General features: G+C 39.7%; 1 protein-coding gene across 1 annotated transcript; it reads right to left on the bottom strand.

Annotated features, from left to right (window-relative positions):
* Window positions 1-24,026: 24,026 nt before the first annotated feature.
* IPT2 (tRNAisopentenyltransferase 2) lies at window positions 24,027-50,761 on the bottom strand. Its single transcript, XM_089144475.1, has 12 exons — window positions 49,811-50,761; window positions 49,496-49,720; window positions 49,343-49,397; window positions 49,158-49,237; window positions 45,707-45,775; window positions 28,523-28,595; window positions 28,318-28,436; window positions 26,796-26,870; window positions 25,607-26,041; window positions 25,426-25,501; window positions 25,159-25,325; window positions 24,027-25,037 (listed from the first exon to the last, which is right to left on the bottom strand). Exons 2-12 carry the CDS (start codon window positions 49,703-49,705, stop codon window positions 24,906-24,908), a joined length of 1,491 nt encoding a protein of 496 aa, XP_089000601.1. The 5' UTR covers window positions 49,706-49,720; window positions 49,811-50,761; the 3' UTR covers window positions 24,027-24,905.
* Window positions 50,762-72,089: the final 21,328 nt, after the last annotated feature.

The raw sequence follows: 72,089 nt of genomic DNA, 5'->3' as shown, positions 1-72,089 counted from the left end.
AACAAAGAGCTGCTCGGTATACAAACAGAACAGGACGACTTTACAAAAAGTCTTTGACCCGACCACTTCTTAGATGCTTAGGATCCTTGGAGGTTGTTAAAGTCTTAAGAGAAATACATGAAGGAGTCTATGGAGCACATATAGGAGCTCGAGCCCTAGCTGACAAAGCATTACGACAAGGCTTCTATTGGCCAACCATGCATGAAGACGCAAAGAACTCAGTCCAAAAATGCGATAAATGCCAAGTACATGCGAAGATCCCTCACGCACCTGCAGTTCCTCTAACATCAATTTTGTCTCCTATACCTTTTGCAAGGTGGGGAATAGATTTAGTAGGGAAATTACCAAAAGCATTAAGAGGAAGAGAATATTTGGTGGTAGCGGTTGACTATTTCACAAAATGGGTAGAGACGTAACCCTTAGCAACAATCAATACTGGTCAAATGAAGTGTTTTATCACACACAACATTATATACAAGTATGGGGTTCCAAAGATTTTAATTACCGACCATGGGAAGCAATTCGACAACGTTGCATTTGAGAAATTCTTCAAAGACTAGGGGATAGAACATTGATTCTCCTTGATGGCTTACCTTCAAAGAAACAGTCAGGTAGAAGTTACCAATAGAACCACGCTTGATGGATTGAAGAAAAGACTCGATCAACTCAAAGGAAGGTGGGTCAAGGAGTTACCCAACATACTATGGTCCTACCGAACAACTCCAAGAATGACCACCAAAGAATCACCATTCAGATTGGCCAATGGAGCAGTAGCAAGAATACCTGTAGAGAATTAGATCGATCACTCAGGGAAGAAGGATTCAAGGAAGAGGCCAACATCGAGGGGATGAAAGCCAATCTAGACCTCATTGACGAGGTAAAAAATAAAGCACAATTTTGACTTGAATAATATCAACGAAGATTCACAACATATTACAATGCGAAGATTCAAGACAAACAATATTTTCTCGGTGAACTTGTGCTTCGCCGAACAACTGCTTCAGATCCAACCAATAAAGGAAAGCTAGCTCCAAATTGGGAGGGACCATACATAATTGTCACATCCACCCAGCCGGTACCCTATCTGGCATACCCAAGTGTGTGATCCACAGTCCACAAGATCCAGTATCTAGTAAATCAACCTCCCACATTCACAACAACATAATCAAGAACAAGACTAAATCAAGGTTAGCAATATTATTCAAATGAATCAAAGTAAAGTAACGAGATAATCATCAGAGTGCGGAAATGATACCAATAGATATATAAAATCAAATGTAGAGTGAGGCGGAATCTCACTCCACGAGTACAGCGGAATGTAGATCGAAAGTCAAAGGAAATTACAACTAGTTCTAAAGACAAGAAAGAAAGATATAATCTAACTAAGCTAGAGTCTATTCTACTTTATAAAGAACGTCTTCATAAACATAGACTTCATCAATCACGCTTAGACGTTCCCACTCCACAGTAGGGTTAATCTTGGTAATAAGTAAGACCACTCGAGGAATCCTCAACGTAATCTTCATAGTTGCCAACACCTTGCGTATGGTACGCTTCTTCATCTTGCGCTTCATAGTCATCAATGCCTGCAGAATAGTCTAACAAAAGATGTTTACAAAAGGAGTGAGTTTCAAAAGAAACCCAGTAAGGCAAGTAATTCCATAATAGCATAAATAACATGATAACATAAGCAAAGCATAATGTGATATGATATGAGATAGACAATGCATGTATGAATCTAACTCTATGTATGCTGGTCTCTATAAGTAGACATGCTTTAAGTCATAGCACCATACTTCTTTGGGTAGGTCTCAATTCACTCATCCTCGGTTGGCAAAGGGTCCTTCATCCCTCTGGGACAATCCATGGCTGGGGGTTAAGTCACCTCTCTCTCACATCACCATTTGGTCTAAGTGCTGGTGCATGTCAGGGTAAAGCCTAGCCAAATGCAAGTCATCTACTTAGTTACATCAACTCAAATCCAGATACGTCCATTCCTCCCCTCTCGGGATCCTTTCCGGTATCCTTCACACTAGAGTCAGCATATCCGAGTCTCTCAAATACGGACTCATCAACCCTATAGGTCATCCACATATAGTAAACGGGAAGCTCTCATGTCCTCTCATGAGTTGGTTATCGGTCTTGAATGCCCATGAGCCCAAGTCTATCCATATGCAACTCTACCCATAAATGGCCCCCACAATGTGATTCATGTCCCCTCACGGGTTGGTTACCGGTCTTGAGAGCCCATAAATCCCCATTGCTACCATGAGTCATTCAGTCTCAATACCCTTCCAAATCGGGTTTGATATAACAGGGAATATCCTAGCCAAACACTGCTAGACAAGTCCTAGGTATGAAAACCAATAATCCGGGAAAGTGTCAAAGGGCAACATTGGAAATATCTCATACTACTCCCAATGATGTCCAAGGACAGAAATGTCAAAAGGACATTCCCCAATCCCAAATCATACCTAAACAATCACAATCATAATTCAATCATATCATCCACGACAGATATCTCATCATATGAAAGAGTATAATAAGACAAGATTAGATAAATAAGCAACATACATGAATAAGTATTCATACATGATCCAAGTACATAAAGTAAATAAGAAAATAAGATCCTACTATACTTACAGCATTCATATCATAATAGAAACTAACATAACAGTAGCAAATCTAAGTAGTTCCCAAATTAGAAACTAAATATATGTAATCTATGTTAATATGGTAACAACTTTCCTTACCTTAAATAGATTCGAATATATTCCGGACGGACAAGAGGATGGATCCAAAGTTAGCAAATAAACCCTAGAATAACATCATACAATCATTAGGAAGTAGTCCTAAAAGAATAAGCATCAATCGAATCGAAACGGATGAAGAAATCCAATTCTGTCATTGCGGGTTGATTGGCTAGGTTGACTGAGTCAGTCGACCTAGGCAGTCTGCCCAAGAGCAAATCCGAATTCAAAAATAGAATCTTGATCCGAAACCTATGCTATACAATCTAGAATGCTACGAAACTTGGAGAGAATGTCTAACACAATAGTCTAAGACTAAAAAGTATAATTTAGACATCAAACAACGATTAAAACCATTACTTACTAATTTGAAATCATAGTTTCTATTTTGGTAAAAATCATGGTTTTCATTGGAAACATGCTATGAACGAAAGAGATGAACTAAAGATGATAAGGTCTCATTCTAGTACAAGAACACAGTAGATCAGAGGTGTGAATAATCATGGAGAAGCATCTACAATGCTAGAATAAATCAAAATAAGAATATGATCATAGTTTAAGAAGAAATCATAAAAATCATATTAAGAATGAATAAGATGATCATGGCATAAGAGAATGAAAAGAGATTGTAAAGATATGACTACAAGGTTGCAGCATCTTCATCATAATCTCAGTTCAGAGATGAGAGTGATCATGGAAAGAATGAATCAATAACATAATAGATTGAATACTAACCTTTGATTGAAGAACAAGAGAGAGAATTTGCAAGTTTGCAAGATTAGGTCTTCTTCTACACTTTTGGAGGCTTGGAGATGAGTTCCCTTCGTTCTCTAAGCGTTTTGGAGGCTAGGGATACTAAAATCACGAAGTCATGGGGGTATATATAGCCATATAACCTAAACAGAAGATTATGCTCGAGTTCAACATCTCTGGGTCGATTGGCTGGTTAGCCTGGCCTAGTCGACCCTAGCAGTTGACCCAGGCAAACAGCAAATCCAAAGTCAGTGATTTGAGGGCCTTCCACTACTCGAAATCAAACGAAACTGTAAACACATATTCTCTAACTTACCTAGCATGGAAAAATGGCTTTAAATCATATCCCACCAAACTCTATGGTCATCAACCAATCTTTTCTTCATCAAGGCATAGTCTCTTCTCTATATCCAACACTGTCTTCAAATATGGGGCATCATCTTCAATCTCCATAGGTTCGGAGTTGAACACTATATCTTCTATTGATATGGCCCATAGTTGACTTTCACTTCCACTTCGGGTCTTCGGACCTACAGACAAAAGAGTATTCGGGTTAAGGTTAGGGCCGGGTTTCACAATAATAATCCAACAAGTTGCTCCATGAGCATATCACTTACGCGATCCAGAAACAGATCAAGAGATTCCTCAATCATGGAATTTGAACAACCTCCAAAAATATTATCAATAAGCTTTGCTTCAAAGTCATCCTAGGGTTTTTACCCAAATTTTGTTAAAAAAGCATGATTTGTTAAAAGCATGTGCTATAAGCACACTTCTATTGAAAATATACTTCAGCATTTTCGCAAAGCAATAGCATACTTCATGACATTTATAAGTTACCATGGTCGGGGGGAAGACACTAGAGTAGTCTCAGACATCGAAGATATTCTCATGGACATATTCTCATGGCAACTTAGAAAATTAACTTCAAACGGATTGTTTGTTTGGGGGAGACACAATAGCAGTCTTGAACATCGAGCATATTGGCATGACAACTTGGAGAAGTAACTTCGCTCTGTCACAATGATCGGAAGGAAGACACTATAGTCTTGAATACCAAACACATTGACTTAGCAACTTGTAACTTTCTCAAAAACTTACAAGTTCACTTCAAAAAGATTAATTCAAGGTTACATAGCTACTCGGGAAAAATAAACTAAGGTGGTCTTAAATATCCGAACAAATAGACTTAAGTACAAAAGTTTAAAGTCATATAGACTTAAGCAACAAAGGCAAGCACATTGTTCCAACAAAAAGCCAAACCAATTAGAAAACAAAGGCAGGATCAAAGAGAAGGTTACTGATCATCTGGTGACTGGACAAAAAAATTGTGGTCAACGCTTACATTCTCTAAAGATTTATGCTTGGCTCAAGAGTGCTTGATGAAGTACCGACTTGAGATCCCTCCTTAGGGGCCAATTCCCAATCGGAGTCTAGGAAATCTCGGACATCTACCTCTTTGGTAAAGAAAATACATCATTACCGACAACCCGATGGACAGGGGATCTTGAGGGCATCATAGATACCCAGTGTGAAACCCAACCCTAACCTTGACCCGGAAACCCTGTTGTTTGTAGGTCCGACAACCCGAAGTAAGCCAAGAAGTTAGCTTTGGGCCATTTCAGTAGAAGACTTGGTGGCTGGATTGGAATCCATGAGTTTTGAGGTCAGTGTTCCATTTATGGAAACTGCATCCTGATGAAGATCGGATTAGTTGATGGACTTGGAGTGCTCTCTATATTGGTTCGATGGCATTTCTACCTACTAGGTAAGTCACTTTAGGTGTGTGCAAAACCCCTTTATGTTTGGACTTGATCTGAGCCTTCAAATCCACATTTTGAACTTGCTGTCCTGATTGGTCGACTGGACCAGTCGACCAATCCAATTGACCAATGGGTTCTGTTTTGCTAATTAGGTCATGGCCACTCTATTTAAATCCAAATCTCGGGATTACTTCGCCTCCTCTGCCTCCTAAGCCTCTGGAATGAGTTAGAGCTTCATTCCAATCAATTTCCTTGCATCCTTGGTTGATTTATGGTAAGAACTCAAGGAATCTCCTTCCTCTTGCATCAAAGGTATGTCTACACTCTCTTCTTCTTCTTCTTCTTCTTCATCCTTGATTTTTTCTTTCCTTTTTGGGCTGAGACAGTAGAGAAGATGTTGCATTCTCTATTGCAAGCATCCCTCTACACATCTCTCATGATTTCCTAAGGATTAATGGCTAATGCAATGATCTTCATCATGATCATTGCAAGCTTTTGAAGGAACCATGATGTAAATCATGATCTTGTCTTCGTTTACCTTTTGATTCAAATTCTGATCTTCTTAGATCTATTTTATTGATCATATTAGTAGTCAATCGCTGTGTTTTCTTTACAAGATTTTTAACCTATCATTCTCTAGTTCTTTATCCTTGATCATACCATGCTTTCTTCAAGAACCATGATTTACCTAATTAGGGTAACTTTTTGGTTCCTAGTTTGTAACTTGAAAACTTGATTCGATTAGTGTTTTGAAGTCCTCTATATACTAGTATGCTGCCATTGTAGTTTACCACTTGTTTAGTACCCTTTTGAACCACCAAATTCTGTTTTATTTTCTCAAAATTCTAATTCTTGAAGGCCACTGTCTCGGTTGGTCGACTCATTGGTCGACTGAGGCAGTAGACCAATCCAATCGACCAATGAGTACAGCAACCTCATATTTGGTCTGTTTTGGATGTTTTGATATCTTTCCTTCTAGGTATCTTTCCTAATGTTGTATAAACTTGTTTAGGACTTTCTTCTCAAGTTTAGTCAAGGTTTTACTTGATTCCCTAAGATTCCTTTGCGAGTTATATAAGGTAAGGATGGTTATTTCCTTAACTACATAGATTGCATATCTTAGTTTCTATATTTGAATGTTGTTAGTTTATTTCCTTAATTAGATTCTTACAATGTTATCTACTATTGTACTATCTTGATTTCAGTAGCATTACTTGTTTATATTAAATTGATTCGTGTATGATTTACTTACCAAATATATGCAAGTTATGTATTATTATTGATTTCTTTCCTTATATGAAGTTTCCATATATGTGATGTTATGGATTGATGCTTGTGTATGCTTAAGTATGGTTTGGAAAGGAGAGGTGTCCTTTTGACACTTCTATCCTTGGACAACTACGGGAATAGTATGGGATGTTTCCGGAGATGCCCTTTGGACACCTTCCTAAACTATTGGATGACATATTTAGGACTGTCTAGTAGTGTTTGGCTAGGATGTCCCGTTATGTCAGACACTAATCGGAGGGGTATTGAGACCGAACGACCCGTGGTAGCAATGGGGATTCATGGGCGCTCAAGACTGGTAATCAACCCGTGAGAGGACAGGAATCACATTGTGGGGACCATTTATCGATAGGGTTGCATATGGTTAGACTTGGGCTCACGGGCGCTCAAGACCGGTAACCAACCCGTGAGAGGACGTGAGAGCTTCCCGTTTACCATATGTGGATGACCTATAGGATTGATGAGTCCGTAGTCAGGGACTATGAGGACTCTAGTGTGAAGGACACCGAAAGGATCGCTAGGGGTGAGGAATGGACGTATCTGGATCTGACTTGATGTAACTGAGTAGGAGACTTGCATTTGGCTAGGCTTTGACCCTAACATGCACCGGTACTTAGACCAATGGTGATGTGAGAGAGTGGTGACCTAAGCCCCAACCATGAATTGTCTCGAGGGATGCAGGACCCACTACCAAAAGGCGTTGTGTGATGAGACCTTCCTAAAGAAGTACGGTGCTATGACTTAAAGCATGTCTGCCAATAGAGACCAGCATACATAGAGTTAGAATCATATTGCATCATGTGTTTCATATCATATAGCATTTTACTTTGCTTTGAAATCCTGCAATTTATGTTGTTATGGATTAACTGCCTTACTGAGTTTCTTCGAAACTCATTCCTTTTGTACAATGTTTTGTTAGATTATTCTACAGGTACTGACTACTATGAAGGACAGTATAATGAAGCGCAAGCCGATGAAGTGTACTACACGCAAGGTGTTGGCGACAATCAAGATTACTCTGATGATCCCTCAGGCGATCAAGTTGCGTACTACGATTAAAGGCAACGTGATATTGGAGCATCTCTGTTGGATTGATGAAGTCCACTATTTTGAAGATGTCATCTATAGGATAGAAAACTCTTGAGTTTAATTGTCTTTCTTTTTCTCTTTTGTTTCAGTTGTTATTCCTTTTAGACTTACATATTGCGTTCCGCTGTATCTGTGGAGTGAGTTTCCGCCTCACTCTACTTCTTTTGATATCTACGGATATCTAGTATCATTTTCCGCACTCTGATTATATTATTTATTCATTTCTTGATTTAAATCTTTTGTTTATAATATTTAAACCTTGATTATTTCCTGTTTATGATTATGTTATTGCAAATGTGGGAGGATGATTTCCTCGATACTTGATCTTCGGGTCTGTGGATCACACACTCGGGTATGCCAGGTAGGGTACCGGCTGGGTGGATGTGACACCCAGATCAATTAACTTCTCAAATTTTTTAAGATCAAGCCCCCAAAACTCTCCTATGATACTAGAAAATGTATAACAACGACCATACTTAAATGTTGGGGCAACAACTTTAGCCATGAACTCACGGCACCCTTTGGTATGAACCCATCGAAGGATAACTTTGTGCCTCAACTTGTCCAAAAGATCTTTAAAAGATGCCATAGAGACCTGAGCAAGTTGATCGGTCAAATCCTGATCACTTGAGCTGATGCTAGCTTTTCTTCTTTAGCAACGGCAAGCTCTTTATCTTTGCTCGCCAACATCTTCTTCTGTTCTTCCAACTCTGATCTCAAGGAGACCACCTACTCCTCAACATATTTGGTTTATCTCTCTAATATCACCACCTTCCCTTGCAATTCGGACTCCCGATCACCCAATCTATTGTTAATTTCTCAAAGATTGGATATTTGAATATCCATGTCCTTGACTTTCTCTCCAAGTTGGTGGGCAGAAACATGGTCCTTCCGAGCCGCTTCCAAACTGCCCCCTAATGCCTGAGTTAAGCCATAGAGTGGTCTGAAAAAGGAAAAGGAGATTACTCGGGAGAACTAATAAACTATACTTCAACAAAAGAGGAAAGAAAGTGCATGAAAGAACTGAGAAAGTATGGAAGAGCAATCAACTTACTTAGCCGTTACACCGTTAGAAGAGAGGGCCAATCCCACTCAAAAATTGCTGGTCGGCTGGAAGCAGAACTCCTGACATCCAGTCCCTAGCAACCATGGTCCCATCCATTTGGTTATTCATCATGAAAGAATGAGGAGTGAGCAACCAACAAGGACGAAGAACAGGTGCCCCAGAGGATTGTGTGCTTGGTTAAGCACTCGAAGAGGGTCTAGCTGGGCTAGAAGGGAGAGGAGATCCATGTTCTCATCAGAAGAAACAATGAAGGAGACAGAACTCCTTTTCTTCTCTAGATAGGGTGGCAAGTCGGACGGACTTTGCAATGTGCTAGGTCTCTTCAGAGCTGGCGAAGCGAGAACTGTTTTGCTCCTAGAAGACCGGGAAGGTTCAAGCTTTGTCGGACCCTTTGTCTCCGCCTCTTCCATTTCCTCGGGATTAAGCAACACTAAGAGAATTACCGAACTAAGTTTAGTATATTGGGGTATTTCGGGCAATGGTCGTTAATGGCAAACAGGTTCTTGTCATCAGTAGGGAGCCAGAGAATTCACTCCTTGGCATGCTCCTCGGCTTCAAATAGATCTAGGAAATCATTTGATCCTTTGGCTGGTCCACGGACCCAATAGATAGGGAAAGAAGGATTTGAGGGTGGTCGAACGACAAAGAATTTTAGACCCCACCTGTTAGTGTTGGAAGGGAGTGTGAAATCCAACCCAACCCTAACCCTAAACCGGAAACCCTGTTGTTTGTAGGACCTAAGACCTGAAGTGAAAGTAGAAGACAACTATGGACCATCTCAGTAGAAGACATGGTGTTTGATCCAGAACCCATGGATATTGATGATGGTGCTCTCTACTTAGAAACCCTGTCTGAGTTGGAGAAGAAGCTGCACATTGATGAAGGAGAGCTTGGTTGTTGGACCTAAAGCCTATCTGGACATGGTTTGAAGACATCCCTCAATGCTAGGTATGTTTTTTGAGGTGTTGTATGAAGCCCATGCAAAAATAATGAAGTCTAGACCATCTATTCCCTAAAATGGAGTTGGTATCTTGGTTGGTTGGTCGACCAACCAATCGACCAACAGGGTTATTGTCACATCCTCCCAGCTGGTACCCTAACTGGCATACCCGAGAGTGTGATCCACAGCCCCTAAAGATCAAGTATCGAGGAAATCATCTTCCCACATATACAATAGCATAATCATAAACAGGAAATAATCAAGGTTTAATATTATAAACGAAGGTTCAAAACAATAATGAATAATCAGTATAATCAGAGTGCGGAAAAGATACCAGATATCCAATGATATCAAAAAGAGTAAAGTGAGGCGGAAACTCACTCCACCAATATAGCGGAACGCAGTATGAAAGTCAAAAGGAATTACAACTGAAACAAATGTACTAAGAAATAAACTAAGATCAAGCGTCTTCTAGTTTATAGATAACGTCTTCATAAGTATGGACTTCGTCAATCCAATGAATCCGTTCTAACTCTATGCAGTTTTCAAAAGTAGTACGCAACTTGATCCGCCAGGGGATCATCAGAGTAATCTTGATCGTCGCCAGCACCTTACGTGTAATACGCTTCATCGGCTTGCGCTTCACTGTACTACTCGTCATAATAATCTGTACCTGTAGGATAATCTAAACAAAGAATATACAAAAAGGAATGAGTTTCTAAGAAACTCAGTAAGGTAGTTAATCCATAACATCATAGATAACATGTGGCAAAACATAGCATGATGCAATGCAGTATGAAACAAATAAAGTATGAATGCATCTAACTCTATGTATGCTGGTCTCTATGGTAGACATGCTTTAAGTCATAGCACCGTACTTCTTTGGGTAGGTCACGCATACGGCTCCTGTTGGTAGTGGGTCCAGGCATCCCTCTCGGACAAACCATGGTAGGGGGTTAAGTCAACACACTCTCTCACAACCATTTGGCATAAGTACCGGCGCATGTCAAGGAAAAGCCTAGCCCGATGCAAGTCATCTAGTCAGTTACATCAAATCAGTTCCAGATACTTCCATTCCTCCCCTCTCGGGATCCTTTCCGGTATCCTTCACACGAGAGTCACGGATATTACTCACCAGACTCATCAACCCTATTGGTTATCCACATATGGTAAACGGGAAGCTCTCATGTCCTCTCACGGATATAACTCACCGGTCTCGAGCGCCCATGAGCCCAAGTCTAGCCATAAGCAACCCTCTAATAAATGGCCCCCACAATGTGATTCCCGTCCTCTCACGAATATAACTCACCGGTCTTGAGCGCCCGTGAATCCCCATTGCTACCACGGGTCGTTCGGTCTCAATACCCTTCCGAATCGGGTCTGATATAACGGGGTATATCCTAGCCAAAAACTGCTAGACATCCCTAGGTATGACAACCATTGATTCGGGAAAGCGTCGATGGGCATCTTTGGAGAACATCCCATACTATTCCCTCCAATGTCCAAGGACAGAAGCATCAAAAGGATACTCCCCAATCCCAAACCAAACTTAAGCAAACACATTCTCAGAACAGTCATGACATACACAACCAGCAGTTCATCATATACAAGAGAATGTAAAAGCCAAAATCAGATTACGCAATAATCAGTAACTCATATATCATGAATAATAAAAAGACAATATAAACAAGTGCTGCTGTTCCCACAGTAGGAGATCAGAATTAAAATACAATAACAGTAGGTAATCTCATAGTTTCATAAAGTAGAAACCAGAGAACAAGCAATCTATGTAGTTAAGGAATTAACTGTCCTTACCTTCTAACTTGGATAGGATCTTAAAGAATCAAGTATGACCTTGACTAAACCTGAGAAGACAGTCCTAAACAAGTGCACACAACATGTTAGGAAAGATGCATAAAGGAAAAGATCATAAATCAATCGAAATAGACCAAGAATGAGGTTGCTGTACTTATTGGTCGATTGATTGGTCTGCTGGACCAGTCGACCAATGAGTCGACCAATGCAGATAGTGGCCTGCAAGAATCCGAATTTTGAGAATCAAGAACCGAATTCGATGGTTCAAAAGGGTACAAATCAGAGGGGAATTATCATGATAGTATTCTAGGGTATAGAGGATATCAAATCATAAATCAAATCAAGTTCCCAAATTATAACCTAGGAACACAAAGGTTAACCTACTAGGTTAAACATAGATTATGAGGGGAAAATATTATAATCAAAGATTAAAGAACTAGGATATAAAGATTACAGATATAGTAAAGAAAACACATTGATTGGGTTACCATGATCAAACTAGGGGTTCTTGATCTTACCCAAGAAATTAGGGTTTTACCCTTTTTGGTTCCCTCGGAAATTAATTGAGAGCTCTGGATGAAGGGAGATAAATTGTTAGCCAAAAATAACAAGAAGGGTCATTCAATGATGAAGTTTAGGTTAACACAATATTACCCAAGAGGATTTTCCTTCACAAGGGAGGTTACCAAAAGCTCTCAAGACGATCTCACAGGTTAGGGTTTCAAAGGATTAGGGTTAGGGTTTCGAAGATTCCACTGGCTGAGGTTAAGATCATGATGATGATCATGGATCTTAAAGAACATGATGAGATCATGGAATAGATGGTTGCAAGAGTGCATCATCTTCTTTCTGATCTCAACGAAGAACAAAAATAAAGAAAGAAAATCAAAGATAGAAGAAAGAGTGAGTGAAATCATACATTTTCTGTAGGAGGATGAAGAATTCTTCAAGTCTTTGCGAGAGATCACCAAAGAATGCAAGGGAATGGGTTAGATTAGGGTTCTAACTCATTCCAAAGGCTTAGGAGGCAGAGGAGGCGGAGTATTCCCGAGATTAGACTTAAATAGAAGAGACAGGATTCAAATTTCAAAAACAAAATCAATTGGTCGATTGATTGGTCGATTGGTCCAATCGACCAATGAGTCGACCAATCAAGACAGCAACTTCAAAACAGGGAATTGAAGGCTCAAATCAAGTCCAAACATCAAGGGGTTTTGCACACACCTAGAGTGACATACCTAGGAGTTAGAAATGCCTTTGAATCAATACAGAGACCACTCCAAGACAATCAACTAATCCAATCTTCATCCGGATGCAGTTTCCACCATTGGGACACTGGCATCAACACTCATGGATTCCAATCCAGCCATCAAATCTTCAACAGAAATGGCCCAAAGATGACTTCTTGCCTTACTTCGGGTCACTCGACCTATAAATAACAAAGTTTCCGGATTAGGGTTAGGGCTGGGTTTCACAGTTATATTGGTCAATAATTGAAATCCTAGTGATTTTAGGACTTTTTGTGCTATTTAAAGGGGGAAACTTAGTGTTTTTCACTCATAATCAGTTCCAAGCCTTTGGAGAACGTGGGAAGAACCCTAGAACGTCTCCTCCAAAGCCAAGAAAGATCCTCAAGCATTTGTTCGAGTTCCTTCGTCGATTCTTCTTCTAAAAGGTTAGTAACCAATCTGTTTCTTCTTTGATTTGTTCTATGCTTTTGATCTTCTGATTATGAGAAGGGTATTACACTACTGTAATGGTCTCTTCTTTGTTTCTCCTAGGCATAGAGTGAATCCCCCATTCACTCTATATTCTTGAACCATATGGTGATGTTCTTGTTTCTTTGATCTTACCTAAATTCTTGATTACTCCCTTGTATTGTTTTTTCTACAAAGTTTATGACTGTGGGGAAGGTCTCATACCATTACCATGACCTTCCCTTGTGTCCCCATGATTATTGGGTGAATCCCTTTTCGTTCCTAAATGAGAAACCATAATAGTTGAATTTGGAAGGAAACCCTTGGGTAACCCTCATAAGAGAATATCCAGATTGGGTAACCCTCATGAGAGAGTATCCAAATTGGGAACCCTATTATTTCTGATCCTCCCCAATGCCATTCTTGATTTTGAATTACTAAACCTATGTTTCCCTTACCCTCTGTGAACCTACCTTGGGTTATTTTGAGAACCAATCTAGGGGAACCTTCATGAGATGATATTCAATTGAGAAATCTAATCCTTTATTAATTATTGGGTCATCCCCAAAGTTGTTTTCCTTGAGGTTTTTTCATACTCTTTATTTTCCCTAGGGTGAATCTTTATTCTCCCTGGCCTTTCCATAAGAGCCATGGTTAGTATATGCTAAGACCCTAAATCTTTATGGCTCAATCAAGAACCTATCTTTTGACCATGAATTGATGCTTTGACCAATCGGACTTCAAATGAAGAAGTTATTATCAAATTAGGGTTTGCAGCCCTATACCGTTCCATTAGTCGACTGGTTGGTCGACTAGGCCAGTAGACCAACCAATCGACCAACACAGACAGTAGCCTCAAATCTGTTTTATTTCTTCCTTTTGACTTCTAATCTTCTAGGTCTTATTCCTAATCATTATTATATGCTTGTTTAGGTTTTAATTGCTAGTCTTAGACCTCTTCCGCATTATTCTATGGAATTCTGTAAAGATTACTTAAGGTAATGATGGTTGATCTCTAATAACCTAATATGCATGTTTACTTGTACTCGATTTAGATTACATGATCATATTAATGTTGTATTTAGTTCTTATAATTATACTGCTACTGTAGTTTTTCAACTACAGTAGTACTTGTTCTTATAATGCAATTGTTATTTCAATTATGAATGATCACTTACTTATGTTTTATATTATCAGTTGTGCTTGTGAATGACTGATTGGGAATGTGATTGCCTAGGTTGTGATTGGGGATTTGGGGAATGCCCTTTTGGCATTTCTGTCTTTGGACACCAGTGGAGGTGGTATGGGACGTTTTCCTATGGTGCCCCTTAACGCTTTCTCTGATTACTAGTTGACATACCTAGGGCATGTCTAGAAGAGTTTGGTTAGGATGTCCCTATTATATCAAACCCGATAAGAAGGGAATTGAGACCGAGCAACCTGTGGTAGCAATGGGGATTTGTGGGTGCTTTGGATACCGGAAAGTTACATCCGTAAAGGACATGAATCACATTGTGGATACTCGTGAGAGGCCATTCATTGGTACAGTTGCAGAAGTGGAACAAGGGCCCCTGAAATCAAGACCGGTAACCAACCCGTGAGAGGAAACGGGAACTTCTTGTTAACTTGATGTAGCTGACCAATAGGGTTGATGAGTCCGTACTCCGAGTTGGTTTTAGCCATAGGATACGCTGACTCTAGGGTGAAGGATACCAGAAAGGATCGCCCGGGGCAAGGAATGGAAGTATCTGGATCTAAGTTGATGTAACTAAGTAGGAGACTTGCATTTGGCTAGGCTTAACTCTGATATGCGCCAATACTTAGACCAATGGTGATGTGAGAGAGCGGTGACCTAAACCCCAGCCATGGAATGTCCGAGAGGGATGCCTTGACCCAACTACCACCGGCAGACCCAAGATACCGAGATGATTGAGGGGGAGTGATTGAGACCTACCCAAAGAAGTATGGTGCTATGACTTAAAGCATGTCTGCCAATAGAGACCAACACTACATAAAGTTAGAAGCATATCTGCATTGTCTGTCACATCCCCCCAGCCGGTACCCTAACTAGCATTCCGGGAGTGTGATCCACAGCCCCAAAGATCAAGTATCGAGGAAATCATCCTCCCACATATACAATAACATAATTATAAACAGGAAATAATCAAGGTTTTTAATATTATAAACAAAAGATTTAAAATCAAGAAATGAATAATCAATATAATCATAGTGCGGAAAATGATACCAGATATCCGAAGATATCAAAAGAAGTAGAGAGAGGCGGAAACTCACTCCACAGATACAGCGGAACGTAGTATGTAAGTCTAAAAGGAATTACAACTAAAACAAAAGAAAATAAGAAAGACAAACTAACTTAAGAGTTCTCTATCCTATAGATGACATCTTCAAAATAGTGGACTTCGTCAGTCCAACAGAGATGCTCCAACTCCACGTTACGACTAATCGTAGTACGCAACTTGGTCGCTCGAGGGATCATCAATGTAATCTTGAATGTCGCCAACACCTTGCGTGTAGTACGCTTCATCGGCTTGCACTTCATCGTACTATCCGTCATAGTAGTCAGTACCTGTAGAATAGTCTAACAAAAGATTGTACAAAAAGGAATGGTATCAAAAGAAACTCAGTAAGGCAAGTTAACTCATAACAACATAAATAACATGCAACAAATCATAACAAGATGCAAAGCAGTATGAAACAAATAATGTATGTATGCATATAAACTCTATGTATGCTGGTCTCTATTGGCGGACATGCTTTAAATCATAGCACCGTACTTCTTTGGTCGCCAGTCACTCCCCCTCAGCCATCCTGGCATCTTGGGTCTGCCGGGGTAATTGGGTAATGTCCTCATCAAACCATGGTTGGGGTTCAGGTCACCACTCTCTCACATCACCATTGGTTTAAGTACTGGCGCATGTCAGGGTTAAGCCTAGCCCAATGCAAGTCATCTACTCAGTCATATCAACTCAATTCCAGATACGTCCATTCCTCGTCCCTGACGATCCTTTCCGGTATCCTTCGCACTAGAGTCCTAATAGTCCCAGACTACGGACTCATCAACCCTATTGGTTATCCACATATGGTAAACGGGAAGCTCTCATGTCCTCTCACGGGTTGGTTACCGGTCTTGAGCGCCCATGAGCCCAAGTCTAGCTATATGCAACCCTCCAATAAATGGCCCCCACAATATGATTCCCGTCCTCTCACGGGTTGGTTACCAGTCTTGAGCGCCCGTGAATCACATTGCTACCATGGGTCGTTCGGTCTCAATACCCTTCCAATTCGGGTTTGATATAACGGGTACATCCTATCCAAACATTGCTAGACAGTCCTAGGTATGACAACCAATGATTCGGGAAAGCGTCGATGGGCATCTTTGGAGAACATCCCATACTATTCCCTCCGATGTCCAAGGACAAAAGCGTCAAAAGGACACTTCCCAATCCCAAACCATACTTATTCAAACACATTCTCAAATCAGTCATGACATACACAACCAACAATTCATCATATAAAAGAGAATGTAAAAGCATAATCTGATCAAGCAATAATAAACATTTCATATACTTGAATAATGAAAAAGAATACATAAACAAGTGCTACTGTACTTATAGTAGTACATCAGAAGTATAAGATACAAGAATAGTACATAAACTCAGAGTTTCATAAAGTAGAAACCAGAGAGTATGCGATCTATGTTATTATGAAATAACTGTCCTTACCTTGATTATCGCCAAAGATAATCCAAAGATCAAAGAGAGCAACTCCAAACTTAGCAAATAAACTCCTAACAATCATAGACGCAACATTAGGAAAGATACCTAAAAGATCAAAGAGCAAACGAATCGAATCGGGCGAAAAATGAAGCTACTGACATCATTGGTCGAGTGCTTGGTCTATTGACCCAGTCGACCAAGCAAGTCAGTACGGGAATGTAAAGACATATCTGGTCATAACTTCTTCGTTTGAAGTCGGATTGATCCGAAATTTGAAGGGGAACTTCCTAGGATGTATTAGAATCATTTAGGAAGATAAAAACATCCAGTCATGGTCAAAAGATGGGTTCTTGATTTGACCCAAGAAACTAGAGTTTCAACCTTTATGGCTCTCATAAAAAGGGTTATGATCACGGAATGAGAGGGAATGATTGCTATCAAGAAAATAACAAGAAATCATAGAAAATATAGTTTAGATTAATAGAAATATTGCCCATGAGGTTTCCTTCGCATGGGAGGTTACCAAAGGTTTCCAGAAAGATCAAACAAGGTCAGGGTTTCAAGAAAATAATCAGGCTAGGGTTAAGATCATGATGATGATCATAGATCTCAAAGAGTAGAAGGAGATCATGGAATAGATGGTTGCAAGATTGCAACATCTTCTTCCTGATCTCAATCAAGAACAAGATCGAAGAAAGAATAATTAAAAATTCAGAAGAGATATTAACCTTGAATTGTCAGATCAGAGATGAGAGGCTTCAGATCTGCAGAGGAGTCTTCGAAATCACCAGAGAGAGTTTCGGAGAGGTCTTCTCACGTTCAAAAAGTGTTTAGGAGGCAGCCGTAACAAAGAAACACGAAGTAGGGTTTAAATATAAGTGAAAAACCCTAAAATTACATTTTCTCGGATTTGACAATCTTTTGGTCGAGTGCTTGGTTGGCTGGCCCAGTCGACCAATCAGTCGACCAAGGCAGACAGTAAGGTTCAAACAAGGAATTGAAAGATCAAATGGGCTCTAAACCTTATGGACTTTTGCACACATATCAAGTGACATATCTAGTGTGTAGAAATACCTTCAAACCAAGTCAGATAATACTCCAAGTCCTTCAACTAATCTCATCTTCAGACAGGTGCATCTTCCTTTCCAAATCTACACAGACTTCCAAGTATGGAACTCCATCATCAACATCCATGGGTTCAGAGTCAAACACCATGTCTTCTACTAAGATGACCCATAGTTGGCTTCTTCCTTTACTCCGGCTCCGGGTCTTCGGACCTACAAACAACCGGGTTACCGGGTCAAGGTCAAGGTTAGGTTAGGGTTGGGTTTCACATTGTTTGTTTCATATCATTTTGTATATTGTATGATTTGTTATCATGTGTTATTATGTTATTATGGATTGAACTGTCTGGCTGAGTTCTTTTGAACTCACTCCTTTTTGCAACATCTTTTGTTAAACTTCTCTGTAGATAATAATACTACTGTTGACTATGAGGGTCAGTACTATGAAGACCAAGTTGATGACTCATAAAGTACTAGTTATGGTGACTACGTCGATGAAGACTATCAGTACAAAACTGATGTTTATCAGGAGTAGTTCGGCTTTTGCACTCGTGTGCCAGTGATGGGACATCATTCCATCATCTTTTTAACTTTTATTAGCTTCGTTGAGACCTTAGTTGTTTGTTCCCCTTTATATTTTGGGAACCGATTGTAATCTACCTTTTTGATCTACTTTTCCACTGCTACTGTGGAGTGAGTTTTTGCCTCATCCTACATTTTGATTTATTCTATTAGTATCATTTTCCGCACTCTGTTTGTATTCTTGAACCTTATCTTAATCTTTTAATTAATAAAGTTAATAGTTGATTTAATCTTGTTCTTGATTATATTATTGTGAATGTGGAAGGATGATTTCCTCAATACTGGATCTTCGGAACTGTGGATCACACACTTGGGTATTCTAGATAGAGTACCGGTTGGGTGGATGTGACAGGGAGTGTGTCATTCCCTACAAAGTTCCCATCCCAACCACATTGGAAGGAAGTATCCTTGGAAAGATAGAACAATCATCCTGTTCCTACTTCTTTGCCATAAAGAAATGAAGGAACAAGGCAAGAGATGGTCAGACTCTAACTTGTTTACCCTAGCAAAACCCCCATAAGTAAATGACATTCCGCCAGCTATTGGGTGCAAACATCCCCAGGCACATTTGGAAATGGATCATGATATCCCTGAACAAGGTTTGTATGGGAAGCCAAAAGCCACTCTTAAGTGTGTCCTCGTATATGGAAAACTCACCAGGACAGGGAATGTTCACCCTCTCATCAATGGTCGGGATACGAAGGATAAAATCAGAAGGAAAGTCATACTTTTGGTGGAGGTACTTTAGTCATTCCTCGGTCATATGAGAACGTTGAAACTCGGGACCAGAGGAGGACAGATCATAATCTATATGGTCGGGGGTGAGATCTTTATTCTGCTCAATCTTATATTCCTCGAGAGAGAGGCTGTCTTTCCAACTCTTTCACTCAGCCTTAAACAGAGCACGAGCACTCAAAGGATTCCTACCATGGTCTTGCAAAGTTAAAGGAGGTCGGGACTCGGTATTAACCTCCTCACCATCATTACTAGACGGTTCTCAACCAGAAAGGTTTATGGAGGGCTCCCCGGATCAACCACTAGAACATTGCTTGGAATCTATTGGGTACTCGGTATCAGAATCACTCATGGTCACTGAACTCGAAGGTTTCTCTTCTATTAAGTTTCTCTTGGGTTTAGAGAATGTCTTCACTTGAACCATGATCTTTTTCCAAATAACGAAGAACATGTTGGAGAATGAAAGAAGGCACAAACAAAAGAAGAAAAACAAAAGAGAAAAAGCATAAGAATACGAAAAATCTTCAAGTCACAACATGCTAGTTATCTCCTGTGAATCTTCATGAAAGTAAATGGATTGAAGAGTGGGGATAAGAACACTGGTTCAAGCTTTCCAGAGAAAACGCAAAAGTTAGAAGATCAAATGTAAGACGATAGTTGCTTCAAAAACCTCTGCTTCACTTTCGTATGCTCAAGTTTGAAATGGGAAAAGAAGAAGAGGGAAGAAGTACTTACACATTGTCAAAGATTCCAATTCAAAAGATCAAATGAACCTATCCTCAATGGTCAAGATGCAATGCCCTTTAAGATTCCTTAAGATGCCCATCTGATGGTTGTTGTGTGAAACAATTGGACGGCTGAGGATGTAGTCTTATCAAAATCCTGACACATAATTATGAGACGTGACACTTTTCAACACATGGCACACCCAACGCAATCTCATAAATCGTGCATCAGTTAACGTGTGTGAAGAACAGCGGCCAATAAATGTGACGTTTCAGCTTTCAAAATAAAGAACATGTACATGAGCAACAATCCAAAAGACAATCGGTCAAGCTTACAAAGGGTGGGAACATTATAATCCCTCAAGTCGATCACATAGCCAACGACGCCAAGGGACTAGGGGGCTTGTGTTGATGACCGGAACAACCACGGTGATTAAGCTCGACCAAGAAAACCTATACAACCTAGCTAACCGAACTAACCATGAAGCCAGTTCGGCCAATCGAATCAAAGGTTAAAAGCTAATAGGCAAATACTAGGATGATGGGGACCGACTTTGTGGTAGGGTAAAATACTCTATCTTGAGCAAATTCCTCATTCCGTTCATAGTTTGACTCCCGATCAAACTCTATCAACGCAACTATATAAAACCCCACAACTTTCTGGTAGGGTAAAATACTCTATCTTGAGCAAAGGAATGTAAACTTTCTAGTAAGATCAATTACTTTAGATTAACAAAGGTAGTTGAGTTTTACATCTTCTTGGCAACTAACTTGCTCGTCGGAGGCGTATCTCGACCAACCAGGTTGAACACGTTCTTGTAGGAACCGAGCTGAGAAGGCTGAGCAGGATTTCATATCATCAATGTCAAACATGAAGCATCCCCGGGTAAATCATATCTTACCTGTAGGTCTTTGAAACTAATAATATGAGAGTATAGTTAAGGATCATGGTGAAAGTACCGTTTCCCTTAGATTGTTGTGGGTAATTTTGCTTTTCTGTGTATGTACTTTTTAGTAAAGTAAATACATTTTCGTTACAATGGAGATGGTGACTTCTTCCCCTGACGACTGATGTGCTTGTTTTGGAGACTTTCTCTTCTTTTTTGGAAGGCATGGTAATGGAGACGTACATAATTGCGAGAAATCTTTGGCGTGTCTTCTTAAGTATGAGTTTCTTCTTAAGAATAATAATAAAGGTTTTGTCTCTTTGTTAACCATAAGGATTTTTGTTTTTTTTTTTCTTGAGATGCGCTCCCGTTCAAATTACGAAAGAAGATTAGAGGCACGAGATAAATACGCTATAATCATTTTAATTATATATTTTTAAATAAAATTTCTAAGGGCAAAATTATGATTTCAATTATACCCATTATTTATAATCTAAGGGTATAAAAGTCAGTTTGCAATGACATTTACCTAAAACTTTTACACTTAAAATTTTGAAGAACTTTGAATAATTTCTGAGGGAATGCCTCGTGTTTGTCATGTTTCACGAGGGTGGCATGTCAAAAACTCCATAATTTCTACCAAAAAAAAAACTCCATAATTTATTATTGATGTTCCGTTTTGGCATAAAATACTCAATAAAACAAATTTAAGGTAAAAACAAGGTAAAACATTCCAGTGAAATGGCGAACTTTTTCATTGATTAAAACCGAAACCGACTAATTATTAGCAATATATTGTGATATCTCGAATTAGACCGATATATCGCAGATATCTCAATTTCATGTGATATTTTGACCATTTTAGGCGAACTCTCTCACGATTGGAGGTGAATCTACATGGAACAATTGATGAAAATAATTCAAATTAAAAGGATACTAGCAAAATTTTCAAGATCAATAAGCAATCTTATCAATTATATCTCAATGATTTAGACCTCAAAAGGCAATATGCCAAATGTGGTTGGGAGGTGAATCTACATGGAACAATTTATGGAAATAATTCAAATTAAAAAGATATTTTGTAGCAAAATTTTCAAGATCAATGGATAATCTTATCAATTATATTCTAATGGTTTAGGCTTCAAAAGGCAATGTCCCAAATGTGGTTAAGAAGGAGAATACACATGGAAAAATTTATGAAAATAATTTAAATTACGAAAAGATTTTGTAGTAAAATTTTCAAGGTCGACAGGCAATCTTTTCAATTATGTCCCAATGATTTATGCCTAATAAGATGACAGGTCAAATGTAATTAGGGAGGAGAATATGCATGAAAGAATTTATAAGAAATAATTCAAATTTAGCAAGTCTATTATCTTTATTCCATCAAATTAGGTTAGACACCAAATTTCGACAGAAATTCGCCGGTCCCCTAGGTTTGCTAGGGGAGTAAACTAGCGAATTCCGCCAAAACTTTGCACTCTTGGGTAAAAATCACATTTCGTGTTGCTCTTCTAGGAATTTTTTATTTTTTGTCCCCTTAGTAACTGGGAAAATTTCATTGATGTAAAATTTACCTCTCACCGAAAAATAGTGTGAAATTATACCCTATAATCAAACTGAGAATGTCCTTGGCAAATGTATCAAGCTTCTAGAAATAATCCAAGTGCCTCGGATGGGAATGAGAATATTAATGTCGTCAAATAGGTGTGAACCCAAGACCTCCCTTCCCGTGGAAGGTTGGACCTTTAACTGCTTTACTAACCCACCATTGGCACATCGTGACCACATTCGAGTTTGAATATTCTTATGGGTTGTTCTAGAAACACTTTTTCCCTCTAGCCATCTAAGAGCAGTGGTGCAACATGCCAACATCACTATATTCGAGTTTACACCTTCTTATCGATTGTTTTGGCAACTCTTCTTTTGTCTAGCCATCTGAGAGTTCATCCGTGAAGTAATATATGCCATCTCCTCGTTGTCATTTTGGCACCTCCTTCCTCTCCACCTGGGCAAGCCGTGACCCAGCCTTCCACCCTCACAGTTGGCCAGTTAGGATGGCATAAACCCGTGTACCACAGACCAGTCATGTATGAAGGTGGAGGATGGGAGGACAGACTGCCTGGGTGGAGAGGATCTGGACTCAAAGAGTTGAGCCTCAAAATCTTCCATCTCCTTCTTTCATGATGACTAAGAAGGTATCTCCCTTTCTCCATTTGTTCCCCCATCCCTTGACGCTTCTTCTCATTTAAATTCCAACCCCCACCCCCAAAAAACAAAATTCTACTACGTACGAACCTTCTTAACAACTCCACAATGATTCAAGAGTAGAATCAAATGCCAAAAAGAAGTAATATCAAGCACGCCCATAACATGCAATGTAGAACATATTTTAAATTTCAGAATTTTCACAAAAGAGAAAGTTATTAATTGTTTGCAAAGCTAGACAATTACATTGTGAATGAAGAAAACACAAATGCAGAAGATTTTACATGGTTCACCCAAATTCAATGTTCATGATTTCTCTTTCAGATGTATGAGGCACCTACTTATAACATTTTTTTTTTTTGGTAAATATACTACTTATAACATAACCTATAGAAAACCATAATCGAAAAATTAATGAGATGCCCCTACCAAAAATTCCTTTGAAACAAACAACTCTTAACAATTGAGGGCTCAGAAGGAATTACTTTGAAGATCTTGAAATGCTCTCTCTAGTTAAATATCTAGAGTCTCAACTTTTTTTTCTCTTTTATTTTCTTTGGTCCATCTTGAGTCTCAACGTACATCTACTAGAGAAATACTATTTTAATGGTAAAAATTATGTGTTCATGACAACCCCTATGCATGGATAAAAAACCACCCAACAGGAATTTTATGCACATTCCATGTTATTAGATTAGGGGATTGGCCGACGTACCCTGATACCCACAATGTTCAGAATTCAAATAATCAACTGAGAAAGGACGGCATACCAAGTGTCAGCTAGGTAATTTCACACTTTTGGATGTTCTAAGTTTTTAAATTTGAATTTAAACCCTGATTCGATTCCTTACCCTTGCGACTCAAAAGACTTAAATCTCCGACACTCAAGGATGACTCGAATATAGAAGAAGAAAAAAATTGCTTATGATTGCTCACACATACAAGTGTTTAGTCACAGTGACAAAAGTTGCCATTCGTTATAGCAAACCAATAGACACCACTCTTGTGCAAAACGAAGATGTAGAATCACAGTGGCAGAGCCCCGTCCATTGATGGTGCAAAGTGAACGTGTTTCATCTCTAAGGGTTTCCAGAGACAGAAAGCAGTTCAACATGGAAATGGTGATGCTACAATGCCTATAAGGACCATATTCATATAAATGAAGGCATTAACAATGCTTAGGCCTTATGTCTAGTATGGCTTTGAATAGAACTGATTGAAAGACAAGAATCCATATAACTGACCCCATTTACCTAGAACAAAACTTATTGTTATTGTTGTTGACAGACTTCATGCACTAAATTTTGTGGTACGCATGGCAGAAAAACCATGATGTTTCTTCCTACTAAGGATCTCCTTGACTTTAGGCTCAAGAAAGTAGTGGAATCGTTCCTCTTCCAACATTATCGTATTTAGTGGTCTCCTTGGTCCTTCCCCAACTTGCAAAATCGAATATGTTTTAGAAGGAAAAAGCTGATGCAATAACCTTAGCCTAGCTGAGGTAACATGACTCATTTTGGATGCCCAAGGACTGGTTTATGAACATTTAGGTATTCAGAAAATATGTAATAGATTATCCATGAACGTCCCATTTTTGGTTCGTAATAATCACCATATAGTGTGAAAAGGGATCAAACTCTACATATAGAGACATCGATCCTGCTGCTGGTAACACTATCAAGTCATAATTCCTATAACTTCAAATGAAGGTTGCTTTCCTAGGATTTAATTAGAAAGGAATGCAAATATATCACAGCCAAAACAACCAATTTAGAGAGACTCATATTATCTGGCACATACTGTTCGGTTATTCAGGCAGCTGATCTTCTAGCAAACCACTCCGGAACTTCTTTAATCGAACAATTCGTTTTCTGTGTCCACGCCCTTTTATGTGTTGTTCCCACTCATGTCTTCCACGCAGTACTCTATTCCCACAAGCCTGTCAAGAGGGATTCACACAATTAATATCCAAAGTTGCTATTCTCTCACTGATTATAGCTCTTCAGATGCAAATGACGGAAATACTTAATAGGCAATACAAGTTATCAAGCATGGCTAACCTCACAAATATATTGGGTCCACAAGTCCCTTGGCACAAATTTCTGCCTTTGTGTACCATTGAGTGTTTCTGACCTGAGACATGAGCTTCTATCATTGGACCAAAAAGATTTAATTATGTTGACAGCTGGTAGGACTACTTGTTTATGCCATGATTCATCAGAGCTGCCTGCAAAGAAATTCAATTCATTACAGGCTGCAACAGCTGCAAAAATTTGTCTTGCAAAACAAGGAACATAATATATTTAGTAGGATAGAAAAAGACATACTGTCTAAAGCTTCAGTTGCATCAACATAATGCAAGTCCCATCCAAAAACTTCCTGTAGCCGACTGAGCCTTCTTTTCTGGGAAGAAGAAAAAAGCCGTGTGATGAACATGCCTAGTATTCAAACCTCACCATGCTTTTCTGCATGTGGAAGCAACAAAATAAGCATGTCAACTGAACTTACTTGGCGACGAACAAGCCTACGAGTGTTCATTTTCAACCTGTCAATGGCTTCCCTCAGCAGATTTTTTTGAGGGTTATAATCAGAAGAATTCAGGACCGCAACAAAGTTTTCCAGTAGCATGTTACAGTCTCTGTTTATTGGCATTGTGATGCTTGTCGCAGCAGTAGAGACGTAACCTTTATCTGTGGCTTCAGAATATGAGGTTTCCATCTTGTGAACTCTTAAAAAATCCTCAAACTCCCGAACACCGATGGCCTGTCTTAGGCCTCGAGTATAATCTGCATTTGGGCTGTAGATGTCGTAGACTTCCTTTAGTAGGCCTGTATCAATCATGTGATCTACTCTTTGCTCTACATGTTGATCCAGCACAGGCAAAGAAGCGTCAACGCATATGAAACAGCAATCATATCTGCAATCATCCACTCGACCCCATCTCTGCCCTGCCAAGTGGAAGATTAGAGCATTATTCAGTCAGGAGGATCAGTCCAGATTCATCTTTGATGCCACTCTTTTTTTCAATGAATAAACCTCTGACAACATACTTCCTCAACAAAAATTCAAAAGAAATATTAACAAACATTGAACCAAAAGACAAGGCCACCTAGTAAAGTCCCACATAAAAAAACAAGGGCAAGGCAATATTTGCAAGAACTGAGAAGTGCTTCATAACTAGTATTTGTTACAGTTTCATGTTTTACATAATAAGTATCCATCACACTTTTGAGACATTCTTTTAGGTGTTCATTCACAAATAGGACAAACATAGGACAAACATCCGACAAACCATCCCTCAAAATTAGCATAAGCATTCATGCATACATAAAATAGATGTAAAACAGAAGCATAGGGCACTGTTGTAAAAACGGCATGAGATGACAATGTGATGCAGTACATGGAACCGACCAAATTTTGACCCAGAAATAAAGCACAAATGATTCTGTTTGGGAACCCAGATCACAGCCCGGCTCCAAATATGGATAGTCTTGTAGGAAAATGTGATTTATAAAATAAATAAGGAACACGTATACAAAACTTTAAAAGAAAAAATAAAAGAGAAATCAATAAATTTTATGCTTTAAACAAGGTGGCAGCAAATTTAAATTTTCCAGTCAAGAAGAGCAAAATCCATTACCAGCAGTTCAACACTGACATATACAAAAAATGCTCCTAATCAATATCAAGCACAAACCTCTGCAAATTTTCCTCGAAAAAGTTTGCTAGGCAGAACACCATGGTGAGCATACAAACTGAGGTAATGATTTACCTGCAAGCAAATGAGCAAGAGATACAGATTTTAATTAACCCAACTAAACTCAATACTTCATTAACGTAGTGAAAACAATCCCTTTTACCCAAGGTGCCATTTTTTGCTGAAACATGGGGGTTCAGTGGTTACTGAAACCACCAAAATCCAGAGATTTCGGCAAAATCTCGGCGAAATTTGACCGGGATCTCGGTCAAATTTCACCCCTTATGTAAAATAAAATATGGTTTCTTATTAAGGTGCCATTTATTTTGGAAACTAAAAAATACGTTTGGAGGGGTTTGGTCAATCAACCTTACCTAGTTACCTTGTGCATTTCAATCAATCTAGTTTCCAATTATAAATTTATAATTTTAATCAACTTTACGTTATAAATTAAATTACATCTTATGTTTCAAATTATAATTTCAATCAATCTTTACCTTATGATTTGATTTCCAATTATGCATTTCAATCAACTTACCTTTAGATTTGATTTCTAATTATAAATTTATAATTTCAATCAAGTGAATCAACCATATCTTATGATTTGGTTTTCTAATTATGCAAATCAATTATAATTTGGTTTTCAATTATTCAATCAATTTTACCTAAATACCTTATGTGTTTCGGTCAATCAACCTTACCTTTCGTGCGAATTTTGTATATAAATGACAAAAAATCACCTCAGAATTTGTTTGACAAGAAAAAAATAATAAAGAAAAGGAAAATGGGCGAGAAATCGAAGAATCAACGACTTCTCGCCGATTTCTTGTAAACTTCGCGTCGATGCCTTTTTCATATCGCTACCTACCAAACCAGAAAAATATCACCGAGTTTCAGTGATATTTTGCTGATATGGCGCACCTTGCTTTTACCATGTAATCACACACAGTTCTGGTGCAATTTTTCTGGCTGGAAAAAAATTCAACTTAACATGTGATGGTGAAGTACATTCTACCAGATACAAAATGTGTATTCCTTCATTGTAGGAAAATAAAATTTATTATTAACCACTAATCATCATACTGTAGAACCACCAAATATTTCTACTCCAGAACTCTCTTTTTAATGGATAGCAGAAACTTGAGTATGTCACAAATTAAAAAATAGCTATCAAATGTAGGGGAAATATAGGATCTTACGAACTGATTGTTGACTGGGCCATATCTTGAACAGAGATCTTAAAGGAGATGCACTAAGTGTTTGACTATGTACCAGAGATGCCATGATTATACGAAGAATAGCTTCCAACTACAGAACCATTTTAGAGAAAATATGGCCGAAATTTAGAAGGTTGTATGAAAATATAGCTTCAAACTCGTAGTATCATCTTAGAGAAAACTGGGCACAAATTTAGATGGTTGTATGATAGCATATACTAGACAGACTTACCAAAAGAATACTAAACATAGTTGAAAATAAAACAGTTTATGAATTAAGCTTGCAGGAAGGAGGGGGCTCATACTTTCCTATGGTCATTTGGATGAATCCTGTTTGCAGAATCTGGATCAAGCTCTTTAAGGCGGTTGTAATTACTTAAATTGTCATCAGCAGCGTCAACTTTGTAATCTAATGGCTTCTCTGCTGCAAAATAAAGCCCAAATTAAAATACAAATTTGGAAGCATGAAAATTGAACTCTAGCCACCAAAAAGAAGGTAGTTTTATTTACCAACAAACTCATTCAAACAGTATTCATCCAAGGCTTCCGTTAAATCATCTAGAAGAAATGGGCTTAAAAGAGCCTGAAAGGAGACGAAAGATGGATAAAACGGGTAATTAGAACTGCAGAACTGCATAAACCCAACAAAATTTATTCACAATTGTCAGAAATAAGAAGTCAAAGCAGAAAATGACACTACAGTTACCCATGCATGAGTGATTCCAAACAATAACACAGGCTTCACCACAGGGTAGCAAACTCCATGCAAAAACCTGGTAAAAATTGCAACGCTTTTATAGTGTTCTTGATGTAAACTAAATCCTGGACCACCAAATGAGGGCCCAAGGGGTTTACCAACATCCTAAGGCCCTACCAGCAACCCCAGTAATTTTGTCCAAGTATAGGGGTATTTTGGTATTTTTCCATTTTTCGGTTGAGTCCATTTAGGGTCTAGTTGGCTGTAGCTAGTTGTCAGAACCCTAGACCTTTCTCCCCCCCCCCCCCCTCTCTTTATTTGAATTAGTATTTTGTGAGTTATTACAGAGTCATTCCCAGTTCTCTAATGTTATAATAAAGCTGCCCAGAACTTGCGTCTTCCTTTGCTGGCTAGATTTTGCGCTAAAGCAAGAGAAGCCCACGGTAAGACAAAGGCTGTGAATGGAATGCTCTCTTGAGGAAGAGATTCACTCGACTGTAAATCCTAAGAGCATCAAGGAGCTATCCCAACAGGACTCGATTCAAATCAACTCTATTCCCCACCTCAAGAAATAAGAATCTTGAGATGCTGGTAAGGGTCGGATTCTAATGTTCACAAGCGCTCGGATTCTAATAGTAGGCAATTAAAGCTTATCCCTGAGAAGGCCCTGAAAGACCTATCCTAAAGGAGGAGGAGTAGGAGTCAGTCTTCTTTTTCTACATCCATATGATCTACTAAAGTCTTCCCGAAAAAGAAGGAGTGAAGGTCAAGCGAGGGCTTTTTGATTAGGAAAACTTATGAAAAGTGAACCCCTGCTTCAGAAGTTGGATTTTGAACTACTATACTACAACCTCCGCTTGTTGTGTTGGTATCCCCTAATTTGACTCTCTTTTTATTTAGGACCCCATGTCTACTCTTAAAATCCTAATTAGATCCCTCTAGAGTGAGATATGTTACCGTCCTTGTTAATGTTGGAAGTAGTCAAGTCAAAAGTCCTAATTAGATCTAGCAAGTTAGGCTGAAGTCAATTAGACTCTTAATTAAAGTCCTATTGTGTTCCTGAAATTTTATGCTAATAAATAAAGCCTCCCTACTCTGTAATCATTAAGTTGAACGGAATAAAACTTTTTAGTTCGAAGGCATCAAAGTCGTGGCTTCCCTGAGATGGCCATGACAGAATTAAGAGTTCATCTTCTTCAAATTTCAGCATTCTTTTTCAAGTGCACCAGCCTGTAACCATGGCTCAAAATTTTGGCAAAATATCACCATATTTCTCTAGTTTCAGCACCTACTGAAACAATATTGTAAGTGAAACACAAGTTGTCAATACTTCAGGGAAATTTCAATGAAATATTGTTGAAAACATAGAATCTCGAGTATAGTGCATTCCATCTCAGCAGCACTCTTTCCTGTGTAGCACACATATGCATACACACTTAATCCAGTATGTCAGATTTAGGATCACAAAGCGCAAGTAATACGTGGATAAACTAGGGCACTCAAAATGGAATCTACGCCATAACTTCCTCGTTTTCAACTTTAAACTCCAATTTGAACAATATTTGAAGCCACATGTCCCCGACGATTAGCACTAGAAATACAAATTGTCCACATCAGCATACTCCTCACTCTTCTACACAGGAACCCCAAAAATGTTTTGGATTCCCTAGAATGCCCTTTGTCTCAAAGGACCAAATAGGAGCCACTATAACTTCATTGTGCAAACTTGAAATTGTACAATTGTAGTTTTTTTTTCAAAGAGGACTCGATGAAGTACAGTTATTCAGTTTTTAACCGCTTCCAGAAATGTCACTCTAACTTCCAAAATTGCCCTCAAACATGCAGCCTATGTACAAACCTATAGAATCACAGGTCCCAAGCCATTACCAAACTCCACACATGCATGACAAAAATGAAAACCAACACACAGACACTGCCATCTGCACTGTTTCCAACATGGAGAATAATGCCAATCTCAAGTTGGGTGCATTCTGTTAAAAACCTATACTATGAACTTCTAAGCAGAAGCCAAAATCAATTTTTTTATGAAGTATATCCAGAAAAATGAGAGAATGCTTGCAGGACAAATGATGGCAGCCATCTTTAATCTTGTAAGCCATAAAATTGTCAGGGCTATATGGTTCTAACCTGGGTTTGTACAAACATTACTGCAGAACAACTAAATTTATTGAGTTGAAGTTATGGTGAATGGTGATACGTTCTAGCTCCAAAAACGATTCAACGTTACAGACTCTTATCTTGAGAAGAAAACAGGAAAAGCCTAAAGACTAGGCCAAGTAGGTTACTTGTAGTACCCATAAATCGCTTACAGTGGTGCTACAGAAGCTATGGATTAAAAAAGATTAGTCATATTTGTGGCTCAATAGAGCCTTCCTCAGTCGACAAAGGAATTGACAGAATTCTTACAGAAACAAAAATTTTGATTGAAGAACAACTATGAAGGTGGTTGGGGGTGAACAAAAAACCTATATGACCTGCTGAAGAATATAAATCGAAATAGTAGATTTATTTAAGAAGAAATAAACCTTTCGTTGTGCTCTATGCATGGTGAGCCTTTGGTTCAACCATTCTCATTCTAATAGACCCCTACAGTAAGCATAAAATGTGGGTATCAATTAGGAAACACCGGATTAAATTATTTGTCAGCTTAACTGGAACCTTAGTTAGAATATATGTTGTCCGTCTTATGCTGGTCAATTTTGTACTTTCTTTGATTACTAGGTGGATTATACTACAACTAGTTATTGTTTAAGTAACTTGAACCGCAAGTCAGAGCTGGAACATGGACCACAAGTCAGAGATTTTGTCAGAGATTTCGGTTGATTCTTCATTTTTATTTTTGGTTATTATGATGTGTAATCTTTATCAATATTTACTTTCCTAGACAGCTTAGGATTCCAAACGACAACATAAATAAAGCATTACAGGGTAAGGAGAGAACCCGACTTCTCTCTTCTTTACCCTCTCTTCTCTCCTCTCTCCTCTCTCTCTCTCTCTCGTCGCTAGTTCAGGTAACTTCTCTGAGATTGCAACATGGCATCAGAGCAGTGACTACTGACTCGATCCAGGGATTCTCAACACCTTCATCTTCTGATCAACCCTAGTTCACATTGGTCCTACCTTGGCCGCAGCCCCAAAACGCTGCCTACCCTACGTATGACTCCTTGATGCAATTGAGAACACCAAAATATTGTTAGGTATTTTTATGCACCGCTTAAAAAATCTTTTTTCACTACCTGATTACATCTCTACTCCATGGCGGAATCTGTGAAAGTTGAATCGTTTCAAATCCAGATTACCACCAACAAGAAGCTTAATGGTGTTGGTAATTACTTACTCTGGTCTCAATCAGTTCTTGCATTTTTTATACGCACAAATGGGAAGGAGAGCCATATTACCAAGGATACTCTGAATTTAGATCTAAAGGTGCTACATCCATTGCTGCATTCAAAACATGGAGTTGAGACAACTTCACTACAAAGATATGGACCTGGAACAGTGTCAAGCTGTAGATCGCAAGTAATATCATGTTTCATGCTACCGCCAAAATCATTTGGGATGATCTAAAGGAAACCTACTTTGATGAGAAAAATCTCTCTCGTATTTATTATCTCTATGTAAAGTGGTTCAACCTTACATAAGGGGATCAATACCTAGTTGATTACTACAGTGCATATAAGGGAATACTGGAGGAATTGCTGCTTATCAGCCCTTTACTACCAATGCTGACAAGATACAAGAACAAAGGGCTGAATCCAAGCGGTGAAAATTTTAGCTGGTCTTAACTCTGATTATCAGTTATTCGCAGCCAAATATTGACAAGCGAAAAGGTACCCTCTCTGTCTGAAAGTTTCTTTCGATTACAACGTATGGCACTTGCAGGGAATATTGTTGCCCCACCAAAGGAGATTGCAACCATAATGGTTGTAAGGGAAGAGGTTCAACCTACTCTAAAAAAGCACCAAGGTTATGCACTTATTGCGCGAACAGAACCACACTGAAGAAACATGTTGGGCAAAACATAGCAAGCCAAAATGGGCAGATAATCTCAATAATCAAGATCGGTCTGAAGCTACAAACACTGCTCAAGCACCTTCAAAGTCCAATCCAGGTAGTTCAACCACTAAAGATGAGTTATCTCAGATCCTTCAGCGTCTTCAACAAATAGAAACCTTTCTTCTACCCACTTCAACTGCAATTGGCACATTCAGGTAACTTTGTCTTTATTTTCTCCAGTCCTAATTTATGGATAATTGACTCTAGCACCTCCTCTCACATGATAGGAAATTTTACACTTCTTTTAAAATTCAGAAAAAATTCCTCACCTATGATATTGGCCAATGGCAGCACTATTCCTGCCACGGAAATTGGAGATGCAACTCCTCGTCCCAATTTTACCCTAAAATCTGTACTTATCATACCTAATTTCCCTGTGAATCTTTAGTCTGTCAGTAAACTTTCCCGTGATCTCAATAGCACTGTTAATTTTAACTGAGCTTTTTGTGAGTTTTAGGATAATAGGACAGGGAGAATGATTGGTTTAGGAACTGAACAGGATGCTCTTTATTACCTGAAGTCATATGCCTTAACTTCTATCATTGCTAATTCTAATACAGAATCGAGTGCTTTACAATGGCATCAGCTTTTAGGTCATCTTTCTCTATCAAAACTTAGACTAGCAGTTCCCTCTTGTAAGGATGTTGCATCTCTTGAATGCAAAGCTTGTGAGTTAGGGAAACACATTAGAACAACTTTTCCTACTTCTAACTCTATGAGCTTAGAAACTTTGGATTTTATGTATTCGGACATATGGGGTCCTTGTAAGGTTTAAAATCGATTCAATTACGAGTATTTGGTGACTTTTGTCAATGATTATTCTCGCATGACATGGTCATATTGATAAGACCCCGATTTATAGCAATTACGTTCCTACAGTATTAATTAACACAATCATCCCAATTCGAATAGGACTCTTCAATTCTAATCTTAAAAAGTAATTCGAATAGGACTCTTCGAATCTAATCCTAATTATAATATGACTCTTTCCTTCCCTAGATTTTAGGGATTTGCTTTCCACGTTGTCGAGTGTAGACTCGTGATACAAGGGACTTATCAATATTCCCCTCCAACAGTTTCAACTTGTCCTCAAGGTGAAAATCTAAAAAGTGGGACCGCATCTCGTCATAAGTTTCCCAAGTATTTTCACAAGGAGGCAGTCCTTTCCATTGAATCAAAACTTCCAAAACCCCTTGGGCAAAGAAGCGAATGCTGAGCAATTGTTCTAGTGTAGGATGTAACTCGCCATTCTCTCGCAAACATGAGGGAAGAGGCTGGGGGACCATGTGTTGACCAACTGCTGGTTTCAACTGCGAAACGTGGAACACAGGGTGGATGCGAGTCCCTTCTAGTAACTGTAACCGATAAGCCATGGGGCCCACTTGCTCTATGATTTGGTATGGCCCGTAGAAACGATGGCTTAGCTTTTCGTTTGGGCGGTTGGCAAGTTTCTAAAAACGATAAGGCTGGAGCTTAAGAAATACCTCCTCCCCCACCCTGTAGTGCACCTCCCGGCGATTGGGATCAGTGGTGGCGCACATCCGTTCTTGGGCCACCCGGAGATTAGATTTGAGATCATCCAATCCTCGATTTCGCTCACGAAGGAACACATCAACATCATCAACCTTGGACCAGCCATCTTCCCAACACAAAAGTGAAGGCGGTTCACGGCCATATACAATCTAGAATGGAGACATTTTAGTGGTTGAATTGAGTGTCGTGTTGTACCAATATTCCGCCCAAGGTAACCAATTAATCCAATCCTTTGGTTGGCAAGCACAGAAACAGTGTAAGTAAATTTCAAGGCTGCGATTCACCACTTCTATTTAGCCATCGGTTTGTGGATGATAGGCGCTGCTATACTTCAGGTGGGTGCCTGCTAGCTTGAATAACTCCATCCAGAAGTGACTATGGAAGACACGATTGCGATCTGAGACAATGGATCGCGGAAATCCATGCAAGCGAATAACTTCCCTAGTGAATGATGCAGCCACTTCCTTAGCAGAGTAAGGGTGTGAAAGAGCAAGGAAATGGGTGTATTTGGTCAGACGATCCACTACCACCAGCACTGTGTCCCCGCCTTTAGTCTTGGGTAAGCTGCCAATAAAATCCATACTAATATCCTCCCAAATGCGTTCCGGAATTGGCAGCAATTGAAGGAGACCTGCAGGTTTCATAGCCAAGTATTTACTGCGCTGACAGGCATCACAACTAGCCACAAAGTCTTGAACAGCAGCCTTCATTCCCACCCAATAAACCACAGCCGTCAATCGTTTGTAGGTCCACAGAAACCCTGAATACCCACCAACTGGGGTGGAGTGATATTCAGACAATAATTTGGGAATTAGGGGGGATCCATCAGGGATGACTAACTTGTTTTTATAGAGTAATGCTCCTTGTTGGAGATGATAGTTAGGATAGTCTTGGGATCCTTTCAACAAGACCTGAATAATTTTCTGGTAACGCTCTGAGGCATGAACTGCCGCATCTAAACCCTCACTTTCCTGCCACGTTGCTGTTGTCATAGAGAGAAGCTACTTATCATCCTTTGACCGTCGCAAGAGAGCTTCGGCGGCTTTGTTTTCGCTGCCCGGTCGGTACAATATCTCAAAATCAAATCCCAAAAGCTTTAAGACCCACTTCTATTGATCAATAGACACAATGCGTTATTCCAATAAATATTTCAGACTCTTTTAATCAGTTTGTACTTTGAAATGTCTCCGCATCAAGTAGTGAGGCCATTTCTGGATCGCTAGCACAATTGCCATTAGTTCTTTCTAATAGACCGACTTGGTTTGTGCGCGAGGGGACAACACTTGACTCCAGTAGGCAATGGGGTGACCATCTTGCATCAAAACCGCACCCAGCCCAAAACCTGAAGCATCAATCTCTACCAAAAACTCCTTTGTGAAATTTGGCATAACCAATACTGGAACGGTTGTCATTGTTGTCTTCGAGGGCGTTAAAACCCCGTGGTTGCCTCTTTACTCCATTGAAATGGATCTTTCCTCAAAAGTTAGTAAGTGGAGCGGCAATCTTTCCATAATCTTGGACGAATCTGCGATAATACCCGGTTAAACCTAAAAACCGTCGCAAGGTTTTAAGATTGGCGGGTTGGGGCCACTCCACCATGCACTTGATCTTTTGTGGATCCACAACAACTCCGTCTTTAGATATGATGTGCCCTAAATACTCCAATGTAGCAACCCCAAACATGCATTTTTTTCGATTGACAACGAGGTGGTGTTGTGTGAGAAGTATAAAGGTGGTTCGCAAATGACCCACATGTTCCTCCATGGTCCTGCTATACACCAAGATATCGTCAAAGAACACCAAAATAAATTTTCGCAAATGTTCTCGAAATACCTCATTCATGAGTGATTAAAATGTGGCCGGAGCATTCGAAAGCCCAAATGCATCACCAGGAACTCGTAATGCCCATTATGGGTACGAAAAGCCGTTTTTTCCTCATCACCTTCCACCATTTTGATATGGTGGTATCCTGCTCTCAGATCAATTTTGGTGAACACTGTGGCTCCGCCCAACTCATCCAACAGTTCATCAATTGCGGAATGGGGAACTTGTCAGGAACTGTGAGTTTATTCAAGGCACGATAATCCACAGAGAAACGCCATCCGCCATCCGCCATCCGCCATCCTTCTTTCAAACCAACAATACTGGACTAGAGTAAGGACTCACACTAGGCCATACCAATCCTGCTATTAACATTTCTTGTACCAACCTTTCGACCTCATTTTTTTTAGAGTGTGGGTAACAATAGGGTCAAATATTAGGTGGGTTACTTTTCTCGGCTAGCCGTATCCGGTGTTCTTGCTTCCTTCTTGGTGCCAATTCAGTTGGTTCAGCAAATAGTTGAGCAAAGTCGGTTAATAAATTTGATACTGTTGTACTCTGGTGTACCTCTATATCGTCTCCATCGGGATGCTGAGGCTGCGGAGCCAGTAGCCATCACCGCCTTCTTGAATAGAATGTAGCACACTTTTCAATGTTGTTTCCAATCGCAGCAAGGTCGGATCCCCATTTAGTTTCACGGGTCGTCCTTGCCACTCAAAGTTCATGGTTCTCAAACGCCAATTACTGCGTACCTCCCCGAGTGTCTGCATCCATTCTACGCCCAAGATTATATCAATGCTACCCAAATTGAAAGGGTAAAAATTTTGTACAAAGACCTCACCGCTCAACTGAATTAGAATCTGTCCACAGATCCCTGTACCTTTGCTAATCGTTCCATCGCCCAAAGCAACCTGAAATTTTGTTTTCTAGATTACCAATCCCAATAGCTCCACCAACTCTTGAGCGACGAAATTGTGCGTTGCACCACAATCGATCAAAATGATGACTTCACAGCCATTTATCTGTCCCGTTAGTTTCAGGGTATGTGGTGAATCGATTCCCACCAAAGAAGTATGCGAGAGTTCCGTCTCAAGCACTGGCTCCATTTCGACCGTCGTATTGTCGTCATCGATCACTCCTTCCGCTGCTGCAACTTTTGGATTATCATCGTTGTGGAGTAACAGCAACCTTAGTTGCTTCAGAGGGCATCGGTGGCCTTTGGAGTATGGAGCATCACACCTGAAACATACCCCTTTGTCCATTTTATCTTTGATTTCTTCTTGGGATAGCCATCGTGAGCGTCTTGAGTTCACCGTCGCCGCTGTGGTTGCAGGTCGAGATTGTGAAGAGGAAGACGAGGGTTCACTTCTTTGGTTTGGGCAAACCGAGCTGTTAAAGCTTTGGTTCATTCCAGTTCCCTGAACCGTATTGGTTCCTCTAATATTGGTGTTGGGTGGGCTGAAGTTAATAAAACATGAGGTTAAATTTTGGGCCGATTGAGTGGGCTGGGCCAAAAAAGATTTCTTATTTTTCCCCACTCTATTTTTGTCCTCCACGTCTTGGGCCAGGTCCATTATTTGGCCCAATTTGGTGAGGCCAAATAATCGTATCTCCTCCCTCACTTTGTCGTTTAAACCAGCGAAAAACACCCCTTTCAACCATTCTTCATCTACCGCTCCGGCTGCCGTTGCTAATTTCTCAAACCCTTCCCTATATGCTGCAAACGTCCCACTTTGCTTATGATTAATCAACGCTTCTTGGGGAATCTTCAATTGTGCTGAGTTTAATCGATGGATCATCGATTCTTTCAAGTTTCTCCATGATGACAATGGCTGCTGCAATTCTCGGAAGCGTATCCATCCCAGTGCCGCACCTTCAAAACAAAGAGTTGCAATTCTGAGTTTCTCTACATCGCTCAATTTGTACAGGTCAAAGTACCTCTCAGCCCGTGCGATCCACCCCATCGGATCTTTCCCCATGAAAATCGGCATCTCAAGATGTCTAGGAAGGAAGTCTCTCGATTTCTCTGGTTTGATCGTTTGCTCGCTGTGATATGGAGTTCCTTCGTTTTCATTCACCTCAGGCGTTAAGGTATGCATCTCTGCTGATTTTCCTTTCAACACCATGACCCTTAATTCCTCTCTGAAAGCGTCATTCGCCTTTTCTCCTTTTTCTATGTTTTGTGCCAAGAGTTCAACTTGACCTTGAATCTCTTTCACGACACTTTCCAATTCCTCTACCCTTTGCTCCATTCAGCTCTTTACCATTCCCTTGGAATCGATGGCTCTAATGCCAAATTGATAAGACCCTGATCTCAAAAACGATGAATAAATTCACTCACAAAGATAATAGCAATATTGAATCAAATAATCTCCAAACAAAACACACTACTAGCAATAGGTGAATCCTATGACTACCCAAGAGCAATAGCTCTCACTTAATCTTCCTCAATAACTCCAAAAATTGTCCCCTCTACTATTCCTTCCCCCTATTTATAGCAATTAAATTCCTACAGTATTAATTAACAGAATCATCCCAATCAAATAGGACTCTTCAATTCTAATCCTAAAAAGTAATTCGAATAGGACTCTTCGAATCTAATCCTAATTGTAATATGACTCTTTCCTTCCCTAGATTTTAGGGATTTGCTTTACACGTTGTCGAGTGTAGACTCGTGATACAAGGGGCTTATCACATATCTATTAAAATCTATATTTGAGTTTATGACAATTCTCAACAGTTTTATTGAAATTCAAACCCAAATTGGCAAATCAATTAAAGTTTTTCGATTAGATAATGCCCTAGGATACACAAAGAATGAGTTTTTGCATTATGCGCTTCAAAAGGGACCATACATCAAACCAAGGTTGTCAAGGCAGCAAGGCAACCAAAGCGACTAGGGCTCCACCTAGGCAACAACGGCGCCTAGGCAGCAATAAAGCGACCAAAGAGGTTGGGTCAAAATTTTTCAATACAACTACTTTCTATAATAAGCTAAACAAATGTTTAATAGTCACATTCATCCAAAAAAAAAACATTCAAGAATTATAATTATGAATATTCAAAAAAAAAACACAAATATAAGTTAATCTCATCAAAGCATGGTTGTCAAAGCATCCGTCTAGGCATTTACTGATTCATTGATTCTTGATGTTGAGTATGGTTCATGCTTCACATTTTGTTGCTAACAGACATAGCTGCGGGGGTGCGGAGGCAACGCCCCCAGAGCAAAAAATAGGTCCTATGACACTATGACACTTTAGGCCTTGGAGTTCCATTGCAGTTTAGGCATCAATTAAGTGGTTCAAAACAAGGCAATTGAAAAACCGCCGCCTAGGCGGACGCTTTAACAACCATACCCAAAGTCCCAAACTAGCTGCTCCAATACTCCACAAACAAAATGAAGTCAGGGAGCATAAAAATAAAGACCTCCTAGAGGTTACACATTCTCTTTTGCTCATATAAATGTTCCAAAAGGATTTTGGTGTGATGCCATTTTAACTCCATGTACTCTAATTAATCGGATGCTTTCATCGGTTCTTGAAAATAAAATTCCCTTTCACATTGTATATCCAGATCGTCCCTTGTTTAACCTCTCTCCAAAATTTTTGGATGTATTTGTATTGCTCATGTTTTTCATCCATCAAACAAATTAAGCCCTAGAGCTATTAAAATGCATATTTTTGGGCTATTCAAAAACCCAAAAGGGTTATAAGTGTTTTGACCCAATTAACCGTCGCCAATATGTTTCTGCGGATGTCAGTTTTTTTGAAAATACCCCATATTATGCTCTTCAAAATGATTCTGAAAAATTTGATCATCCTCTTCTCGTAAAACCTATTCCTGATGATCCACCTATAGCACCAACTTCGGTTCCCATACGGACATATCAAAGACTGAAGCGAACGGCGATGATCCCCAGGCGACAAGATCTCTTGCTTGATTTTAAGTCAAAAACATTCCTTCTTCTGAAACTTTTACCGATTGCTCTCCGGAACCCAAAAGGTTTTGCACTCAGAAAAATAAACCCAATGTCGTCTATGCTATAGCCAATTTCGTGACTCCCTCCCATCTACCTTCGGCTTATCAAGCAGTTGACAAATCCCTCAATGATTACCCCATACCTACTACTGTAGCTGAGGCCCAACATGACACTGCTTGGAAGGCTGCAATGGATACTGAGATGAATGCTATGCATTCTTATGATACTTGGACATCAATGGACCTACCTCCCGAAAAAGAAATTGTGGGGTATTGATGGGTGTATGTGGTTAAATACCACGTTGATGGGACAGCTGAGTGCTTACAAGCGTGTCTTGTGGCCAAGGGATATACCCAAACATATGGACTGGATTATTTTGAGACCTTCTCTCCAGTGGCAAGACTTAATTCAGTTCAAATTCTCCTCTCCCTAGCTGCCAATCTCAATTGGCCCCCATACCAGTTAGATGTCAAAATTGCATTCCTCTATGGTAATCTTACCAAGGAAGTGTACCTGGAGCAACCTCCTGGGTATATTGCTCTAGAAGGGAATTCCACCAAGGTATGTAAACTCCATCGTTCCATTTATCAATTAAAACAATCACCAAGATCATGGTATGATATACTTGTTTCAGTGGTTTCAAAATTGGTTTCTGAACTTGCTACTCTGACCATTCAGTGATGGTAAAAGAGAAAGGTGATAGAATTGTGGTTTTAGTTGTCTATGTAGACAACATCATTGTGTCTAGAAATGATGTCGAAGGCATTGATGAAGTCAAAAAATATTTATAACAACAATTTCAAATTACTGATTTGGGCCACCTAACCTATTTCCTAGGAATTAAGGTAGTGAGAAGCCATAAAGGGATAAGCCTCTCCCAAAGGAAATATGCACTTGATCTGTTGGCCAAAACTGGCAAACTTGAATGTAAACCAGCTGAAACCCCAATGGACGGAAATTTTAGCCTCAATGATGATAATGATGAAGAGTATGAAGACCCCCATAGATATTGACAACTTGTAAGGAAGTTGATCTATCTAACGGTCACATGACCAGACATTTCATATGCAGTTGGGAGGTAGTTAGTTATATGCAACACCCAAGAAGAAATACTGTGGAGCCATGTGCAAGATCTTACATTATTTAAAGGGTGCTCCAAGAAAAGAATTGATCTACAAGCCCAATGCTAGTATTGCAGTACAAGCGTATTCAGATGCCAACTAGGCAAGTTCGACAGATGATCAAAAATCTACCACAGGCTATTGTACTTTTCTTGGTGAAAACCTTATCACTTGGTGATAGGGCCCTAGGATGATGCCATGTGGTGGAGTGAGAGAGTGTTATGGTTAGGTGAGGGGTAATAAATAGAGGATAATTGAGAGCAAGTATTGATTGTTAGGTGAGTGAGTTTGGGGCAGCCTCTAGTTAAGGGCACCATGAGGTGTTGGGGGTGACAGGACCATTAAAACTAGCTATCTTTGTGAATTTTTTAAGTTTTTTATATTAAATTTGGCATTGGTCAGAGGATTCTTATCAAATCGTTATCAGAGTAGTTCAATCCCAGGGAAGCGATGGTATTACCATTATTTTCAGGCAAAGGGGATGTGCAGAGATGGCTTCTTAAGATTATGTTCTTCTGCTGGGAACATCAAATCGCAGATGAGTTTCAACCAGGAGTAGCTCTGCAACATTTGGATGGAAAAGCCTTGGAGTGGGTTTATCAAAAGGACTGGTCTGAGTTTATCTACACGAGTTTCAAAGAAGCCTTGAAAAACGATTTTGGTGATGAAAATCTAGTTGACAACGAGGAGAAGGCTGGTGAAAGTGAACCTAGAAATCAAGTCAATGAAGTTGATTGGAGAAGTATTGCACGGCTGGGGGCAGCAGAATTAGAGAGGAGACAAAGCGAGGAGCAACATGTTGTCAAGGAAGAAGGGAAGATCGAAAGGATCAAGGAGGATGACCTTCAATTATTAGGCAAACTCAAAGATTTTCAAATGCCAACTATGTTAAGTGAATGGGGAATTGAAGTCGCCGCAATTGAAGACCAAGGTTCTGTTTGTCTTCAAGGGAGGAAGCTTCACCAAAACAGAGGAGAAAAAAGGTGGGCGGTGCAAGCTCGGCGAAACCACCATGGGCGATGATGATAGATATGGAAGAGGACTTGTCGACATTTTGGGAGCAAAAACGGCTTGATCTCCGGCGTCTCTTTGCCCTTGACCAAGAAAAAAGTGCCTTGCAATCGGCGGAGCAAGATGAGAACATTAGGGCTGTTGTCATGTGTCTTGTTGGAGAAGAAACGGTCCAAGAATGGACCTGGAACTAACCAGCGGCTCAAATGAGGGTTCAGTTTATTAAACTAGGGGGTCGGGTGTGGTATTAAGCCTAAGGTTTAATAATAAAGAAATGGGCCTTAAGGGGGCCAACTAAAGCCCACTCCATAGGGAACCATAATTGGGTGCTAAAGGGTGAGCCGAGGCCCAGCACAACAGTTGCTTTAGGGCCCACACAAACAAGGGTCCATAACCAAATGGCCCATTTGCTAAAAATAAAAAACAGGGGCATTTTAGCAAATCTCCTATTCAACCTTCTTCCTTCTTCATCATGTTGAGCAGAACCAGAAAGGGCCGACAGCAGTGACGGAGGAGCTCGCACCACTTCCAACAGTGACAGGGTGGTTTTTCATCATTAAAAAAATCATTAAACATAGGTTTTGCGATGATTTCTCCAAAGGTTCCGATCGCCAAGAAGCCATAAGATCCTTTTTTGTACTCTGTGGTCTTGATTGTCGACGGATTGAGATTGAGCTTCAAGCTGCTGACAGTGAAGGCTTAAGTTGCAACAATAATATGACTTCTTAAGAGCCCCATGTTGTTATTAGCAAGGAGGATGTCTACAACGCTCATAACAAAAATAGCACTCGATGCAAGAAGGTTGAATTTTTGAAGGTTCCCCCAGGTGCGATTGAGAATGGGGATGAATTGGGAATAAATGTTGCATGGCAAAAGATTCCAAGATGGGAAGAGGGAAAAGCTGGGCTAACCCAGAGAATAGATTCAAAAAAATTCTTGAATCTTAGTGGATTGGAGTGCAATGGTCTTGAGATAGTTTGTACAAAGGACCACACATTGACACACGATAGAGTGGAGAAGGTTGTTGGCGGGATTTTAAGTCATCATCTACTACACAATTTTGAAGCTGATCAAGAAGGTGCGAAGCTTGTTTCATCCTATAGGAGTGTCCAATACTCTAAAGGTATAATGAGTTCTCAGAGCAGGTCAAAAGGCACCTATATAACTTTCGTGATTGGAGACTCAGTAACTGATGCATTGAGATCGTATTTCAATGGCTGGCCCCAGATTGGTGACAACTTGTATGAGGAAGGCTGGGAAAAATTAACAGCCATAGGAGAGAACCATCCAACACTTGCAGCTGTGAATATTTCTGATGTTTATATGTCATCCTTTGAGTTTGGGGACCTGCATCTTGGTGACTTGCAGCTTCTACCAATCAACAAAGATTTGGGTGAAGATACAACAGATGTAAAGTTTACTCAATAGATTGCCATTGCAGTAGGACAAGCAAGGCAGTTTGTTTTTGTAGACACTAAACTAACATGGTTGTGTGACATGTGAAGATCAAATTCAAATTTTCCTTCACCATGAGGACAAGGTCAATTTTGAGGGGCCAGTATTGATAGGGTCCTAGGATGATGCCATGTGGCAGAGTGAGAGAGTGTTAAGGTTAGGGGAGAAAGGAAAGGAGCAGGTATCAATTGTTAGGTGAGTGAGTTTGGGGCAGCCTTTGGTTGAGGGCACCATGAGGTGTTGGGAGTGACTGGCACCATTTAAACCAACTATCTTTGTGAATTTATGAGTTTTTTATATTAAATTTAGCACTGGATTAGAGGGTTCTTATCACTTGGTGTAGCAAAAAGCAAACCACTGTGCCACCATCTAGTGCCGAAGCTGAATACAAAGCAATGGCTCATACGGTATCAAAACTACTACAGATTAAGGGACTTATGCAAGAACTTGGGTTTCGAATGGAAGAGCCTATGAAGCTATTTTGTGACAACCAGGCAACAACTTATATAGCCAATAATCCCGTCTTCCAGGAATGTACAAAGCATATCGAGGTGGACCTCCACTTTGCTCGAGATGAGTATTGAAAGGCATCATTGTTACTTCACTGGTTCGATCACATGATCAATTGGCAAACCTATTTACTAAAGCCGTATTTGGACCTGCTTTCAAGTCAGGCTATGTTCGACTTAGTCTTTGTAATGTGTGTGCTCCGACTTGAGGGGGCTGTTGAAGTAACTTGGAGCGCAAGCCAGAGCTGGAACGTGAACCACAAGTCAGAGATTTTGGACGATTCATTATTTTTATTTTTGGTTATTATGACTTGCAAAATTTATCAAATTACTTTCCTAGACAGCTTAGGACTATAAACTACAATATAAATAAAGCATTACAGGGGAAGGAGAGAACACGTCTCTCTCTGTGTGTGCTGGTTTGGGTTACTTCTCTGAGATTGCAACAGTTATATTAAATTTTGAGAGTATATTTTATATATAAAAATTGAATTCTTAAGACTAAGATTTATGCTCAGCAATAAAATATGTTTTTGAAACAGTGAATCCTCAGCATTTCTCATCAAGGAATTTTATGGTATAGAAATAAGATCAGAGCAGCCTAATTCATTATTTAATTAGGGTAAACTCTTGGAATACATAAATATTTAGCCCCATCATGCAAGCACATTTAAATTGAAAATTGAAACATTATAACAAGGGGAAGAATGGTTTAATAGAAGATATTAGAAACAAGATAAGCCTAGGGGAATGACAGTTTTAACTGACATATATGACAATAAAAGAGGAATGAACCAGTGGACTAAAATTGGTCCCAGGTTTATACTTCCCCTTTCTTAACCTGGGTTTGAATTGTAATTTTATATATGGGTGTGGTGAACCTTAATTTTAGCTAATTAGTTTTAGTTTATTTGTGAGGTCCCTTAGGAAGTGCTGTTGGGTTGCCCTCTGTCAAATAACCACCACCCACTCTTTTCTCCCATCCCAACTACACTACCACCAGTCACATATTCTAGAAAAGATGTCGGAAACTTTCTCTCGTCATGCAATCACCAACCTCTTATGTTTTTCTCTTCCCTGTGTGATGTCAACACCATCATTCCTTCCCTCTCATTTTATCCATTGATTACACAAATTTACTTAGTTAAATTCTTAATAATAAATCTGAAATGTGATCTTAAAATTCTGTTATTATCTTCCACTTAATATGACCATTAGATTTAGCATCAGAGCTGGCCATATGAACATAGATGGTCCCATCTTTCAAGTAATCCCACCACCTACATATTGATCAAATCAATCTGCCAGAGGAACTGCATAATTTGTGCTCAGGAACTTCAGACATCTGTTTCAATGAGACAGATATAGAAAAAGGAAAGCGAGCACTTTATCTTAGTGGGTGCCTTTCCTTTTAGCAGAGTCAAGTCTACATGCAACTCCAGATTAAATCGAATTTCAGTGAAAAAAACAGATCTGACAATAAAATACCTGGATATAGTAATTTGTTCCCCCAACAATGACTGGCACTTGATTGTGAGATGATACATCATTGATGATCTGAATATCCACCAAAAAAGCTGATAAAACATATGCATAAAGAAAAGCATACACTGAAATATATTTTCTTTTTTATATTTTAAATTTGAGTCTTTTCCGTGATATGGAAAAGTTGTTTGAAATTTGAATCCACCTAGGTATTCAGCAAGACATAAATAAAGAAGAAAGTTATGCTGTAGGGTTTGAAGTAATGTTCAAATGACAGAAACTCAAGATTCTTCATATTTTGTATTTTCCGAGTGCAATGTGACTTTATTTATTCATTTTCGTGGAGAATAGATCAGCTTTGAGATCAAGGGAAGTCTGCGCTGATTTATTTATTTATTTATTTATTTATTTATTTATTTATTTATTTATTTATTTATTTATTTATTTATTTATTTATTTATTTATTTATTTATTTATTATTATTATTATTATTATTATTATTATTATTATTATTATTATTATTATTATTATTATTATTAATGTTACATTTTATAACATTTCTTTTATTTACCTTGCTTGGGTTCCCTTTCGGGTTCCCGAAAAGATTAAGGAAAACTTAAAAAACTAGAAGAAGAGAGCTTAGCATGAAAATTTTTCTTTATTACACAAGAGAGAGACCACAAGCAAGCATTTTACAAGAAGATATATATATATATCACTTTCCCATGTGACTCCACACACACCTACCCCAAATCAATACCAGGAAGGATTTGAGATAGCATGCCCTACACTCGTGCCTCTACCATCTCCTAGGCCCCTCTATACCTTTCTGCATAGCATGCATATAAATTATCATTTATAACTTTCTACATAGCATACATATATGTTTTTGTGGTAGGGGTGGTCACTCTTCAATCACAAAGCTATCATACTGGGACTCCCAAGTGTAACTGTTCCTATCTCTGTCTTGTCTGTGAACCCTTGGAGGATAGGGCTCTCTAGCATTTTCATCTCTGTGCCTGTGAATACCACTGGTTTTTCCTCGATGGGAATGTACATTTGTGAATTAATCCGTGGGGGAGGTGGAGGAGTGTGTAGTGCATCTTATATGCGTCGTTGCTCTAAGTGAGCTACTCTGGTGGACAAGTCCTGTATTTCTGCTGTCAGGACTTGTAGTTGCATTACTACATCACCTAGGGTTTTCTGGATAGTTTCTAAAGCCCTATTTCCCACTGAATCTTCCATAACTCTGATACCAATTGATATAACCCCAGGTCAGCTGCCAGTCTTCAAGATCCTCTACTAGAGAACCACCAGTAATTTAGGGTTCTAACCCTGCTGTTCTAGGTCATATCTCAGTCAATAATTAATCAACAGCAGCTGTACATGATCAATAATGACCTGTGGCTAAGAGTATTTGACTTTCAAACCTTGGACCTGTTAGAAGGTCTAGCCTAAGTGGGGAATGATTTGGAGGGCTATTAGGGTTCGGCCAGGCTGGAAAAGGGTTAGGGCTTGAAGGGAATAATTATGATTTTACACGGGAATAATTATGATTTTACAGAATTATAATTTCACAATTATTTTCCAAGGTTAGGGTTCCTAATATTAGAGTTTTGTAATTTCTAGGGTTTGGGGGATAGGGTTAGCAGAGTGGGAGGAAGCAGGTTACCCAAAAAGGGTTTAGGGTTTGGAAAGGTAGTTTGGGAGACATGAGTGTTTTGTTTGATTCTAGGGCTTCTATGGTTTATAGGGAAGAAGATGAAGTGCAGGTGTTCTGGGAATTAGTGAATGGTAGGGGCTGTGATTAAGTTTAAAAGATAAATTATAGGGAAAGGAGTGATGCAATCCAAGGAGTGTACAAAGGGTGGAGGGGTAGGGAAACTAGGGTTTCAGTGATGGGCACTGAAGCTGCTGCTGCCACATGGTAGAGGGAGGGGAAGGGGTGTTGCACAAGGACTGACAAAGGTAGAAAGGGATAGGAAAGGGGATGCGGGTGTATTTACTCGCTGGGGAAGAGGGTCACTTGAACAATTGCTGAATTCGTTGAAGTTCCATGCTGTCACAGGCTTTGAAAGAGGGATTGAATTCTGGAAATTGCAGCAAAGAATCAACACAACAGCCGTGGCTTCCTTCTTGGAGCCCACAACTTCTAAATCTTCCTTCAATTGTATTCTTTATGCAATAATCATCAAAACTGGTTTCATTACACATCATGGGTCTATTCATTGCCTACAAATGAAGGAACCATACCAGGGCTCAACAAACTAAAAGGACTACTTGGAAAGACTCAATAAGGAATTCTATTTGGATTGGAATTCCTTCTCACACTAAGACTCACTCAAACAACTAGAAAATGAATCCTAACTAAGGACTCTTAAACAAATAAGAACTTGCAAAATTAAAACTGCCTATTTTAAGAAGGAATCCCTGAAAATAGAATTCCAACTAAGAATCCTAATGAAACAAGGATTGTCACAACTTGCTAACCAAGGAATCAAACTCAAAAAAAATAAGTAGATCTGGAATCCTAAAATAAAGATGAATCTAGCAGGACCAATCAGGACTCAAGGGGATAATAAAATGACCATATTGCCCCTCATAAGGTGCGGCCATCCTATAGGACCACATGGTTTTGGGCTGTTCTTCCTTCTTTCCTCTATGCTCTTGGGGCTTCTCTGGTGGTGGTGTTTTTTTTTTTTTTTTTTTTGGGGGGGGGGGGGGGGGCCGGGGCCCCCCCGGCCCCCCCGCCGGGCCGCCGCCCGCCCGCCGGCCGGCCGGCCCCCCCCCGCCCCCCCCCCGCCGCCCCCCCCCCCCCCCCCCCCCCCGCCCCCCCCCCCCCCCCGCCGCCCCGCCCCCCCCCACCCGGCCCCCCCCCCATTTGCGCCTCGTTTGTTTGGTTTTTTTTTTTTTTTTTTTTTTTTTTTGGGGGGGGGGGGGGGTTGTACCCCTAGTTACACCACCATGATACCACTTGTGTAGGTAACTAAATGTTAATCTCTCTTCCAGAAGTAAATTGTTTACAATGTATGAATCTTAAACCTAAGCTGCAGTAAAATCTAAATCTAAGATATTTATATTCCCCTCTCTAAAACATAATGCTATCCTTCGAAGCCTCTATGGTCTCTCCCAACATGCCCAATCAGAACAGCCCCTATAACGATCCTTTCTCTTTCACTAAAACCTTGCACCATGCCATCCATGTTTTCTCAAGATTGTAATTTACTACTTTCATCCAGACCTACTTGAGGTCCATAAGCATTAATTACATTGACCACCTTTCTCATACACAATGTCAGTGGATATAACCCTATCTCCAAATCTTTGAACATCAACCAAATCATTCGAAGTCTTTAACCATTAATAAACCCACTATCCCTTATTATTTGAATTTTCTAGAAATACTGATGAATAAAACCATACGCTAGTGCTTCTAAAGGTTGACTAGACTTACAGGAATTGCAGAATCACGGAAATCCTTAGATGTGAATTCGACATTAGGCATTATGGTTCCCAAAAGATGATGCGGAACTCCTGCAATAGGAAAAAGGAATGGAATGCTAAACCTTCCAATGGCTCACCAGATGAAGAAAGTAAACATAGCAGTAAAAGAAAATATTAACTGAGACAGAACTACACCTTTCCGTTCATGAAGGGGAACCTTATTGGTTAGAACTTCCAAACCTTGGTATACCTTCAGAAAAACATATGAAACAAAACAAGCACAAGAAGCATCAATAACGGAGTATGAAGCAACTTTCTCAGAGAGAGATGAAGTAACGGCCGGAATACCTGCATGGAGTCGGCGTTAATGATCTCGATGGGGAAGTAGGAAGCAAGGTCAATCGCCAGCCGTGACTTTCCTGCACCAGTTGCTCCCATCACCACCACCACTTTGGATTTCTTCTCTTCATTTGCATCACTATCACCACTAACCTCACCAACAGCGGTGGCGGCAGCAGAAATTTTTTTACTAGGGTAGTCGTTAGAAAATCCTTCCATCTCTATCTCCTCCCACTGAAAGGCAGGCAGTTAGACTTCCATCAAATTGAAAAGTGACGCCGGCAAAATCCAAATTTAGAGATGCTCGGGGAGCAGATTGAACACCTGGACCAGAATAAACTTGGGGAACGTCCCTGAAGAGAAGTCTTGTGTCGGCCGACTCGGCCCAACTCCAATGACTAATTTTAAAATGGGAGATTTTCAACGCCACCCTTGAGGGATTTTATCTGCTCCGGTTCTCAATCCTCCAGTTTCATCCGTTGGCCATGATGGTGGACACGTATTATATTCTAATCGTACTGTAAAAAAAAATTTCAACTCTAAACCACCATCCCACTAACATATGCTGTGTGTCCTCTCCTCTCCTCCGCCTTCTCCCTCTTTGCCTCCGGCAACATTGATTCACCACCACAATCGGGCCGGTCTTTGAAGGCATTCCATTTTCTGGTTCTCCACATATCCAGATTTTTCTGCCGTTGGCATTCGGATTCAACCTTAATTAGGTTTTTTCTGCAGTTGGCTTTCCATCTCCTGAAATTAGGAATTTTCTCTGATTAGGATTTATTAGGAATTACATGCAAGGAAAGAAGAAGTAAAGAACAGAACCGTTCCGCTTTCAAGCTTAGAGAAATTGCTATGAGTTTTTCATCATTTAGAACATCAACTAGACCAAGCCCAACTCCTCCTGATTCAAGTTTAATTCTCCTATGGATACTCGTTCTCCAGATTAGGTTATGGGGATCTGTGAGTGTGGACCAAATGGGTGTGTTCCAAGGCTAGAGATTTGAAGTTGGGCTCATCATTCCATCTATTTCAAAGAAACTCTTGCAGGCAAACCTGTAACAACCTTAAAACTGAAGAAAGAAGAACTTGTAACAAAACCGGCTGTAGAGCCACAAAGAGAGAGAGACGAGAATCGAGAATGAGAGAGATGTGTGCAGATGGAACACACGTTTATAGCGGCATGGTGGAGGCGGAAACGGGCCCGTTGTTCTATATCTGTTCATCGGTGGTGAGCGGTGTTGCCGAAGGTGAAGAGGGAAACCGAAGACACCTGAAACAGGAGATAGAAAAGTAAGGGAAGAGGTGGTTAAGAGTTTGGAATAATCGTGACCATAAGATTAGAATAAAACACGTGTCCACAATCTAATGGCCAACAGCAGGAAACCTGACCATGTCAGAACAAGAGGTGATAAAAATCCCACCCTTGAGTTACCCAAAATTCATGGGACTCATTTCCTTATAAATTTGTGATATTTGAATGAATGGTCAAAAACCATTTGATGTGATGTTGAGACATATGACACACATCTACAAGGAAATAGATGGATCATTTTGACAAGGAAGTGGATCCTTCAGAGTTATCTATTAGATCCTCTTTAGGCTGAAAAAACATCTTTCAGAGTTATCTCAACATAAGAATTTATGTTTGAGACATAAATTTCCAAATTCATGCTACCTTCAGAGTTATCTATTAAATCCTCTTTAGGCTGAAAAGACATGCCTTGCCATTAAAAAATTTTTAATAAAAAGTTAAAAAGCAAGTTAAAGAAAAAGAATAACTTTAAACAAAAACCACAGCTGGACTCGTTTCTTTGTCTCTCTCTCGTTTACGATTTCTTCCTTTTTCAAACACAATCATCACAAAGTTTGGGAGATGAGGTCATAATGTTTTTAAACTTACGATGAAGAGGTTGTAAAATCCAACTTTTACTTAACCTTGACCCGACTCGGAAATTGTTGTGTTTGTAGGTCCGAAGATCCAAAGTGGTGGTAGAAGGGAATTGTGGACCCTACTAGTTGATGACGTGGTGTCGGAACTCCATTCTATGGACATTGATGATGTTGCTCCTTCCTTGAACACATTATCAATGTTAAGTTAGAATCTGCGCATTGATGAAGAGTGAGACAATTGAGATATCAAACGGACTCATGTGCACAATCCGAAGGTATTCCCGAAACTAGACTTCTTGAGTGAACTATAGGAGAAAACCCCATGCAATTTGACCTTGTATAGCCCTCCAAGTCCACACCTTAAGTTGCTGAACTATTCTGAAAAATTCTGCTGAAACATGTTTGGGTCGATACTGTGGGTCGATACCATCGACCCAATGTATCAACCAACACATGCTGGCCCCAGATTTAAAGATTCTCTGGAATATTCTTCACTCTATTTATTCCATCCTTGTGTTTTGGACCCTATTCTAATCATTGAGGCACCTGAGAACGTGGATGAGACCATCCCAAGAACTCCTCCTTGGTAATGGTGAAGCACCTTCCCCATTAATCATTGCCAACTACTCACTTCCACTCTCTTGTTCTACTCTCAAGGTATGACTCTCTCTCCTAGTCTCTTTCTCACTCATCTTTACTCTCATTTTTACTGTTGGGACCATGGCCAAGGTGCTGCAACCTTGCAAACACCTTGCCATGAGTCTTCTTTACCTAATACATTAATGTTTTCCCCAATCTTGCTATGATTTACTTACCTCTTGATCATTAACTATGCATTTCCATGATTTGTTGCTCACTAACTTGATTTATTAACCAAAACTGAAAGGTAGCCTATGATTAGCCTAATTTCTATCTTGCCTATGATTACAATAATGCTCCTAATCTATTCCCTACCTAATTCACTATGTTTTTCCCCCAATTTGCATTAAGTAATAACCAATGCCATGATTTCCAACTCTTGAACTTGATATGCCAATTTGGGGATTTCTAATTTGACCATTGGATGATGTTAATTCTTTGATAATTAGTGTCTTTATATTGTGTTTGAATTGTTCCCCAAGTTTCGTATCGATCCGAGACCCGAAAGACCAATTTTGAGCCAAAACCCAAAAAATCCAACTTGTTGTCCGAGACTCTTTGGGTTGATACCTGTTGGTCGATACCATTGACCCAATGTATCGACCAACAGTGTTGTTGTCAACAACTTTTGCCTAGTTTTGATTCGTTCGATCTCCGATTGTTTTGATTTCTTCTCTAATCCTTCATGTATGTTTGTTTAGGGTTTTAAGACTAATTGGGCCACTTGCTTGTGTTCTTGGACCATCTTCTTCTCCAACTCAAGGTAAGGATAGTTATCGCCATAATTACATAGGATGTGTGATTTTTGACTTGATGTTCCTAACCTAGTGAACATAGTCTCCATCTCATATTCTTACCATTTTAGACTTGCTACATATGGCTTATAACAATAGCATTGTGTTTACATTAGTTTTATTACAATGCCTTATTATGTCTATCAATTTCAATATATGATGAATTATGTCAATGTTATGAATTGAATTTTTACTATGATGTTGTATCTTGTGAATTGATATGATGGACTTGGACATGTGATTGCTTAAGTATAACTTGGGATTGAGGAGTACCCTACTGGTGCTTCTGTCCTTGGACATCGGAGGGAATAGTATGGGATGTTCTCCGAAGATGCCCATCGACGCTTTCCCGGGTTATTGGATGACATACATAGGACTTGTCTAGTGGTGTTTGGCTAGGATGTCCCTATCATATCAGACCCGAATCGGAAGGGCATTGAGACCGAATGACCCATGGTAGTAGTGTGGATTTGTGGGCGCTCAAGACCGGTAACCATTTCGTGAGAGGACATAAATTGCATTGCGGATACCCGAAAGGGGCCATTTATTGGTAGGGTTGCAAATGGCTAGACTTGGGCTCACGGGCACTCAAGACCGGTGAAATGATCCGTGAGGGGACGTGAGAGCTTCCCGTCTACTATTTGTGGATGACCAATAGGGTTGATGAGTTCGGTGGGTAATATCCGTGACTCTAGTGTGAAGGATACCGGAAAGGATCCCGAGAGGGGAGGAATGGACGTATCTGGAACTGACATGATATGACTAAGTAGATGACTTGCATTGGGCTTGGCTTTACCTTGACATGCGCCAATACTTAGACCAAATGGTGATGTGAGAGAGTGGTGACCGAAACCCCCAACCATAGATTTGTCCGAGAGGGATGCAGGACCCAATTCCCCCCGGTGATGAGTGACTGAGACTACCTAAAGAACTATGGTGCTACGACTTAAAGCATGTCTACCATAGATGACCAGCATACTTAGAGTTAGAATCATATTTACATCTTATGTCTCATATCATCTGCATCATTTCATGATTGATATCATATGGCTTATGTATTGTGGAATAACTACCTTGCTGAGTTCTTTTGAACTCATTCCTTTTCTGTTGCAATGTTTTGTTAGACTACTCTACAGGTGATTATGCAGATGGTATGTCCCCAAGGCGAACCTGGATACCCCATACCACTATCCGGAGGCTAGCTACAATGAAGACTTCAGTGACGGTACCGAAGAAGATCCTTCGGCGTATTAGGGTTAGCCCTTGGATAGTTTGGGAGCAGCCATGTTGGATCTCTATGGTCTTCACTTTTGAAGAGAACTTATATGTTGTAGAGGAGACTTATGAGTAGATGCCCACCCCCTTTCTTTTGTGTATGTTAAACTTGGAGAATTGTAATAACCGATTTGATATACTCTTTTAACTTGGGATTGTAATTAACCAGATTTTTGGCCACTTTTCGCTTAATTGAAGGAGTGGATTCCGCCCACTACCTTCTTAATTTTATTTGATATAATATCTATTCCTGCACTCTGATTATCTCTTGGTATCTCATTTCTGAATTCTATTATTATATGCTTTTAACTTATTTATGATTGTTCATGATTGTGTTATCGTTGATGTGGGAGGTATGGTCTCCTTGATCAAAGATCCTTGGGCTGTGGATCACATCCCGGGTATGCCAGATGGGGTACCGGCTAGGTGGATGTGACAGAGGTAATATTGGAAACGAATAAATATTTCTCACTAGAGACTAATTGTGAAACCCGGCCCTAACCTTAACCCGGATACTCTTTGATTGTAGGTCCAAAGACCCGAAGTAGAAGTGAAAGTCAACTATGAGCCATATTGGTAGAAGATATAGTGTTCGATTCCGAACCTATGGAGATTGAAGATGATGCCCCATACTTGAAGACAGTGTTGGATATAGAGAAGAGACTGCACCTTGATGAAGAGAAGATTAGTTGATGACCTTAGAGCTTGGTGGGATATGATTTAAAGCCATTTTTCCATGCTAGGTATGTTATAGAATATGTGTTTAAAGTTTCGTTTGATTCCGAGTAGTGGAAGACCCTCAAATCCCTGTCTTTGGCTTTGTTAACACCCTGGGTCGAGTGCTTGGGTCGACTGGGCCATGCTACCCAGCCAATCAACCCAGAGATGCTGAACTCGAACATAATCTTCTGTTTTGAGTATCTTGCTATATATACCCCATGACTTCGTGATTTTAGTATCCCTAGCCTCCATAACACTTAGAGAATGAAGGGAAACCATCTCCAAGCTTCCAAGAGTGAAGAAGAAGACCTAATCTTGCAATCTTGCGAATTCTCTCTCTTGTTCTTCAATTAAAAGTTAGTATTCTATCTTTTATGTTATTGATTTATTCTTTCTATGATCACTCTCATCTCTGAACTGAGATTATGATGAAGATGCTGCAACCTTGTAGTCATATCTTTACAATCTCTTTTCATTCTCTTGTGCTATGATCATCTCATTCATTCTTGACATGATTCTTATGATTTTTTCTTAAACTATGATAATATTCCTATTTTGATTCATTCTAGCATTATAGATGCTTCTCTATGATTATTCATACCTCTGATCTACTGTGTTCTTGTACTAGAATGAGATCTAATCATCTCTAGTTCATCTCTTTCATTCATAGCATGTTTCCAATGAAAACTATGATTTTTACCAAAATAGAAACTATGATTCTAAATTAGTAAGTAATGGTTTTAATGGTGGTTTGATGTCTAAATTATGCTTTTTAGTCTTAAACTACTATGTTAGACATTCTCTCCAAGTTTTGTCGCATTCCGGTTTGTGTAGCATAGGTTTCGGATCAAGATTCTCTTTTTATTTCCAGATTTGCTCTTGGGGAGATTGCCTGGATCGACTGGAGCACTCAACCCAACCAATCAACTCGCAAGAACAGAATCTGTTATCTTCGTCCGATTCAATTCGATTCATGCTTATTCTTTTAGGACTACTTCCTAATGATTGTGTGATGCTATTCTAGGGTTTATTTGCTAACTTTGGATTCATCCTCTTGTCCGTCCGGAATACATTCGAATCTATTTAAGGTAACGAAAGTTGTTACCATATTAACATAGATTGCAGAGATTTAGTTTCTAATTTGGGAACTACTTAGATTTGCTACTGTTATGTTAGTCTCTATTATGATATGAATGCTGCAAGTACATTAGAATCTTATTTCCTTATTTACTTTATGTACTTGATTATGTATGAATACTTACTCATGTATGTTTTCTTATTTATTTGATCTTGTCTTATTATACTCTTTCATATGATGAGATATCTGTCGTGGATGATATGACTGAATTATGATTGTGATTGCTTAGGTATGATTTGGGATTGGGGAATGTCCTTTTGACATTTTTGTCCTTGGACCTCATTAGGAGTAGTATGGGATATTTCCAATGTTGCCCTTTGACACTTTCCCGGATTATTGGTTTTCATACCTAGGACTTGTCTAGCAGTGTTTGGCTAGGTTACACCATTGTTATATCAGACCCGATTCGGAAGGGTATTGAGACCGAACGACCCGTGGTAGCAATGGGGATTCATGGGTGCTCAAGACCGGTGAGTTATATCCGTGAGGGGACATGAATCACATTGTGGGGGCCATTTATGGGTAGAGTTGCATATGGATAGACTTGGGCTCATGGGCGTTCAAGACAGGTAACCAACCCGTGAGAGGACATGAGAGCTTCACGTTTACTATATGTGGATGACCATAGGGTTGATGAGTTCGTATTTGAGAGAGTCGGATATGCTGACTCTATTGTGAAGGATACTGGAAAGGATCCCGAGAGGGGAGGAATGGACGTATCTGGATCTGAGTTGATGTAACTAAGTAGAAGACTTGCATTGGGCTAGGCTTTACCTTGACATGCGCCAATACTTAGACCAAACGGTGATGTGAGAGAGAGGTGACTTAACCCCTAGCCATGGATTGTCCGAGATGGATGAAGGACCCTTTGCCAACCGATGATGTGTGATTGAGACCTACCCAAAGAAGTATGGTGCTATGACTTAAAGCATATCTGCCTATAGAGACCAGCATACATAGAGTTAGACTCATACATGCATTGTTGTCTCATATCATATCAATTTATGCTTTGTTGTGATACTATGTTATTTATGCTATTATGGAATAACTTGCCTTGCTGAGTTTCTTTTGAAACTCACTCCTTTTTGTACAATATCTTTTGTTAGATTGTTCTACAGATTTTGATGGCTATGAAACGCAATATGAGGAAGCGCAAGATGAAGAAGTGTACCATACGCAAAGTGTTGGTGATTACGAAGATTACTGTGAGGATCCCTCGAGTGGTCTCTCTTGTTACCAGGATTAGCCCTACTGTGGAGTGGGAGCGTCTGAGCGTAATCGATGAAGTCTATGTTTATGAGGACATCCTTTATAAAGTAGAAAAGACTCTAGTTTAGTTAGATTATACCTTTCTTTCTTGTCTTTAGAATCAGTTGTAATCCCTTTGATTTTCGAACTACATTCCGCTGTACTCGTGGAGTGAGATTCCGCCTCACTCTACTTTTGATTTATATATCTATTGGTATCTTTTCCGCAATCTGATGATTATCTCATTACTTAACTATGATTCATTTGAATAATATTGTTAACATTGATTTAGTCTTGTTCTTGATTATATTGTTGTGAATGTGGGAGGTTGATTTTACTAACTACTGGATCTTGTGGACTGTGGATCACACACTCGGATATGCCAGATTGGGTAGTGACACTAATGGTGTTAGTAATAGAGGATTTAGCTAATAAATTGGATAACTCAAGAGGTGGTATTAATATAAGGGAAAAACTCAAGAATTAGCATTGAAAACTTCCCTTGAAAAAAATACAAGGTTTTTAATAAATTTAGCCCTAACAAGCTGAATACCCACCCTAGAGTATAAACTAGGATTGGGCTGGATTTTCAACCATGAGGCTGTGTTGAGGTTAAAAAATTTTGAGACCCCTCTGATAACCCACTGAAAAATAGTTTCTGATGGTTTTTACTTCGAGAAACCAAAAGAAATGACCGAAAACCGTTTGATAAAAGTGTTTCGTTTCAGGTGATTTTTGAAAACTTCAAGTAATTTTGATGCAAGTGCAACAACTATTTGTTCGGTGTCTATTTCTCAAAGCAAAAGTTGTATGCAAGCTAGGTTTAAGTGAAAGAATTTAGAGGGATATGTCAAGAATGAGGCTTAGAAGCCCACCTTAACTTAATACCCGAATTTTATAATCATTATTGTCTTTGAAGCTTGTAGTCTTTAGTCTTTTTCATTCTGACATTTCATCTCTCTAGGCATTAGGGTTTCAAATTTATGATTTTAGTATTTTACACAGGTGGATCTATATTTTTTTATGTTTCCTGCGAGCAAGGTCTTTCCAGTTTCATTTACAATGAAAAAACCTTCGTTGTCAATCCTACTTTATACACAAAACCCTCACAAAAAAGTACTCCCAGATAAACACTTACTTTCTTCTCATTATCTCTTATACTTGATCCATTGTGGCTGACCACTTGATTTGGAGGGCCTCCTCTGCTGCAAGAAGGACAATATGATCAAATTTTGCTCTTGGGCTATTAGACATTTGTAAGTCTAATGCCTTATGTCCACCCTTCTCCTCTTAATAAGAACTTATTCGAGGAAAAACAAAATGTTGATTTGCACTATCATTCGAAAATAATAATAATTATAACAACAATAAAACCCAAAAAAAAAAAGAAAAAAAGAGGGAGGACTTCAAACCAAGAGTGAAGTATTCTACAATAATTATGATGCTTTATCACTTTATTGCATAAAAAAGGTTTGAGAAAGTAGCGTATATAGGTGGATTGATCCATTCGAAACAGATCCATTTTTGTTGCTGCTTTTCCTCTCATCTGAGAGTGTTTTCCAATGAAATATGTTTCAGCACTTTAGCTCCCCACCTTACTATGAGCTTGTCTTTTGCTACATTAGTTGTTTCCCAAGGTCTTTGTGCCCCCCTTTCTTTCCTAAAATATCAGTTCATCGATGGCTTCGCTTCATCATCAACGGAACCACCGCCATTAATGGACAGCAATGACAATACTCTTATCCTGGAAGATGAGGAGGATGAGCGACCTAGGTTCTCGCCAAACAATACGCTCGTCGGAAAAATTCTAGAAGGCAAACGCTTCCGTATTCAAGCAATTACAGAGGGTTTGGTTAAAGCTTGGAATATTGTGGCTGGAGTTGAGGTAATTCATTTTTGTGATTCTACATTTCTATTTCAATTTGCATATGAGTTAGATCTGAAAAATGTATTGAATGAGAGCCCATGGGCGGTTGCAAGTAATCTGGTCCTACTTGAGCCCTGGAATGCAGAGAAGAAATGGGATGTCAATAGGTGCAATTTCTGAGTACAATTCCATGATATTCCTCAGGAAATTGCTAAACCAAACATTGCACTCAAATTAGAAAGAATGCTTGGCAACCCTCAAAAAGCAATGGTCATTTCTGGTTTGCAATTCGGTGAACATCTCAAATATTTGAGAGTTCGTACCACTATCGATATTGTCACACCCCACCCCACCCAGCCGGATCCGGTCATACCCGAATACCCGTGGGGGTGATACACCGCAAGACCTAAGTTCAGTGACAAATCCATACAACATATGATATAGCATAATTAAAAGGACAAGAATAAATCAAGTTCAAGTATACAGTTATCAAATCTGAATTATCAAAAGGTTACAGTCATTCATTTTCTAAAGTTAATCAAAATGGACATCAGAGTTTGAAATAAGCATAATTTATCGCAGCGGAATTTAATCTAAACTGATTCCATAATGGAATCCAACCTCATAAGAACAGTACTTGCACGGGCATGAAGCTCCATGCGAATTTACATCTTCTTCAGTCACTCCTTCAAGAAAGTCTGTCGGCAACGAATCCTCCACTTGGAAGGAGTCCTCATAACCTGCAAAATATTATAATAGAAACAAACATATAAAAATGAATGACTTCGACAGAACTCAGTGAGGTCAACTCAACATCAAATCATGCACTTGTTCACAAGATTCCACATCATATCATGCATTCGCACACAAGATCCCACACCACACATATAGCTTGAGTATCGCTAATGTAATTAATGATAATGATATGATGTATGAATGATTATGATATTATGCTGCTAACTTTATCATGAAATCTCTATGGTAGACACGCATTAAGTTTGAACACCAATCTCCTTTGGGCAGTCTCAGTCACTCTCCCTCAACAAGAGACGTCTATTGGGTTATCCGCGGTTGTTGGGTAAAGTCCTGTCAAGCCATGGTTGGGGTATAGGTCACCACTCTCTCACATCACCGTTTGTTATGAGATTTGGTGCGTGTTAAGGATAATCCTAACCCAATGCAAAGTTATAAGGTCTCGTACTACATGTAGTATAGATACTTCCCCTATGGCAACCAACCACATTAATTCAGTATCTAATATCTCCCATCATGCCTAGTGCCCTTTTGGTTCAATACTTTCCCACCTAGGAATGGAATCCTCAACGGGAGGCATCTGTTGGACCCCATTCCTTAACCCAATGGTCATCCACATATAATGGACATGATGCTCTCCATGTCCTCTCACGGGTTGGTTACCGATCTTGAATGCCTAGGAGCCTTTATTTATTATATGCAACCCTACCTCTCTATGATGATAGTGAGCCTGCTTAACACTCAAGACCCAACCACTAACATCATGGGTAATCGGCTTCAATACCCCTGTCAGAAGGGTAGTAGTACTTATGAGGTTACCTAGCCAAATACTTCTAGACACTTAGCATTCATGTATTTAGCTCTAGATGCATACTCATGTAAGTTCACTAAGGTAATGGGCGAACCCACAACCCTAGTTTGAAACATAAAATAAAATGAGTAATTTAATTCATTATCATCTATATATCTTCGTATCAATAGTTTAAGATTTGAAAATAAAAGAAAAACTCAATCCATTTAATCTCATCCATCTCCTACATTCTCTTATTATTTTCAAAGAATATTGAAAATTGAAGCAAACATATTTTCTTACCTTTCATTCGTGCAAAGTCCCATACATAATCACAAAATATTAAATACTAAAGCAATGCAAGATATCAATAACAAACTTTAATTAACATGATTACACATGCAAGATAAGGTTAAGTATATTACTCACCTTTCTAGTTAGCATAAGCTCTCCAAAGTTCCACAAAGTCACACTTACGAGTTGGTGATTATAATCAAAATAAACCTAATCATGAAAGAAGATCAATAGACATAAATTAGAAGTCAATTGGGTTTTAATAGAGTTTCCATAATCACCCAACAAAAGCCTAATCTGCCAACTAGGTTTGAACCCACCGTTCTCAACCTAGTTTCGGTGAAAATCAATATTTCACCATCGATTAGAAGTCGAATCGAAACAAAACTTTGGGAATGTCTAATTCGCAGCAATAGGGTCCTAAGGGTACCTTCAATTTGATCCAATTTGTTCTTAATCAAAAAGCACCAAATTTGGCTCTCGCGAGTCACCCGGGAGTGTCTCTGAGAGTCAAAACGCGAAATCATTTGCAACGATCCGCACAAACCACTCACAAACTAAAGAGAAACATAAGTAAAACTATTTGCAAGCATTTAATAGACCTAACATGCAACAACTACCCAAATCCATCATTTATTGCAAAGAACACCCCATGAAACCAAGGTTAAAGAAGAGGGTTTGAGGATTCTTACCTTTTCTAACGATTTTCCGCAATGATTCGGGTGCCGGCACGCCTCTGAATGGTTAGAAACCTTCCTCTCCCTTGGTTTCTGCTCCTCCTTTAGCCTCAGCCTCATACTAGCCTTCTAAAATGAGAGTATGAGAGGATAGAAACTCAAAATAGGGTTTTAAACATGAAAAACCCGATTATGCCTCAAAGCTAGAAAATGGGTAGGGGGTTGGGGCGGTCGACTGGCCAGTCGACCAGCCTTTCAACCGGCCCCATGTTGACCCCTTAAATGGACTCCGATTTTGGTGATTTTTGGTTTGATGGAAATGTCTTTTGACGATCTTCGATTTGGTACCTTATTCGCATCAATCGAATTCTCCATCGCCGATCTATGGACGTTCCAAAATCACCATTTTTACACCATCATGATTAATCTTCCCTCTTGTCTTAAACTCTAGGAAAGTTGATGAGTCATCACAAGAGTTGTAAAATCCGGCCTTATCCTTAACCCTGACCCGGCCCGGATTTTATACTGTTGTAGGTCCGAAGACCCGAAGTGGTGGTAGAAGAGACCTGTGGGCCCTCTTAGTGGATGATTCGATGCTTGATGTTGAGCCTATGGACATTGACAATGATGCCCCTCACTTGAGCACATTGTCAGTATTGGGTGAAAATCTGATCATCGATGAAGATTGAATTAGTTGAAGCACTTCCCGGAACCCCGTGATCAATGTGAAGGTATTTTATGAAACTAGACTTGTTGATTGACTTGTAGGAGAAAACCCCGCTCGATTTGACCCTATATAGCCTCCCGAATCCACTCCTAAAGTTGTTGTCATAGCGTGGTTGAGTGCTTGGTCGACTGACAGTCGACCAGCCAGTCGACCAAGAGTAATGGAATTCGAATTTGCACTAAATCTCTTCCCATTTTGCCCCTACCTTTTTGGAACTCGTGAATGAGGACCTAAACTAATCATTGGCACTCCAAAGCTCGAGGTTGGACACTCTCTTGGGCTATTCCTTGATGTTTGGGAAGATCTTTGACTCCAATCATTATTGTATACACTAATCATCAACTCAAGGTATGATTTCTTCTATTCCTCTCCTAATCTATTCATGTTTCTATCAACTAATGATCTTGAAACCATGGCTGAAGTGCTGCAACCTTGCAAACACTTAACCATGAGTTTCCCCCTTTCAATTTCTTAATCCTCCCCCACTCTTGCTATGCTATGATTCAAATGAGATTAATTGCACTCCATCACTTTGATTCTATTCAATCTAACCTATTTTGATTCAAATCTGATATGTAGATGCATGATAAGCTTAGACTATAATGAAATTAAGATCCTAGCTTGATTCTTAACACTCATTTGATTGATTCTTATCATGCTTTTTAATTTCTATAAATTCCAATTTAATTCTTGCTAAGTATCATATAGGACCTAAAATTCGATTTGGGTATTTTTGATTGAACCGTTGGGTCATCATGAAAATTAGTGTGTAGTATCCTCTTACTGTTATAAACATGCCCTCCAAATTTCATGACGATCGGAGCACCGGAAGGGCATTTTCGGATCAAGTTTCCATTGCTGTCCTGAAGATAACAAGTCTTGGTCGACTGCTTGGTCGACTGACAGTCGACCAAGTCAGTCAACCAAGAGTTGTTAAGGCCCTGTACTCAGCCAATTTGATCCGTTTGAACCCCAATTCAATTGCTTTCTTCTTTGGCATTAATTGTATGATTATCTAGGGTATCAACACTGATTTTGGGACCATACTTGGTAATCATTGAATCTATTTACAACTTGATTAAGGTAAGGACAGTCGTTAACTCAAGTATGTTAATTATATCAACATGCTTACATTATGTGAGTTTAATGGTTATGTTCATATGAATATTCATTTACTATACATGACTATTATGTGTTTTCTTATCAGCAATAGAATGTATATATCATTTAGAATATCATGTTCAGTTTTACTTTATGATTTTATATATGATCAATCATGTTATGATATGTATTTGTTTATATGAGGAATCATTGATTTAGTATAATATGATGAGATTTAGTTTGTGATTGACTACGTATGACTTGGGATTGGGAAGTGTCCTTCCGACACTTCTGTCCTTGGACATCGGAGGGAGTAGTATGGGATATTCCCCGAAGGTGTCCATCGATGCTTTCCCGGGTTGTTGGATGACATATATAGGATTGTCTAGGTGTATGGTTAGGATATTTTTCCCTTGTCGTATCAGACCCGAATCGGAAGGGTATTGAGACCGAACGATCCGTGGTAGAGTATGCTTGAAGGGCGCTCAAGACCGGTATCCACTCCATGAGACGACTTGAACTATACTGCGGATCCTCAAGAGGGGCCATTTGTTGGTAGAGTTGCAAATGGTTAGACTTGGGCTCACGGGTGCTCAAGACCGGTAACCAACCCGTGAGAGGACGTGAGAGCTTCCCGTTTACCATTTGTGGATGACCAATAGGGTTGATGAGTCCGTAGTCCGAGTTGGTCGGTGCCATAGGATACGCTGACTCTAGTGTGAAGGATACGGAACCGAGTTGGTTGGTGCCATAGGGAAAGTATCCGGATCTGACATGATACGACTGAGTAGATGACTTGCATTGGGCTAGGCTTCGCCGTGACATGCACCAATACTTATACCAATGGTGATGTGAGAGAGTGGTGACTAAATCCCCAACCATGGCTTGATGAGGACCTTACCCAATTACCACGGCAGACCAAAGATATCTTATGATTGAGGGGGAGTGACTGACGACCCAAAGAAGTATGGTGCTATGGCTTAAAGCATTTTTACCTTAGCGACTAGCATACTTAAGATTAGAATCATATTACATCATTGTCTCATATCATATTGCATCATATTGTGACTTGTGTTGGATGAACTGTGGATTATGAAACGACTTGCCTTGCTGAGTTCTTTTGAACTCGTTCCTTTTGTGCAATTTGTTAGATTATAGTGCAGGTACAAAAGACCTTGATGGCACGTCCTATGACCCGAGCTATGATCCCGCATACTACACTTCGGGTGATGGCTACGCGGAGAGTCAGGATTGCTATACCGAGGAGGATTATAGTGCGTACCAGGGTTAGCCCCACATTAGTGAGGGAGCGGCCACGTTGGGTTTACTTCATCCACAAATATGAAGATGATATTATTAGGATAGAGGAAACCAATGTGTAGGCCCCATTTCCCTGGATGACTGTAATCATTTGGATATTCTCTCTCTAGTTCCTATGGATTTGTTCATAAAACTGGTTGTAACTTAACTTGATTTACCACTGTTCCGCTGTTGTGAAGGAGTGATTTCTGATCACTCTTTCTCTTTGAGATTTTGTCACTTAGAAGTTGATACTTAATGTTTCCGCACTCTGATTAATTACCCTTTTCTCATTCATTTGATCTATTTATTGTTTACTTTATACATTGATTATATTGTTCATGATTATGTTATCGTGTATGTGGGAGGCATGGCTGCTCGATTTGGATCTTTGGGCTGTGGATCACATCCGGGTATGCCCAGATAGGATACCGGCTGGTTGGATGTGACAAGAGTCATGTTTACTTTATACATTGATTATATTGTTCATGATTATCTTATCGTGTATGTGGGAGGCATGGCCGCTCGATCTGGATCTTCGGGTTGTGGATCACATCCCGGGTATGCCAGATAGGATATCGGCTGGGTGGATGTGACAAGAGTCATCCACCAACATTGGTTCCATTTCCAGCCCTTCGGGCTCCACTTGAATGGCCCACATTTGTCATCAACTCGAGGCCCAATTTTCTCGGTCTTGAAGCCACGAGTTAAAGGGGTAGAAATTCGGAGATTTCACATTTATTAATCAGAGACTACAATGTTCCCTCAATGTGCAAAGAAAAAAATGGGAAAACCGTGGTAGTAAGGATTAAATATGAGCGCCTCCCATTGTATTATGATTACTGTGATATTATTGGTCATGAAAATTCTAGATGCAATATTCTGTTTGATGCTCAGACGGAACACCGAATAACCCACGGTTGTGATAAACATGAATTTTGTGAGGAGTTTGAAGCTATACACTTTGGTGAACAATTAAGGGGCATTCCACCTCCATCTCATTTGCTCGAAACAACATTGAAAACTATCTAGGTTGCCGATGCTGGAGAAGGGGAACACTGTACACGCCACAGGTCACACAGTACGGCCCATGTAACCCATGCCACACCTCAACCTCCCAAATCGCGTGAGGAGTATTAAACCACGTCTCCTGCACAAAACAGTTACCAACTGGTCCCCACTCATCTATCACCACCCTATAATTCCCTTGATACCCCTGGACACCACCCAAATACGCATCCCTCTCCAGTACCGCATTTTCCTTACTATACATCACCGTACACCATACCACCACATGCAACGTACTCCCTATCTCAACCCCATTTTAATATTAATAGTGAAGGCCAACCTCAATATTACCCTAACAGACCTATTACTCCATATCATGACTCAGCCTATCCATATCATCTACACACCATCATCAGATGCTTCACCTCTTACCCCAACTTTCAGGTTGTTCAATTGCCCCAGGTTCACAACCCTTACCCATACAACAAGTGGGCCCTTCAAATCATCCTTCCCATTCTGTAGTAGAAACCCATGCCCATAATGACAACCCAACATTTAACCCAACTCAACCCACATCTGAATCAGTTCCTTCTCAACCCACCATTCAACCAACCCACACCATTAATCCAAATCCAATTCACAAAAAGCACAAGAGAGCCAGCTCGATCAAAGATGCTGCTCAACCCTTTCCCATTTCGATCAAAGATTCCTCGCCTTCTTCATCCAGCCTTTCACCGCCATCTCCAAGTGCTGCTTCTTCATCACCAGCATCGTCTACTAATACCCCCATGGATCATGATGCAAGTATACAACACTTTTTAATGGATTTGCCCGTGGTGTTGCCCCCTGCACCCCACGGGCACCTGCCAAAATTATAAGTTGGAATGTGCAAGGAGTGGGCAGCCCTACTACCAAATGTTTTCTAAGGAATATGCTAAACACTAAGAAACCAAATTTTATATTCCTTATGGAAACACGTAAGGCCATAGTTGTTCAGAAATTGAAAGCCACAAATCAATTCCTCATTCCATGTCCCACTTATAAAACAGTCAGGCGGTTTATCACTTTACTAGAAAAAGACTACAATTTTGTCAGAACTAGATAATATTAGGGCGAAATCTTTCAAGAAGACTGCTCCATTGCTGACGAAGGTTGTTCCCTCTGAGGTGATTGCTGTTGGTGAATCTTCTAAACGCGGGGAGATTGCTGTTGGCGAATCTTCTAAAGTTCAGATTCCCACAGCTTCCGCTGATGCTTCTCCCGCGTCTCCTTCGCTGAGGAAGACCGTTCGGTCTTCCAAGGAGGATGTGGCTCCCTCCGTTCGCTTTGCCAAAACCCCTGCTGGCGCTATGCTGGAGTCTTCTTCCATGATGAAGACCGTTCGGTCTTCTAAGGAAGATATGGTTCCTCCGGCCATCGTTCGGGCCGCCGAATCTGACTCTAGTGCTTGTTTGGCATCGTCCTCCAATCCTTCAACTGTGGAGGTTTTCGAGGAGGCCAAGGATTCTGCTTCTATGAAGCGCCCTCGGTTAAAGATGATGTGTTCCAACCTTCCTGGTCGCTGAAGAGGTCTGACTTGGTGACAGGCAATTTTGACAAGGCACTAGAATGGTGCACTTCTGTCCAAATGCCTACCGAGAGCAAAGCCTTCTCTACGGTCCCAGATAGGGATTTTGTAAAGTCCCTGGTGATGTAAGTTTCTCTTCATTACCTTTCGTTCTGATGATTTTTTTCCTTTTGCTCTTGACTAACTCTTGAGTTGTTGCAGGAGCCTTGCTGGTAATTTCCACAATCAAATGGAAGTAGCCTTTAGACTCAATAGACTGAGTGATGAGCTTTCTAGGCTTCGGGAAGAATCCAGAGCCAAAGATGTTGAGATTGCTCATCTTGGAAACAACGCTTGGGAGGTTGCTCGAGTGAAGAAATCTGAAAACGAGCGTCTTCGTTCGGATTTGGATGGTGCCAGGGAGAAAATCTGAAGGCTGGAGCAGGAAGTTGAAAAGCTTTCAGCAGGGGCGAAAGGGTCCGGAGCTGCACCATCGCCATAAAGGCAAGTTGTTACCCTTTTGCCCGAGTCCCTTCCGACTGATGTTCGTAGGGCTTGCATCTTCAAATATTTGCAAAGTAAGCATTTTGTTGACATGCTGAACGCTTATAACTTGCAGGCATATCAGGACGGTGAGAACGAGGTATGGGAATCGATACTAAGGAGAAATCCTTATTTCAACATGACTCCCCACCGCGCCAATTGTCATCCCGAAGTGTTTGTAAAGCTGGGACTTCCTCTTCCTGCTTGGGCCAAGGACGTGGTGGACTTTCCTCCTCCAGATCCGGATATAATGCATCATCTTGATGACTCTCCTCCTTTGTCTCCTCTTAAAGGATTTAGTTATGAAGAGCTTGCCTTGAATGCAGGTCTGATCAAAGGCTAGGCCTCTTCAGAAAAAAATGGATAAAGAGTATGGAATTGCGGAGGATTTTGTGGGTTGGAGTTTACAGAATGCTTCACAATCCCCGAGGAAGAGAACCAAATGATGAGAGGACCCATGTTTCCACGATCAATAGCCATCATATGTCTTTCCGACTCAGTTCTTCTTGACTCTGTGTTGCTTCTGACAAAGCTGCTTCGATCCTGTTTTAGAGTTCTTCACGATCACCGATGATGATTTTCCTTCTTGACTGACTGAAGATTGTATCCCAACACTTGTTATCTCATATGTATATTTGATGTAAAGGTTGGCCCCTTCTAGTCGTTTAAAGGAATAAAGAATTAACTTCATCTTTGAACTTTGTTAGTCACTTGAGTCTCTATTGCAGTAGGTCTTAGTTGTTTTAAAACAATGCCTTTACTTAGAGATTTCCGTAGAACTTCAATAAGTTTGAGAAGGACTCACTCGGGTTTTAAACCGACGCCTTGTAGAAGGTCCCACATGGGTTTTAAACCGATGCCTTTACTTAAGGATTTCCGGAGAAATTCAATAAGCTTAAGAAGGACTCACTCGGGTTTTAAACCGATGCCTTGTAGAAGGTCCCACACGGGTTTTAAACCAATGCCTTTACTTAAGGATTTCCGGAGAAATTCAATAAGCTTGAGAAGGACTCACTCGGGTTTTAAACCGACGCCTTGTAGAAGGTCCCACACGGGTTTTAAACCGGTGCCTTTACTTAAGGATTTCTGGAGAAATTCAATAAGCTTGAGAAGGACTCACTCGAGTTTTAAACCAACGCCTTGTAGAAGGTCCCACACGGGTTTTAAACAGATGCCTGGATTTGATCTTGTCATGAATGAAAATGAGAATCTCCTCAAGGATAATATTTCTTCTAAGTGTCTAGCATTCCACAAATGATCCAGCTCTTTGTTTGTTGTCAAGTTCTTCAGCTTATATGCTCCCGAACCGACTGGTTTAATAACCATATATGGGCCTTCCCATGAAGGGTCCAATTTCCTCTGATGGCATGGGTTTGAAGCTAAGGTATTCCTTAATACCAAGTCTCCCGCTATGTATTGATGGCTCTTCACTCAGGAATTATAATGTGACGCTATCCTTCTTTGATAATGTTGAGTGCGTGCTACCGCTTTTGCACGAACTTCATCTAATAAGTCAAGGCTATCTAGCAATCCTTATTCATTTGCTTTTTCCTCGAACTCTCTTTCCCGTAGTGTTCCATCCATTACCTCGACAAGTGCCAATGCTTCAGATCCATAGGCCAGTTTAAAAGGAGTTTCTCTTGTGGGAGTTCGAACCGTAGTTCGGTAGGCCCACAGAATGTTGTGCAATTCTTCAACCCATAAAGCTTTATCAGCTTCAAGTCTCTTCTTTATCCCCTCAAGTAATGTTCGGTTTGTAACCTCCACTTGGCCGTTGCTTTGGGGGTATGCCACTGATGACATACCATGCTCGAGCAGATAAGTACTGCAAAATTGTTCAAATTGTGGATTATCAAATTGAGTGCCATGATCGGTCATGATTATTGTTGGCATCCCGAACCGATAAATGATAGACTCGAGCACGAACTTCTCCACCTTTCGTTCAGCGATGGTTGCCAAAGCACTAGCCTCGACTCATTTGGTGAAGTAATCAATTGCTACTATTAGATATTCTCTTCCGCCGGATGCCTTGGTGAATTTTCCCATGATATCGATTCCCCACATCGCAAAAGGGATGGGATCCAGAATCGAAGTCAAGGTTTCAACTAGGCTTCTAGATACCGTAGCATGGATTTGACAATTGCTACACCGATGAACATATTCCATAGCAGCTTGCTGGAGCTTTGGCCCGACCGCCCATGTGAGCCCCACAAATTCCTTCATGAACCTTAGCCAAAGATATTTTCCGATCCCTCGAGACCTAAGCATCTTAAGAGGGGTCCATCATAAGATCTTCTGTATAGCCTTCCATTCTGCATTATGAATCATGCTGCTTGTACTTTGATTAATCTTGCCTCTTTCGGATCTTTTGGCAACTTATCATATAACGCCCCAATCTCCATGTAAGGAGAAAGTCGTCATTGATCAAGGATCGACGTTACTTAGGTAGTGAACCAAAATACACTAAGAGGGTTTCCAAGACAATGTGAATAATAAAATCCACCAAAACTACAAATGATCGCAGCGGAAAATATTCAAATATAAATCAAAATGCTTCCATGAATTGTCTCATATTAATTTTAATGAAATCCAAGTAAAGGTCTAGAATCCAAGATTTACAACTAATAGAAAATTTCAATATTTATCTATCCTAAGAGATGTAGTAGACATGATCTTGATCTTCATCTTCCGAATATCCATCACCCCTCTGATCAAGTCCATCATCTGTAGAAGTAAGGGGTAAGTTTTGGGAAGAAACTTAGCAAGTACAACCTAACACATATCAACAATTTCCTTTCTTTTTATATTTGATATTTAATTAAATAGAATCTTATACAAATAAAATTAACTAACATGTATAAATGAGAAAATAAAGTCATGAAATGCCCAATGATATGAATGAGACTCAATGATGCTAAGAAAATATAAATAAACCACACCCTCACTGGTCTAGGGTTGATAGGATGCCCCATGCAGTTACATGGCCTGCGCGCGTTACATAGCCCAACATCCATCTACCCTAACCCAAATGTTTTCAAACTCAATGTATGTTCCATGCCGTTACATGGCCTGCGCGCGTTACACAACCTTAACATACATTCTCATCCAAAAACACAACTACCATCTCACATGCATACATGGTCTAAGGTCGATCGGATGTCCCATGCCGTTACATGGCTTGCGCGCGTTACACAGCCCAACATCCATCTACCTTAACCAAATGTTTTGGAATCAATGTATGTTCCATGCCGTTACATGGCCTTCGCGCGTTACACAACCTTAACATACATTCTCATCCAAAACATCTACTAACTCAACATCACACATAATGCTAATATGATCACGACATGTCTTGATGAATCATATGCAAACAATGCAAGATCATATGAAAATGATGAATTTTGGATATAGTCCATTATAAAATCGATGCATAATACAATAATAAATAACTCAATAAAACACAAATCTAAAGATACATTCATGTTTATAGAAAAGATTAATAAATTCAAAGGAGAGATTAATTATTGGTAGATCAAAATAATTTCATAAAACATAATCTAAAAGAATACATATTTATATACTCAAAGACAAGATACTAATAAATCAAGATAGACAAAATCTAAAATGTATTCATACTCAAAAACAAATTATTAAATCAAAGGAATAAATCATATACTAATAAACTATGTAAATCAAACATCATCTAAAACGTATTCATAATCAAGATAAGTTACAAATTCAAGAAAAGAATCAATCACTAAAAAGTCATGTAAAACTATAAATATGATTGAAGAAAAAGAAAACGATAACATATTGAAAGTATGAAGATTGTACTTACTGTGGAGAAATCACCAAAAAGAATATCACCCTTAGATAGAGGGCCTTCAACGCTCTAATTTATCTTCTTTTTCTCTGCACCCTTGTCTTTCTTCTCTTTTCTTGCTTAACCAATATAGGCTCTCAATTCTCTTGTTTAATATACTCACCATTAACTCCACATTCTCATCATCTTTCTTCTCTCCCCTCAATATTCCTCAATATTGTCTCTTCCTAAACTACACCTAAATCCTCCTAAACTCCACGTTTCTTTCACCATCAATTTCTCTCTCCTCTCAATATTCCCTCCTCCTACCATCCATTTCTCTCTCCTCAATATTCCCTCCTCCTAACTCCACGATTCCATCAACCATTTCCTCCTAAATTCCCACGTTTTCCTTATATTCCCATACTTAGTTTCTCTCAATACTTGATTCCCTCAATATTGGATTCCTCTTTTTATTTGATTACATAT

Source organism: Hakea prostrata, chromosome 2, assembly GCF_041222555.1.
Source record: "Hakea prostrata isolate BN-2017 chromosome 2, UWA_Hpros_2, whole genome shotgun sequence".
Lineage (NCBI taxonomy): Eukaryota > Viridiplantae > Streptophyta > Magnoliopsida > Proteales > Proteaceae > Hakea > Hakea prostrata.
The sequence above is the reverse complement of the archived record's forward strand: the minus strand, read 5'-3'. Positions and strand labels throughout refer to the sequence as shown.

Coding starts and splice junctions, on each gene's coding strand:
- IPT2 (XM_089144475.1), bottom strand. CDS start 49,705: ATGGAAGGATTTTCTAACGACTACCCTAGTAAAAAAATTTCTGCTGCC. Junction 49,238..49,342: donor TCCCCTTCATGAACGGAAAG/GTGTAGTTCTGT, acceptor TTCCTATTGCAG/GAGTTCCGCATCATCTTTTG. Junction 26,042..26,795: donor TTCGAGGAAAATTTGCAGAG/GTTTGTGCTTGA, acceptor TTGGCAGGGCAG/AGATGGGGTCGAGTGGATGA.